This window comes from Mya arenaria, chromosome 13 (assembly GCF_026914265.1).
Source record: "Mya arenaria isolate MELC-2E11 chromosome 13, ASM2691426v1".
Lineage (NCBI taxonomy): Eukaryota > Metazoa > Mollusca > Bivalvia > Myida > Myidae > Mya > Mya arenaria.
In genome coordinates this window covers 33,964,928-34,037,016 of record NC_069134.1, presented here as the reverse complement: position 1 = coordinate 34,037,016, position 72,089 = coordinate 33,964,928, and the positions used below count along the sequence as shown (strand labels likewise).

Genomic DNA, 72,089 nt, shown 5'->3' with positions numbered 1-72,089 from the left:
GTTCACTTTTAACCATGTATTGTTTTGTTTACAGTATGTGCCCACGGCGGGATTTTATTTTTAAGTGTTGTTCACTTTTAACCATGTATTGTTATGTTTACAGTATGTGCCCACGGCGGGATTTTATTTTTAAGTGTTGTTCACTTTTAACCATGTATTGTTATGTTTACAGTATGTGCCCTCGCTGGGATTTTATTTTTAAGTGTTGTTTACTTTTAACCATGTATTGTTTTGTTTACAGTATGTGCCCACGGCGGGATTTTATTGTTTAGTGTTGTTTACTTTTAACCATGTATTGTTATGTTTACAGTATGTGCCCTCGGCGGAATTTTATTGTTTAGTGTTGTTCACTTTTAACCATGTATTGTTATGTTTACAGTATGTGCCCACGGCGGGATTTTATTTTTAAGTGTTGTTTACTTTTAACCATGTATTGTTATGTTTACAGTATGTGCCCTCGGCGGGATTTTATTTTTAAGTGTTGTTTACTTTTAACCATGTATTGTTTTGTTTACAGTATGTGCCCTCGGCGGAATTTTAATGTTTAGTGTTGTTTACTTTTAACCATGTATTGTTTTGTTTACAGTATGTGCCCTGGCCGGGATTTTATTGTTTAGTGTGTTAACTTTTAACCATGTATTGTTTTGTTTACAGTATGTGCCCTCGCTGGGATTTTATTTTTAAGTGTTGTTTACTTTTAACCATGTATTGTTTTGTTTACAGTATGTGCCGTGGCCGGGATTTTATTTTTAAGTGTTGTTCACTTTTAACCTTGTATTGTTATGTTTACAGTATGTGCCCTGGCCGGAATTTTACTTTTAAGTGTTGTTCACTTTTAACCATGTATTGTTTTGTTTACAGTATGTGCCCTCGCCGGGATTTTATTTTTAAGTGTTGTTCACTTTTAACCATGTATTGTTATGTTTACAGAATGTGCCCTCGCCGGGATTTTATTTAAGTGTTGTTCACTTTTAACCATGTTTTGTTATGTTTACAGAATGTGCCCTTGCCGGGATTTTATTTTTAAGTGTTGTTCACTTTTAACCATGTATTGTTATGTTTACAGAATGTGCCCTCGCCGGGATTTTATTTCTAAGGGTTGTTCACTTTTAACCATGTATTGTTTTGTTTACAGTATGTGCCCTCGCTGGGATTTTATTTTTAAGTGTTGTTTACTTTTAACCATGTATTGTTTTGTTTACAGTATGTGCCGTGGCCGGGATTTTATTTTTAAGTGTTGTTCACTTTTAACCTTGTTTTGTTATGTTTACAGTATGTGCCCTGGCCGGAATTTTACTTTTAAGTGTTGTTCACTTTAAACCATGTATTGTTATGTTTACAGTGTGTGCCCTGGCCGGAATTTTAATGTTTAGTGTTGTTTACTTTTAACCATGTATTGTTTTGTTTACAGTATGTGCCCTGGCCGGGATTTTATTGTTTAGTGTGTTAACTTTTAACCATGTATTGTTTTGTTTACAGTATGTGCCCTCGCCGGGATTCTATTTTTAAGTGTTGTTTACTTTTAACCATGTATTGTTTTGTTTACAGTATGTGCCCTGGCCGGGATTTTATTTTTAAGTGTTGTTCACTTTTAACCTTGTATTGTTATGTTTACAGTATGTGCCCTGGCCGGAATTTTACTTTTAAGTGTTGTTCACTTTTAACCATGTATTGTTTTGTTTACAGTATGTGCCCTCGCCGGGATTTTATTTTTAAGTGTTGTTCACTTTTAACCATGTATTGTTATGTTTACAGAATGTGCCCTCGCCGGGATTTTATTTAAGTGTTGTTCACTTTTAACCATGTTTTGTTATGTTTACAGAATGTGCCCTTGCCGGGATTTTATTTTTAAGTGTTGTTCACTTTTAACCATGTATTGTTATGTTTACAGAATGTGCCCTCGCCGGAATTTTATTTCTAAGGGTTGTTTAATTTTAACCATGTATTGTTTTGTTTACACTATGTGCCCTGGCCGAAATTTTATTGTTTACTGTAGTTTACTTTTAGCCATGTATTGTTTTGTTTACAGTATGTGCCCTGGCCGGGATTTTATTATTTAGTGTTATTTACTTTTAACCATGTTTTGTTTTGTTTACAGTATGTGCCCTGGCCGGGATTTTATTATTAAGTGTTGTTCACTTTTAACCATGTATTGTTATGTTTACAGAATGTGCCCTCGCCGGGATTTTATTTCTAAGGGTTGTTCACTTTTAACCATGTATTGTTATGTTTACAGAATGTGCCCTCGCCGGAATTTTATTTCTAAGGGTTGTTTAATTTTAACCATGTATTGTTTTGTTTACACTATGTGCCCTGGCCGAAATTTTATTGTTTACTGTAGTTTACTTTTAGCCATGTATTGTTTTGTTTACAGTATGTGCCCTGGCCGGGATTTTATTATTTAGTGTTATTTACTTTTAACCATGTTTTGTTTTGTTTACAGTATGTGCCCTCGCCGGGATTTTATTTTTAAGTGTTGTTCACTTTTAACCATGTATTGTTATGTTTACAGAATGTGCCCTCGCCGGGATTTTATTTAAGTGTTGTTCACTTTTAACCATGTTTTGTTATGTTTACAGAATGTGCCCTTGCCGGGATTTTATTTTTAAGTGTTGTTCACTTTTAACCATGTATTGTTATGTTTACAGAATGTGCCCTCGCCGGAATTTTATTTCTAAGGGTTGTTTAATTTTAACCATGTATTGTTTTGTTTACACTATGTGCCCTGGCCGAAATTTTATTGTTTACTGTAGTTTACTTTTAGCCATGTCTTGTTTTGTTTACAGTATGTGCCCTGGCCGGGATTTTATTATTTAGTGTTGTTTACTTTTAACCATGTATTGTTTTGTTTACAGTATGTGCCCTGGCCGGGATTTTATTATTAAGTGTTGTTTACTTTTAACCATGTATTGTTTTGTTTACAGTATGTGCCCTTACCGGGATTTTATTGTTTAGTGTTGTTTACTTTTAACCATGTATTGTTTTGTTTACAGTATGTGCCCTGGCCGGGATTTTATTGTTTAGTGTTGTTTACTTTTAACCATGTTTATTTTCAACCATGTATTGTTTTGTTTACTTTTAACCATGTATTGTTATGTTTACAGTTTTTGCCCTCCCCGGGATTTTATTTTTAAGTTGTTTACTTTTAACCATGTATTGCTTTGTTTACAGTATGTGCCCTCGCCAGGATTTTATTTTTAAGTGTTGTTTACTTTTAATCATGTATTGTTATGTTTACAGAATGTGCCCATCGCCGGATTTTATTTTTAAATGTTGTTCACTTTTAACCATGTATTGTTATGTTTAAAGTATGTGCCCTCGCCGGGATTTTATTGTTAAGTGTTGTTTACTTTTAACCTTGTATTGTTATGTTTACAGTATGTGCCCTGGCCGGGATTTTAATATTTAGTGTTGTTCACTTTTAACCATGTATTTTCTTTAATCATGTATTGTTATGTTTACAGTATGTGCCCTCGCCGGGATTTTATTGTTTCGTGTTGTTCACTTTTAACCATGTACTGTTTTTTTTTCAGTATGTGACCTCTCCGGGATTTTATTGTTTAGTGTTGTTCACTTCTAACCTTGCATTGTTATGTTTACAGTATGTGCCCTGGCTGGGATTTTATTGTTTAGTGTTGTTTACTTTTAACCATGTATTGTTTTGTTTACAGTATGTGCCCTCGCCGGGATTTTATTTTTAAGTGTGGTTTACTTTTAACCATGTATTGTTTTGTTTACAGTATGTGCCCTCCCAGGGATTTTATTTTTAAATGTTGTTTACTTTTAACCATGTATTGTTTTGTTTACCGTATGTGCCCTCTCAGGGATTTTATTTTTAAATGTTGTTTACTTTTAACCATGTATTGTTTTGTTTACAGTATGTGCCCTGCCCAGGATTTTATTTTTAAATGTTGTTTACTTTTAACCATGTATTGTTTTGTTTACAGTATGTGCCCTGGCCGTGATTTTATTGTTTAGTGTTGTTTACTTTTAACCATGTTTTGTTTTGTTTACAGTATGTGCCCTGGCCTGGATTTTATTGTTTAGTGTGTTAACTTTTAACCATGTATTGTTTTGTTTACAGTATGTGCCCTCGCTGGGATTTTATTTTTAAGTGTTGTTTACTTTTAACCATGTATTGTTTTGTTTACAGTATGTGCCCTGGCCGGGATTTTATTTTTAAGTGTTGTTCACTTTTAACCTTGTATTGTTATGTTTACAGTATGTGCCCTCGCCGGGATTTTATTTTTAAGTGTTGTTCACTTTTAACCATGTATTGTTTTGTTTACAGTATGTGCCCTCGCCGGGATTTTATTTTTAAGTGTTGTTTACTTTTAACCATGTATTGTTATGTTTACAGAATGTGCCCTCGCCGGGATTTTATTTAAGTGTTGTTCACTTTTAACCATGTTTTGTTATGTTTACAGAATGTGCCCTTGCCGGGATTTTATTTTTAAGTGTTGTTCACTTTTAACCATGTATTGTTATGTTTACACAATGTGCCCTCGCCGGGATTTTATTTATAAGGGTTGTTTAATTTTAACCATGTATTGTTATGTTTACAGTATGTGCCCTCACCGGAATTTTATTGTTTAGTGTTGTTCACTTTTAACCTTGTATTGTTATGTTTACAGAATGTGCCCTGGCCGGGATTTTATTTTTAAGTGTTGTTCACTTTTAACCTTGTATTGTTATGTTTACACTATGTGCCCTGGCCGGAATTTTATTGTTTACTGTAGTTTACTTTTAACCATGTATTGTTTTGTTTACAGTTTGTTCCTCGGCGGGATTTAATTTTAAGTGTTGTTTCCTTTTCATCATGTATTGTTTTGTTTACAGTATGTGCCCGGGCCGGGATTTTCTTGCATAGTGTTGTTTACTTTTAACCATGTATTGTTTTGTTTACAGTATGGGCTTTCGCCGGGATTTTATTTTTAAGTGTTGTTTACTTTTAACCATGTATTGTTTTGTTTACTTTTAACCATGTATTGTTATGTTTACAGTTTGTGCCTTCCCCGGGATTTTATTTTTAAGTGTCGTTTACTTTTAACCATGTATTGTTTTGTTTACAGTATGGGTCTTCTCTGGGATTTTATTTTTAAGTGTTGTTTACTTTTAACCATGTATTGTTTTGTTTACTTTTAACCATGTATTGTTATGTTTACAGTTTGTGCCCTCCCCGGGATTTTATTTTTAAGTGTCTTTTACTTTTAACCATGTATTGTTTTGTTTACAGAATGTGCCCTGACCGGGACCTTATTCTTAAGTGTTGTTTACTTTTAACCATGTATTGTTTTGTTAACAGTATGTGCCCTGGCCGAGATTTTATTGTTAAGTATTGTTTACTTTTAACCATGTATTGATTTCTTAACAGTATGTGCCCTGGCCGGAATTTTAATGTTTAGTGTTGTTTACTTTTAACCATGTATTGTTTTTTTTACAGTATGTGCCCTGGCCGTGATTTTATTGTTAAGTGTTGTTTACTTTTAACCATGTATTGTTTTGTTTACAGTATGTGCCCTCGCTTGGATTTTATTTTTAAGTGTTGTTTACTTTTAACCATGTGTTGTTTTGTTTACAGTATGTGCCCTGGCCGAGATTTTATTGTTAAGTATTGTTTACTTTTAACCATGTATTGATTTCTTAACAGTATGTGCCCTGGCCGGAATTTTAATGTTTAGTGTTGTTTACTTTTAACCATGTATTGTTTTTTTTACAGTATGTGCCCTGGCCGTGATTTTATTGTTAAGTGTTGTTTACTTTTAACCATGTATTGTTTTGTTTACAGTATGTGCCCTCGCTGGGATTTTATTTTTAAATTTTGTTTACTTTTAACCATGTATTGTTTTGTTTACAGAATGTGCCCTGACCGGGATTTTATTGTTATGTGTTGTTCACTTTTAACCTTGTATTGTGATGTTTACAGAATATGCCCTGGCCGGGATTTTATTTTTAAGTGTTGTTAACTTTTAACCTTGTATTGTTATGTTTACAGTATGTGCCCTGGCCGTGATTTTATTGTTAAGTGTTGTTTACTTTTAACCATGTATTGTTTTGTTAACAGTGTGTGCCCTCGCCGGGATTTTATTTTTAAGTGTTGTTTACGTTTAACCATGTATGATTTTGTTTACAGTGTGTGCCCTCGCCGGGATTTTATTTTTAAGTGTTGTTTACTTTTAACCATGTATTGTTTTGTTTACAGTATGTGCCCTTTCCGGGATTTTATTTTCAAGTGTTGTTTACTTTTAACCATGTATTGTTATGTTTACAGTTTTTGCCATCATCGGGATTATATTTTTAAGTGTTGTTTACTTTTAACCATGTATTGATTTGTTTACAGTATGTGCCCTGGCCGGGATTTTATTGTTAAGTGTTGTTTACTTTTAACCATGTATTGTTTTGTTAACAGTATGTGCCCTCGCTGGGATTTTATTTTTAAGTGTTGTTTACGTTTAACCATGTATTGTTTTGTTTACAGTGTGTGCCCTCGCCGGGATTTTATTTTTAAGTGTTGTTTACGTTTAACCATGTATTGTTTTGTTTACAGTATGTGCCCTGGTCAGAATTTTAATGTTTAGTGTTGTTTACTTTTAACCATGTATTGTTTTGTTTACAGTATGTGCCCTGGCCTGGATTTTATTGTTTAGTGTTGTTAACTTTTAACGGTGTTTTGTTTTGTTAACAGTATGTGCCCTCGCTGGGATTTTATTTTTAAGTGTTGTTTACGTTTAACCATGTATTGTTTTGTTTACAGTGTGTGCCCTCGCCGGGATTTTATTTTTAAGTGTTGTTTACTTTTAACCATGTATTGTTTTGTTTACAGTATGTGCCCTGGCCGGGATTTTATTATTTAGTGTTGTTTACTTTTAACCATGTATTGTTTTGTTTACAGTATGTGCCCTGGCCGGGATTTTATTATTTAGTGTTGTTTACTTTTAACCATGTATTGTTTTGTTTACAGTATGTGCCCTTACCGGGATTTTATTGTTTAGTGTTGTTTACTTTTAACCATGTATTGTTTTGTTTACAGTATGTGCCCTGGCCGGGATTTTATTGTTTAGTGTTGTTTACTTTTAACCATGTTTATTTTCAACCATGTATTGTTTTGTTTACTTTTAACCATGTATTGTTATGTTTACAGTTTTTGCCCTTCCCGGGATTTTATTTTTAAGTGTTGTTTACTTTTAACCATGTATTGCTTTGTTTACAGTATGTGCCCTCGCCAGGATTTTATTTTTAAGTGTTGTTTACTTTTAATCATGTATTGTTATGTTTACAGAATGTGCCCATCGCCGGATTTTATTTTTAAATGTTGTTCACTTTTAACCATGTATTGTTATGTTTAAAGTATGTGCCCTCGCCGGGATTTTATTGTTAAGTGTTGTTTACTTTTAACCTTGTATTGTTATGTTTAAAGTATGTGCCCTCGCCGGGATTTTATTGTTAAGTGTTGTTTACTTTTAACCTTGTATTGTTATGTTTACAGTATGTGCCCTGGCCGGGATTTTAATATTTAGTGTTGTTCACTTTTAACCATGTATTTTCCTTTAATCATGTATTGTTATGTTTACAGTTTGTGCCCTCGCCGGGATTTTATTGTTTCGTGTTGTTCACTTTTAACCATGTACTGTTTTTTTTTCAGTATGTGACCTCTCCGTGATTTTATTGTTTAGTGTTGTTCACTTCTAACCTTGCATTGTTATGTTTACAGTATGTGCCCTGGCTGGGATTTTATTGTTTAGTGTTGTTTACTTTTAACCATGTATTGTTTTGTTTACAGTATGTGCCCTCGCCGGGATTTTATTTTTAAGTGTTGTTTACTTTTAACCATGTATTGTTTTGTTTACAGTATGTGCCCTCCCAGGGATTTTATTTTTAAATGTTGTTTACTTTTAACCATGTATTGTTTTGTTTACCGTATGTGCCCTCCCAGGGATTTTATTTTTAAATGTTGTTTACTTTTAACCATGTATTGTTTTGTTTACAGTATGTGCCCTGCCCGGGATTTTATTTTTAAATGTTGTTTACTTTTAACCATGTATTGTTTTGTTTACAGTATGTGCCCTGGCCGGGATTTTATTGTTTAGTGTTGTTTACTTTTAACCATGTTTTGTTTTGTTTACAGTATGTGCCCTGGCCTGGATTTTATTGTTTAGTGTGTTAACTTTTAACCATGTATTGTTTTGTTTACAGTATGTGCCCTCGCTGGGATTTTATTTTTAAGTGTTGTTTACTTTTAACCATGTATTGTTTTGTTTACAGTATGTGCCCTTGCCGGGATTTTATTTTTAAGTGTTGTTCACTTTTAACCTTGTATTGTTATGTTTACAGTATGTGCCCTCGCCGGAATTTTACTTTTAAGTGTTGTTCACTTTTAACCATGTATTGTTTTGTTTACAGTATGTGCCCTCGCCGGGATTTTATTTTTAAGTGTTGTTCACTTTTAACCATGTATTGTTATGTTTACAGAATGTGCCCTCGCCGGGATTTTATTTAAGTGTTGTTCACTTTTAACCATGTTTTGTTATGTTTACAGAATGTGCCCTTGCCGGGATTTTATTTTTAAGTGTTGTTCACTTTTAACCATGTATTGTTATGTTTACAGAATGTGCCCTCGCCGGGATTTTATTTATAAGGGTTGTTTAATTTTAACCATGTATTGTTTTGTTTACAGTATGTGCCCTCGCCGGGATTTTATTGTTTAGTGTTGTTCACTTTTAACCTTGTATTGTTATGTTTACAGAATGTGCCCTGGCCGGGATTTTATTTTTAAGTGTTGTTCACTTTTAACCTTGTATTGTTATGTTTACACTATGTGCCCTGGCCGGAATTTTATTGTTTACTGTAGTTTACTTTTAACCATGTATTGTTTTGTTTACAGTTTGTTCCTCGGCGGGATTTAATTTTAAGTGTTGTTTCCTTTTCATCATGTATTGTTTTGTTTACAGTATGTGCCCGGGCCGGGATTTTCTTGCATAGTGTTGTTTACTTTTAACCATGTATTGTTTTGTTTACAGTATATGCCCTCGCCGGGATTTTATTGTTTAGTGTTGTTCACTTTTAACCATGTATTATTTTGTTTACAGTATGTGCCCTGGCCAGGATTTTATTGTTTAGTGATGTTCACTTGTAACCTTGTATTGTTTTGTTTACAGTATGTGCCCTCGCCGGGATTTTATTGTTTAGTGTTGTTCACTTTTAACCTTGCATTGTTATGTTTACAGTATGTGCCCTGGCCGGGATTTTATTGTTAAGTGTTGTTCACTTTTAACCATGTATTGTTATGTTTGCAAAATGTTCCTGGGCGGGAGTATTGTTATTTTGTGTTGTTCACTTTTAACCCTTTGTTATGTTTACAGAATGTACCTGGGCAGAGGTTTTGCTGCTTATTTTTTTTCCCTTTACCATGTCTTGTTTTTGTTAATATAATATGTTTATGGTTGTGTTTTTGTTTACATAATATGCTTGGGTTATTATGTAAACAAGAACACAGCCTTTTGTTTTCTAACTGTTGTTTATTTATAATCATGTCTTGTTTGTGGTGGGTGTTGTTTATGGTTGTGTTTTTGTTTACATAATTTGCTTGGGTTATTATGTAAACAAGAACACAGCCTTTTGTTTTCTAACTGTTGTTTATTTATAATCATGTCTTGTTAGTGGTGGGTGTTGTTTATGGTTGTGTTTTTGTTTACATAATTTGCTTGGGTTATTATGTAAACAAGAACACAGCCTTTTGTTTTCTAACTGTTGTTTATTTATAATCATGTCTTGTTTGTGGTGGGTGTTGTTTATGGTTGTGTTTTTGTTTACATAATTTGCTTGGGTTATTATGTAAACAAGAACACAGCCTTTTGTTTTCTAACTGTTGTTTATTTATAATCTGTCTTGTTGGTGGTGGGTGTTGTTTATGGTTGTGTTTTTGTTTACATAATTTGCTTGGGTTATTATGTAAACAAGAACACAGCCTTTTGTTTTCTAACTGCTGTTTATTTATAATCATGTCTTGTTAGTGGTGGGTGTTGTTTATGATCGTGTTTTTTTCATACTTTGCAGAGCTTGTGGTGCAGCCCTTTAAATATGGATCGAAAATATGGTGTGTGTTTGAACTTATGAGAGTTTTGTAAAGAGGTGCCTGTTGTGTCCTCTTTGTACAATTGCATAGGCTGTCAAACTTTAACTTAAGGCAGGCCTTGTTCAGTCTTTACTATTAAATGCTCAGTATATCACTGACAGGTATTTAGATTTCAACCTTTGGTCAAACATTTCAGAAAAGTCTTAAATGATATTGTAATGTTTAACTTTTATGTGCACGTCCATTTCATGAATTTCAGAAAAGTCAACACTGCCTGAATCTGCGGGATGCAAGTCCAGATAACCCATCTTAAGGGTCCAGGCCAACAAGCTGATGCAGAGGAAACATAGATAACTGGTACATCTGATGGTAGCTTTGATTGTTACAAATGTCGGTAGCCAAAGTGTCTCATGCCAGAGAGCCTTTAGCCATTCCCTTTTCCACCACGCTTTTCTGTTGTTTGTTTTGGTGACATCGTTGTAGTGCAAAACTTTAGAAACGTGATTGTCTGCAGATTTCCACAGAATTGAGTTGCTCATAGAAACCCCCCCCCCCCCCCTCAAAAAAAAAATAAAAAAAAAACAAACTATTTTTCCGTTTGACTGGTAGCCTTCTGTTGTTTCTTTAGTTTTTGACACACCAATTTGATCCGAATTTGAAACCAGGAGAGTTCCTCGAGGGCCTAGTGATCAAAATGAAATTAATTGAAAGTCATTACATTCCAAATAGTTTGTGTATTCCTTGCATTGCACTCTTTATGACAAATATTGTAGTTTGTAAACAGTTGTTCATATATCCTATTTCCTTGTGCAGATATTGGATATGTGACGGAAGCGGACGTTGTAGAGTTGGTGTTGCGTCGATGGCGTCCTGTGATTATTGAGGACGTCCTCGTGGAAGCGTTTCAGGTATTTATATGAAGAAAGGCAGATATCACTTGTAGTGCTAGACCACATTAATTTTGTATTTCTCTTATATTTTATTCTGTCATTTTTGGATTGTATACAGTAACTTGATTTTACAAAAGTAAATGTGAATGTTTTTAGAAAACACACATTTAAGTACAATTTTTACAATCTGATTTATTCATCTTATAATTTTTCATAAATTCTATAATCATTTTACTTTTGAAATTTACTGTTGAAGGAGCGGCAAGACCTGGAAGTGGACATGGTCATCTAAGAGGTTGGACCAGGCTGATGGACATTAGCTTTTCCATCTATGGAAAAGTAGGTTAATGAAGATACTACATAATAATTTATAATATTTCCATAACACATTTGCTTAAGATTTTTACCAAAAATATTTACCCAAATAGATGGAAATCTCTAGTCGTCCAGCATACATGTGAATAACACATATTTTGATATTGTGTTTGGGACATGGCACCGTTCAGTAAATATGTTCCATTGCATTGAAGATTATATCACCACGAATCATCATTTCAATCATACAAATGTTTTTTGCTCAGCAATACGACAGGGTGTGCAGGGCCAACGTCAACATGAATCATCTACGCCACAGGCTTGTACAACAAGGAGGGAAAAGATTGAGGAGCGGGATGTGGACCAGCTTATCCGAGAGAAGAAACCAGACTGACGAACCACTCACCTAGTAAGATATGATTTTAAGGTCTGTTATGGCACCTCTTTTGAAAATACACCATAAGTGGCAATGTCTGATGATGATGCTGATGATGCTGATGGTGATGATGCTGCTTCTGATGCTGCTGCTGCTGCTGCTGCTGCTGATGATGATGATGATAATGATGATGATGATGATGGTGGTGGTGGTGGTGTTGGTGGTGGTGGTGGTGGTGGTGATGATGATGATGATCTACCGTTTTCTGTGTTATGTTTTATGTCTGACCTGAATGCATCATCTGTTGTCTGTGAATAGCGAATATGTAAATTTTTAATGCATAATTCATTTTTAAATTCCAAACACTCCTTTACAGTTGGGGACTTGACCCAGCAGCTCTTCTTCCCCCATCATGCCCAGCAGACTGGTCCAACATTTTTCAAAGCTCCACAGAAATGTGATGCCTGGAAATTGGCTGTCTTTGGAGTATGTGCAGAAGGCTCAGGTACATTGTAGATCTTAAAAACTGAGTTCATGTATTATTCAACAGTGTAAATAGACATGTTTTTTTCAACTTTTCATTTACTTTGAGTCAATTTTTAGCTCGACTATTCGAAGAATAGGTGGGCTATACTACTCGCCCCAGCGTCGGCGTCCGGTTAAAGTTTTAGGGCAAGTTGAGATTTTCACTTATAAGTCCAGTACCCCACATTCAATTGACTTAATACTTCACGCAGTTGTTCAGGGCCATCACATGATGAGGTTAGATAACTCCATATTATTCTTTACACAGATTATGGCCCCTGATTGACTATGGAACTTAGGTTAAAGTTTAAGGGCAAGTTAGAATATTTATTAATAACTTCTATATCCTTTGTTTAATTGACTTAATTCTTCACACAGTTGTTCAAGACCATCACACAATGAGGTTACATAACTCCATATTATCCTAAATACAAGTTATGGCCCCTGATTGACTTAGGTTAAAGTTTTAGGGCAGGTTAAAGTTTTAGGGCAAGTTGGGATTTTCACTTAAAACTCCAATACCATTCATTCAATTGACTTAATACTTCACACAGATGTTCAGAGCCATCACATAATGAGGTTAGATAACTCCATATTATCTTTTATACAAATTATGGCCCCTGATTGACTATGGAACTTAGGTTAAAGTTTTAGGGCAGGTTGGGATATTGTTTAATAATTTCTATACCCTTCATTCAATTGACTTAATACTTCACACAATTGTTCAGGACCATCACCCAATGAGGTTACATTACTCCATATCCTTAATACAAGTTATGGCCCCTGATTGACTAAGGTTAAAGTTTTAGGCAAGTAAAAGTTAAGGGCAACTTGGGATTTTATTAAAAAAAACTTTTATACCGTTCATTAAATGCACTTAATAAAATTCAAAATTATTTTCGACCATCTTACAATAAGAAACATAACTCCGTTTTAAGCCTAAATACAAATTATGGCCCTTGAATTTTTTATTTATTTTTATTATTTTTTTTTAATTTCCTTTGAAAGGCATATTTGTATATTCTTAACCACATTTTCATAATGGGAAATCAAGTTAATTGAATGACTTGCGTCATTGTTCGGGTGGGAGGGCAGCATCAGTCACCTTATGTATCAAATAATTTTAGTTAGGTTTGACATAAAGAGACCAAACTTGGTATTATTACATCATTATTGTATTCTAAGTCAAAGCGGCGTAGTCGAGCGCGCTGTCTTACGACAGCTCTTGTTTACTTGCTTCTTGTTGTTCCTAAATTGAGATGAAATACATGTGCACAGTGCAGTTCAAAAGACTTATGTCGTAATGTTAACATACTTTTAAACATTTTATTCACTGTTTAGTACCATAGGTCAATGTCATTATGTTAATGTAGTAACATTTTAATAACTTTTTTCTAATTGACATGCGCATGTATCTGTTGTAGGACTACATATTGCGGATTGAGATATCTAGGATAGCCATTAGGAGCTCCTTGGCCATTTTCCATCCAAAACAACCTCAGATGTTCATGGACGCTTTACAAGGTCAGATATCTTTACATTTAACTATGCTGCAATAAGATCACACGGTAATTTAAATTTTTAATTTAGCAGTTAAATTTTATGATGTTTCTTATGGGAATCATAATTCTTTATGCAATATTTTTATGCACTTCAATCAATTTAAACGTAAATGTACAAGATACACATTAAAACACTACAATCCATTTAAACTATTATGTTATTTGTTTACAAACTTCTTCTACAGATAAATGGCAAACATCAAGGTTATTTTCAATTGAAAATGGCCGAGAAGTTCCAAATGCAATGATAGCAGGAAATACAAAATTCCACCTGGGTCTGCACTGGGGCACTGCAGTCCATAGTAGGTTAATAGTATTACTTACTGAATAATTCCCTAAAAGACTTTTTTAGATTTTTAAAAGTATTCACTTTTGTTTTAGCCTTGGTGTTGTTGTTGTTAGTGTCATGTAGAAAACTTACCTTGGCCATAACTTAAATACTGTTGAAATTATTTGAATGGTATTTTGTTGACATGTTGCCAGAGGAATTACGTAGATGTGTAGCAAAAATCGTAATTGTGTTTTAAGTAATTTTTGTGTTAGTTTAATTTTTGAAATGAACAAAATTAAGCAAACCCTCCTATGATTTCAGATGGAAAATCAAATGCTGAGATGATAGGAGAAGTGGCTGCGACTGTGACCAGCTCATCAAGGAGTGACCATAACATTCTCCAACTTGTAGCTGATGCCTGAAAACCAGTCGAGCTCTTCTATTGGAAACACTACCTTCGACTGTTCTTCAAGCCATTGAAAAACATCTCGAAGTAACACCATTTTGTACTTGAAGCTATGATAACATAAATGACATGATATGTCATATCACCATTTCTTAAAGCATACATTTATAAGCATAATTTTCCAAGAATGTTTAAAGGGATTGTACACCAGATTGGCACCAAAAAAGTTTTTTTTCTGTTACAAATCTCAGGACAATTATTTAATAAAATGTTTACCCTTTACCCCCTTCACCTCGGGACAACAGTTTTGACAGTTACCCAAATAAACATGAAATTACTGTAAACTTAACACTTGTTTTTATTATTCTTCTGTTAATATTTTTTGGGTTTTAAATATGTTTTATCAATTAATAATTTCAGCAGATGGACCCAGATTTGTGTAGTGCAGAGAGATTGCTGAATCAGATGTTGTGAAGTACAACTAATGCTTCATTGCTGAAAATGGGAGGAGTTGTCTTGCCTGAACTCCCTTGTGAAATCTGCACCAAGGGCGTGGACTTTGATAACAGTGATATTTACATGAGAAGATAAGGAAATACTTCAGAATTGACGTTAATAGAGACAAATTAGCTTACCCTGGACCATCTCAACCAAAGCAGTGAACACACTATAACCTTTTCTTCTTACAATTTGTTTAGATATATCTGTCATACAACTGATGTATGGTAGGGTGAAATATGTTTTCAACTATAATATATGTTCTCTATTGAAGGTTGTCTATTGTAATCAACAATTGACATTCATTGTATTATTCGCCTGTTAACTTTTTACAAATTTCCCTTGATAGCTTTACTTTAAAGATGCTCTCTCACTTCCATATAAGATGTACATTGTACCACAATTAATACAAATGTATTATATTCCATACAGGACAAATACATGTCTTAAACAATAGTTATTATGAAGGAATACACAGTTAAATTTTAAGGAAACGTGCAGAAAACACGCTTTATACATACATTATGAGTGAATAGTAGATCACAATCTTTTAGCATTCACCAGTAAATTCGAATATTTGCTTTTTCAGCTATTAAAGGGACTGTACACCAGATTGTCACCAAAAAAAGTTTTTTTCTGTAACGAATCTCAGGACATTTATTTAATAGAATGTGTTACGCTTTGATATCATAATTGTAAAAAAAATACCAAAATGTATAAACTAAATTGTGTCGGAGACCGGGTTTAAACCCGTGTGGCCAAAATTGCAGTCCAGTGTTGTATTCACTGTGCTACAAAGGCTTACTCCAAACGAGTGGTATATTTAAGCTATATACCTCACGTGGTAATATCACATGATAACATTGACTTTTATAGCCAATCACGCATAAGGAATGTTGAGTTCTACTAGGTAGACACATTCATTAATCTTTTTTAATGGATAAATACGAAATAACTGCTAAACTTATATAAATTTTAAACTTAAGTTAGTAAGTTTCAATGCATTGTACACATTAATACCAAGTTTATGTCAGTTTTCGACAATTTTCTTTTTTTCTTGCAAATTGATCATCTGTTGCACAGTTGCTTTAATACATGGGTATAAAGTTGTCAGTAATTATTATTTTCCATTAATGCATTATGTAGTATAAAGTACTCATAATTTACATAATAATTATGATAACCATGTGTATCAATTGAATTTTAATAAGAGTGTCACTTAAAAGTAATTTCTATTAACTTTTTATGTCTGTCTGAATCATCAATTTAAAATTCAATGTTTGACCAGGTTTATAAGAATGCTGAACTGCAATGTCAAAACAAAACATGTAATATATATTTAAATGTGCATTAAGTTTTGTCATGGTAACATTTCAGTTTGTTTTCTTTATCAAAATAATTATTTACTATAATTTTGTATCTTAGTCAAATAGATATGTAACAAAAGAACACAGTTTATTATAAGCTTTTCTGTAGTTGATAGAGATTTTTCTCCCACCTCAGATATGTAGATCCAATAATTTAACCATGCTAGAAATTCTTATCTTGCCCACCAGCGAATATAAAATGCCCGTATGGAACTCCTTTTTTAATGGTCACTACATTTTAATTAACTCCCTTGTTGAAGACAATGTTGACTGTAGCATCATGGAAACCTTGTCTTGTGGCAATATTTAGAACGCTAATTATTTATTTCTCGCTTCAAATGTCACCATAAACCAGTTTTCACGCACCTTTCAAGAAATAATGCTTCACTCTCCTTAGAACTATTTCAAGACCGATCTGACTATTTACATAATCTGAATCACTGCGCGCATATTCATGACAACCATGAATTATCGCATATCCATTCGCAATTATTTTCACTAAGCACAAAAGAGTTCCAACAAAAAATACATTTTTACATAAATTTTTTAACTGGTGAGGGAGAAAAAGCATCTACCATAGCCGCTCGTGTAAGATAGGTTCATCCCGACCCTCGCGCAGGGTCGGAATGAACACCCTTTCTCGGTTCGTAATGAACCCATCTTACACTCTCGGCCATGGGAGATACTTTTAATGACTGAAATAAAATCACCATCTTTATCATTAAATTCATATGCTCATCTATATTTGTCTTTAAAATTGTTGATATTTGAGAACTAATTCGGAAAGGTGTTAAGTGTATTGTTATTTTACTAAGTTTGGTAAAAAAATAAATATTGTGTATAATGAGTATAGCTACAAAATGCATAAATACCAGAATAAACCTGTTATTGAATTACAATTTCTGAATATTTTGAATGTATTTTTTTTGTACAACAATGATCCACTCCTGACATAATTGAACACGTGTGTTATTGAAGCGTTTTATGTCATGTGATGTATGGTCAGTCAATGGAAAGGCGTGAATATGCACAGGTTGTAAATATATTGGTCATTTCTATGCTTGACTGAAGTGGTTAACTTGATTTTATTCAAATTTGAGTCGTTTAATGTTGGCATAAAGATGTTTTATCATTTAATGTTATTATTCTAATCGGGAAATTGTTTAGTTAATTGGGAAAATTTATATGATCATGTTAATCATTAATTAGAAAAAAAGTATTTAGGTCATGAAGTTGAAATATTTCAAAAAGTATTGATGAATACTGAAGGAAATATTTATACATTTTGATCTCGTGAATTTTGAAGCATTATGGTATTCAGGTACAGTTTTCCAGAGTTATTTTACAAACAGTTGAAGTTTTGATCTCTGGTTTTTACCCTGTCTTGGAATATCATAATTTGTACAACGTTGTATTATTTGAACATTGTATATAGATGCTGTATGGTAACAGTTTTCTGTAAAGATTTTAGTGGCTGTACTCGAGAAATCTGATAAGTTTTTAATGCCTAGCTAGTCCCAATGTCTTGAAACTTTTTAACCATAAAAGACTTATTTCAGTTAGCCAAAATGCATACCTCAATTGGATTTTGATACATGAAAAATGGTTTATTGTAATTGACAATTCCTATATAAAGTATAACGAAGTGAATATAATGCAAATTATTGAAAAACAAAAAGAGTGAGCTTAGATAGTCCTGTTGTAAGGGACTTAAGAAGTTTCGAGAAATTGGGGCGATCATGTTTGTAATTCAAGTATTTTTTTAATATGCCTTTATTTTTGTTGAATAGTTTTTTAAGACCTCTAGTTTGATCCCTAATGTGTTGCATATTGTATTGTATTTTATTGTCGTTGCCATGGTAACATTTTAATAAAATGGATGTATTGCAATGGTAACATTGTTAATATTAATGAAAGTATTATCATGATATTTTTAGAAAATTGTCACCACTTTAGATTATGTTATTTTGTGTATGATTATATTATATACCTACAAAATATATAAAGACATGAAAAAACACGTTTTCTTGGATTATTATCTCTAATATTCGCCACAAATGTATAACAAACGTTACATTATTTGTCATAAAGACTATGCCATTATCGTGCCTTCCATCAGCAAGGTTTCCATGTCCAAAACCTTTGGCCAAATCTGGACTCTTATCGTGTAAGGCGTAATAATTCATGTTGTCGACAGGGTTATCTTGGACTAGAGTAGTGTACAAGAACTCATGGCCAATTGTTCCTTTTAATCATGTTTCGGAAAACCCAAGGTTATATGGTTATGCTTTGATGATCTTGGCGTTCGTATGTTCGCATCTTCGTCTTCGCCTCCATGTATTCATAATTACCCAGCACATACATTGTGCACTCTAAGAATACATGCATTTTATTAATCAGAATACAGGAAAAACGTAATGACGCTAAAAAAGAGGTGTTACACAAATTCAAACTGATATGCGAAGTGACAGCAGCTGTTTTTGTGACAATTTTTAAGATGACAACTCTTAAAAAAAAATAACAGCATTGTTTATGTTAGTTTATCAAGGTCAGTTTTGAGGTCTGTCTGCACCCACTTTTAAATCAAACTATTGATTGTATTTATACATTGAAAAATACATGAAATCAGGACAAAGTAACTCAAAGGGACTCAAATAAAAAAGTCAATGAATGGAAAAGTAGCAGTTAGTACACAATCACGGTTCTTATTTCCTGAATAACGTTTGTCTTTAACCATCCTATTTCCTAATAATACAAAGTAAACAACACGGACTAGCCCAGTGTTCGTAAATTTCCAAATGAAGCCTGTTTAGAGACACACGACAATGGCCCAAACGACAATTCACAAGAAAAACAAACATAAACACCACACACACGAAGACAAACACCACACACATGAAGACAAACACCACAAACATGAAGACAAACGCCACAAACACGAAGACAAACACCACACACATGAAGACAAACACCACAAACATGAAGACAAACACCACAAACACGAAGACAAACACCACACACACGAAGACAAACACCACACACATGAAGACAAACACCACAAACATGAAGACAAACACCACAAACACGAAGACAAACACCACACACATGAAGACAAACACCACAAACATGAAGACAAACACCACAAACATGAAGACAAACACCACACACACGAAGACAAACACCACAAACATGAAGACAAACACCACACACACGAAGACAAACACCACAAACATGAAGACAAACACCACACACACGAAGACAAACACCACAAACATGAAGACAAAAAGCACAAACTCGAAGACAAACACCACCCACACGAAGACAAACACCACAAACATGAAGACAAACACCACAAACAGACCACATGCTCATCAAAATAGCTTTACCAATAAATGATGGGATAACCAGCTTGGAACTGTCAGTGAAACACGAGTTCACTGGAACACCAATCTTCTGGGGTGCTTTAGCTAGCTTGGGTGACCATAACCTCTCATTTGTCCATTTATCAATTATTACTTAATTAAAGATATAAGCCTCATTACGTATATTACTGCACATGTTCATCAAATTAGTGTTGTTCCGTATGCTAATCAATGAATGGTGATCATGAAGAATTTGTTTCAATATCACAAATCGCCTCAAGCGAAACGGACGTCTTCATGAGATAGGTAAATTACATATAAGTATGTGCGGCTCATTGGTCTAAGGGTATGATTTTCGCTTTGGGTGCGAGAGGTCCCGGGTTCAAATCCCGGACGAGCCCGTAATATTTCACCTTTTATTTGTTTTACGTTAGCTCCTTCATCACCGATACAAAAGTGTCAAAGGGTGACTTCCGTCTACGTCAGTGTAATACCACATCGTCTGCGAAACACATTGTACATTATTTCTGCGTGTACGAGTAGCTACGGGTACACGATAAAGTTTAGTGGGTTTTTTTTGGTGAAGTCCTTCTCGATAGGGGCCGGGAGACTACCAGTGTGTCGGAATGCTAAACGCAGATCCTTTTTACTTCATATTCTCGGGGATAGGAAACGAAAACCTATCGCGATCAAACACATGTGTCTAAAAGGAAAACAGAGATGTTAAAATACGGTGGCATAGAGATGTGTTTTATTGTTGTTTAGTAAATGTTTATCATACAAATATTTGTGTTAGGAAAACAAATCGAAGTATTTTCATAGCTTTGGTGTGGGCATCGGCAGCGTCGTCGGGGTCGTGCACTCTAACAGATCGACCGTTATTAAAACAGCGTTCAAGATGTGAACATGCAATTCAGTAAACATGATCCAAGTAATACTATACTACACATATATACATATATGTGTGTGCGTGTGTGCGTGCGTGCGTGCGTGCGTGTGCGCGTGTGTGTGTGCCAAGGTCAATTGCTTGGCTTTGATAATTGTACAGTCATGTCTACATTCAAATAAAAAACAGACGAGCGTAGGCATCCGTTTACGATGCCCTTGGCGAAACTGTTTTGCCTAAATAAACTGTGTTTCTGCACTTCATCCACACTGATGCAGGCATATACATTTAATAGTAATAGTGGTCACCATAAACTAAGTTGTGGCCTCAAGTGACTAAGTTGTGGCCACATTTTACTAAGTTGTGGCCATACTCTAAATCAAGTGTTGCGGATGTCACCTCTGTGCCACCGTAGATCTGTGATAACTACTGATGCGTGTCGTCTGCTTCAGACTGTCACCATCGCTGCTTTAGCGCGCTCGAAAATGAGGATAAGTATTGCAAATATGATGGAGACGGAGTCACATATTGTACAGAGTGCGAACTAGGGTGGGCGAGACTCTTGTGGAGACTAAGGTTCATAATTTTTCGACATGTTTTATATTTTATAATCTTGTGTATTTACAAATATCTTTTTTGTAGATCTAAATCACACATAGACCAAGCAATATTAATAAAGTAATTACACTGTACGTGATCTTGACCTTCAGCTGGGTGTAAAAGAAATATATTCAAACTTGCGTTTAATTCTTTGGTTAATTATGAAGGATACCTAACACCAATATTTGTTTTTTCCAAAAGAAATGATTCTTTATAAAATATGTTTAGAATTGACGCCATGTGCCGTATGAAGTCAAACTTATGTCGTCGTTTCTCGCATATTGTCGTGAAAAGCCTTCGTGATTTAAAACATACTCTTCTTGTGAGAATCTCGCACTTCAGCAGTTATTTTAGTCGTTAAACTGCCATACAGTGTGTCGCTTTGTCATCATGTGTTATCGCCCGTGTTCGTCTACCAAAAGTTACTGCCGAAACATTGAGCTAATTTGCCACACAAGACGAATGACTAATTAATAAGTGTGACATAGTGAGCCTGCTTATGGCTTACCAACCACGGCCAGTTCATTCAACACAACTCATTGCCCTCCGCGACGATAACAGGCACACTCTACAGCGCCGTTATCGCGGCAAGTTTAGAATAAATTGCAATGACATAATAGAGACTTACCACGACAATGCTTGTAGAAATAAATCTAACGAGGTCGATGTATACTAAACGCCAAATATTTACACACCCATGTAGGAACATCATAAATTTAGATTAGATGCATATTTTAACATCTCGTATTAGGATGTCTTTACTTCGATGGTCGTTATTTTCAATTGTCTAATTTCATTCCATTTAAATATATAGATGGAGACTCCAATGATGTTATGATACAATGATAAATATCGTATCTATGAAACGGGTTGTTCCGTTGCTTAATGGTAAAATATGTGTTATTATTTTATAGCTTCGAAATAAATGAATTAAATCGAAGCTACATTTACGAGTAAGAGTAACGGATACAATTGAATTTGATGAAAGGTGTTTCCTTCTTCAATACGCAGGCAACCCGCACTAGGGTAGTTACCCCAGCAGTTATTTATATCTATACAAGTTGCGTGCATTTTATTCTTATTCTGTGTGCGTATGGTTTGGGGTCTGTTATGCATTGAACCAGTTAAGCAGGTAAAAGTTAAATTTGGGTTCTTAGATTTTTCCCTGTAATGAACATTGTATTATTACGGAGGGGCTCTTTTAATTGAGCGTCCAATTCAGATAACAACTGTGTATTCCACTACTCCTACCACGGCTTTTGCTCTCCGAGCGACGATCTCGAAGAGTTTACATGCACCTGCTCGGAAGGGAAGATTGGTCAAATATGCGAAACAGTAGGTAATAAAATGCCTTGAATTGTTAGTGAACAAAAATGTATTCACCAAATACAGACACTTTCTAACCGTTTTGAAGCAATGAAACATAGCGTATTTTTGGAAATCTTACAATGAAAGGTAAGACTGCAATTCACTTTACAAGAAGGACAAGACACAGAATATGTGAACAAGTTTGCACATTCGCATCAGAATTAGAACCCGGGACCTTTGTAAAATATCGCTAGACCACCACAGCGGCATCAGAATGACAATGTTCTAATGTTATACAAAAACAATTCAGAATAAAAGCGAAAGTTATCAGCGATTTGGTCACTATCAAATGCACATGTGTTTTGTGTATAGACGACGTGCACACACTTGAAAAGGACATTTATCATTTTGTCGAACCTTTAAGCTATCAGTTTGTAGAACTATTTAACGGTTCAGTGAACATTAGGCAATTTGTCATTCAATTCTTTATTCGTGACAATATGCTCCTGGGCATCTTGGTTTGTTGAAACAATAGGAGGGGATCATTTGCAATTTGCATTGGTAACTTTAAGTTTCAGCCGCATGTCCTGTTCTATTTGAATAGACACACGGATAACAAAGCATTGTTCCAAACGGTCGAAGAGTCATTCGGAACCGAAATATATGAAGGACCTACCATGGTAGATAAAACTCTCGACTTTGTAGCTACAGAAATATTTGTTGAAGGAAATTGGGCAAGGGACGAGGTTGGAAGATACGTATTTGTTCTAACGGAAGGGCTAGTTTCGAAACCGCTACAAAGTAGGGAAAGTTCATACATGGTACATTTTAAAAGTTATGTTCCCAGTTATGCAATAGCTGCTGAAAGTGTCGCCAACCAAAGATGATTACAAAAGATTTGCATAAGTAAACCGTTGAAAAGCTAAAAGTCAACCAAAACTTATTTGTTCACTTTTTGTGACTTTTATTAAGTTAAATCACATCCGATTTCAAATCTGTGTTAAATTGAAAAGCCATATTTACTGAGCGATTTCGGGTTTTGGTGATGCTTACTCGGGATGAAAGTCTAACTGACGTCAGTAGAATGTTTGTAAACATAGAAGAAAAAAATATATCGCCTTCGCGAACGCTTTCAACAAACTAGAGGTTTCGCAGATCGTGCAATATCTTTAAGACAACGTGTAACACCGAATAGACCGTTTCATAATGTGAACGCACCTGCGACGTCGTTTTCCAACGGCCTCCAGTACAGCACGTGGTTACGGTATATACTAACTATTTTGCGAAGTACTTGACAAACTCACCAGTCTTTAAGAGCCAGGAGACCGAACGTTTGACGACGCCATTAAGTGGCTCGTTACAGTTCCTGAACAAAAATGAAATCAAACGTGTTGGCTCGACCGGCTCTCATAACATATAATAACCCATTTGAGCATATTTCGGACGATCTTGGTCCCACAGTCAGGTCAAGAGGCGACATAAACAGCCTGCATGATTTAGCAAATTCAGGAGTGGAAAACTATTCCCGCTGACCTCATGTTTGGTCAATGCGGAAACACATTACATTATGGCAAGTATCGGTAGAAGAGATGATCCCAAAAACATGTTAGCCATTTCTTAAAACGTACAAGCACATGGTATTAGTTGTATGCTTCTCAACATATACGGAAACATTACACTCTTCTCTAAGAAGCAATATATTAAATGACAAAAACGTAAGTGAAAACTTTCTTTTCCAACAGAGTATATATGAAGATAAATGGCTATTATAAACTCTTCAAAGAGTTAAGCTACAAACCAACTGAACATAATATAAAACATTGTGCACTAGCCGTTGTTAAACACATTCCCAATTTCAATACATACATATTTTAAATGGTTATACATATCTTTTTTACTGGCAATTGTAACAGAACACAATTTATGTAAATCTAACATACATGTCATAAAACGTATGTGATGTAGTCTTAAACAAGTATATGTATACATTTAAAAGCAACATTTTCTGAAAATGAAGTTTGAACTAAAAGAAGTTGTTCTACTTGTAACTTCAGTTGTATTGGACACTTGGCATTATGCAGATGTTATTTATTCCACATTGATTTAATTTTCAGATTGTCTAGAAATCTTCCTGTAATAACGTAACATGTTTTTTCGACATTCTAGCATTTATTTTGAAACAGCGTTATCGTTGCATATTTGAGGACATGTGAGAAAAAAAGCTTAATGTAATAATTACCGAATCTTGAAAATAATGTTTATATCTTTGTAGTATTAAAGAAGTTAATCATCAAATCGTTTGAAAGTTTCTGTTGGCGAAGGATTTCCTCGAGGAGCTTATTCTGTCTCATAAGGAAGCCTTTCGATGCCATCTACACCTGAAAAGTAATTTGAAAAGCAGCTCCAATCATTGACAAGTACAGCACTTGTAACCTTATCATATGCCTTAATGCTAATGCTACCAGTCAATATGGATTCTTATTACACTTTATGTACAATACGTTTGATAGTTAAGTTTGTCCAGACAAGCTACATGTAACCAATAGGCGAAGTTAATCAAACACAAATTATGGTTTAAAGTTTAATTCCTGACAGCAATTCACACAATTCAATAGGGTTAATAGTACTGCGTTTTGATCCGGTAGTTTGTATCCGACTCGAATCGATTTTTGTGTATTCAGATTTCACGAATCAAATCAAAATCTGCAAAACTCCACGAGAGTAGGATCAAAATGCTGTTCTAGAAATCCCTTTGTTATATACATATTGGGTATAAATCATTTTGAATACACATTACAATATAATCATTGGAATTTTATAGAAGCAATTCTTTCTTTCATGGCGTCATTTCAACATCGTACAATCGATACATGTTATGACGTGCAGCATCAGAGTGTAATATGGGCATATTAAACTAGAACAAATGTATTTTGCGATATGTAAATTAATACTGCATATATAATAACATATCGTATTACACAAACCTCTTATTTCACAGTTCGATCCCGTCCATCCGTCAGCACAGTTGCAGGTGTATCTGGAGCCGTCGTTACTCAAACTGCAGCTACCGTTATTGGCACAGTAGCCATTGTACGAACAGTCTGCTCCAACAAAATGCAAATAATGGCTTATATATCATACTGTATCATAACAAAGCTTAGAGTTTAAAGCTGAACAATAGTCCATGTTAATTTTGTTTCTTATGTAGACAGGCACATGTGTCACAGTACCATAGTACCAATTTAGTGGTTTGACTTGTAATAAATAATCTCACTCAAAAATGAAAATACTGAGGTTAACCAACCGTGTTCACATTTCAAACTCTTTTTTTGCTCTAGTTATATGTCATAAGTCTCCGATAGACAATAATAGATGCTGAACACCTCACTTCGTGAAAATGTATAACTCATTAATCAAAATACTTCTCCTCTGTTGTGTAAACAATTCTTTTTTCCTTATTTTATGTCGTTACTAAATGCATGCGGGTATTTATTTTGATAAAGGACACATATCCCTCGTCTCCAAGTATTGAACAAGGTGGAATGCAAACAATATATGATAACATATCGTATTATAAAAACCTCTTATTTCACAGTTCGATCCTGTCCATCCGTCCACACAGTTGCAGGTGTAGCTGAAGCCGCCGTTACTCAAACTGCAAGTCCCGCCATTGACACAGTAACCACTGAATGAACAGTCTGTAAAATGCAAAAGAAGTACGGTGAAATCCTTAATGTTCGTGGGACATTAATGTTCGTGGTTTTTGTGGGTTGGGTGATCCACGAATCCAATATCCCACAAAATATAGACCCTTTATTCCTTTTTTCAATTGCCATGTTATGTACATACCCTGGTATATTCTCTACAGAGGTCGCAGTATACAGCGGTATACAGCATGTAACGGATATACCATTCAGGTATTTTCGAACGGCCAAACGGCAAACTTGCAACACACTATATATAGATAGGCGTACACAAAACAAGCAAACGACTCCGGTGCCGGACAGAATCGCATACAGTCCGGCACCGCATACATACCAAACTGTCTGAGGGCCATTGTTACGCATGGGTGATACGTGCCGCATGTGGTTCACGTAAACTGTTTGCCTTGGTCGTGTAAGTTTGTGTCAACGGCCATGTCGACGATGTCGGAATAATTGGGCAAAGTAGTTTCATGTACGACTTTTAATTAAATCATTTCACAAAATTACTAATTAAATGAGAAGTTTTTCTTATTACCAGCGTTTAATTGAATTGTTAAACAAGGAAATCAACTTCGTTTAAATGCGTATGAGTTATTGTTCTTTTCTTTTTTATGACGGAAAGTAATTGGTTCAACGTTATCGTTGTTTCACTACAATACAAACAAAACTCGAGCTATATGCAGTAAGGGCATGTCACATATATCGTCGTAAAAAGTGCGTAGCGTAGACGGTAACGCACTGAAGTCGGCACTACAGACGCCACTTGTAACGTAAGCTCAGTGATAAGGAACGTTGACTCTGTTTAACTTATCATGTCGGTCAACATACTTTATTTACAATTTCGAATAAAATAGATATAGTGTTTAATAAATGGTTTGGTTAGAGTAACACCCTTTTTAAAAACAGGTAGGGTAGGTAGGCTTTTTTGTTTTATTAGGCTTTATATAAGAGCGTTATCGTCAACTTTTTAGATTGGTATTAAAGTAATATTCTGATAACCTGAACCAAATTAAGTTTTGTTTATTTAGGCCTAGACGAATTTGCTGAATTTTACTGTAAGATCGAGCTTTATTTAAAAGATTGATAACAGAAAGCAATTTTTCCACGAGTATTTAAATGGAAGATTAACAAACGCTCTCCTAAAAAAATCAATTACATTTTATTAAATGGATACTCGTTTAAGCTTCGTGACGTCATTTTTGGTGACGTCATTTTGTTGACTTAATTTTGGTCACTTTTTCAAAAAGATATTCAACGCTACGTTACCAGGTGTGTATACCACGTGATAAATTGCGCCATAAATGCTGCGTTGGAAGATAACATTTTGCTTTGAATGAAGACTTTAAACGATGAAAACTATTTCTTCACCACTTTAAATGAAACATAGCGCAGTCTACGCCTCTTACAAAGCCCCAGCTTCGGTCTTTTACCAGAGTTGGATTGAAAGTTTTGTTTCGAAAAACACTTCGAAAAACCTTTTCACCCAACCGCCGCCTGATGCCGCACTGTTTGGAAACAGGTTTGTCGAAGTGTTTGAGGAAAGTAATAACCTAATCAAACCCCGGTAATAAATCGAAGGCGGGGCTCTTTGAGAGGATAGACTACCATTTGTTTCATTTAAAACAGTGAAGAAAAAGAAAAGTTATTTGTGTAGTAAGTCTTCGTTTAAAGCAAAATGGTGCCTTCCGAAGTATAACGTAATTTCTCACGGGGTAAACACACATTGATTACTTGAAATTTTTATTATTTTAATACCAAAAACTGTTAGAGTAGTGAAATAAACATAATGTTTTACCGATAAGTATAAAATACGAAAATGAATGTTTACCTGGAACATTGCAGTATCTTCCTGTCCATCCCTGACTACAGATACAATGAAATCCGATCGTGGCCGAGAAACTGCATTTTCTATCTCCTCCTGGACATTTGTGGTAACAGTCTGAAACATTTCATGTAAATGAAAGATTGAACAGCTAAGGCCAGACCGTTCAGATAAGGAACACTTGGTCAGAATTGCTGCTAGAAGTCTTACTCTAATCATTAATCTTAAAAAAGTCGCAAATTGAAAACAGTTAATTTTCGTAATTTAAATAACTGTGTGTTCAATTTGAAGATGCGATATCTTCAAATTACGTCTAGAATCGAGCTTCATTTACACGTGTCCAAGGCTTCGTTAAACAAGAATCATAATATTTATGTGTTGCACCAGGCTTTTGCAGACCATTAAATTCTTAACGACTACAAGGCTATTTGATGACTATCATATCCCAAGCTTGTAAGTAAACAAAACAAGACCAACTATGTTTTTAACTAGACATTTTATGAAAATGGTATAACATATAACTATACATCAGTTGTACGAACATATGGTACACATTGATTACTTAAATGGCGGCAAAAAAAACGCCAGCCAGATATATACACAGTATAAAATAAGAATGTAAACAGAGACATTAGAACAACAAAACCCCTACGTTTAAGTCGAGAGAAACAATTACTATGCAAAAAAGCATGCATGGCAAATGCAAACAGGCTGCAAATAGAGTAAATATTAAGGATTCATTATTTCAATACGGAATGTATGCTAAATTGTGTTGGAAGGGAGGCGTTGGAAAAATAAAACATTATAAGGAGCGATGTTCAGTCGCGGAAGACAAAAAAAAACAATGGTGAATGATTTTCCTTCGCTGGTAAGATCACGTGATGACTGTCAGACAATTTGATTGGCAAGCGCTGTCCGGTAAATATAGACGGATATTCTCAGCCGAACAACACGACAAGTAACCAAACCAAAAAATTGTTCACCTAGGCTAAGCAAACTACATAAATAATTTTATGTACCATACAATTTTATATATAATCCTAAAGGATTTATTTCAAGCATTTAGTAAACCCTAATAAGTAATCGCTCCTAGGATGCATAATGAAAATATCATAACTATGTCCCTATGACAAGTTAATTGCACAATTCAGGTCTGGAGTAATGTTCTATATGTACCTTAACTCCATTTTATGGTTCATATATCTAAGAGTTCATTTATGTATACATATTCTCAGCGTCTCTCAGGCGACATATAGCTTTTTGATTGTTGCAACTTATGTTTTAGTTACCAATGGGCTTGAAATAGAACATTACTAAAGGATTTGACAACATGCACACGAGTGCTCGGGTAACAAGTCCATTATTGAATAGTGTTTTAAATCGGGTAAACATTTTGCAATTTATGGCCCGTTCGGGATAAAACACACCATTGATGTAACACAGTCCTGTACACAAGGACATTCAGTTTCCGGACAGTCTAAAAGAATGAGTGTGTATTAGAGGGATAAATTACATTCATATGACGAGATTAACCCTCGGGGCAGACTTACCCATCGTGGTCAAGTTTAACCGAGGGGCAATAATATGCGTATTAAGCAAATACATGGGTAATATAACCCTTAGGTGAATTTGCCCCCGTGGGTATTTCATGAACGCAAACATTGATATGTTCTTACAAATAGTCCTATTTTGCAAGAGTTAACAGAAATTATCCGACATAATAACACAATTACAGGATATATGAAGATATACATAAACTCTTATTCTACTAAACCGCGTGACAAAAAATCCCCGGCGAAGTCTCATTTCATAACTATTTGTTCAGGTGTGGTTATTTGGTCTTTCTTGATACGCATGGTAGTATAGAATTGGAGTACATAATTTTCAATATGCAATAAAGTTAGAAGCTATTGCCTATTTTTGAAGATATTGATAAAAGACAACATCATTTTCTAAAACTGTACCTGTAAACAAAGGTTGAATGTAAGTTTAATGTATGGGAAATCTAAAAAAAACATAATAAAAAACTTTCTGACAGTATAACTACCGTATAAATGTTTCCGATACTCCCAAATTCAATGTACGTTTTCCAAAATTTCTACACCATGATATCAAAAGGTAGTATTAAAAATATATTCCTACCATAATTGAATTAATTTAGCTTCATCTGCATTATTTTCTTTAACTATTTATTGAATTGAATATATTTATTTTACTTAAGTGCCATGCTGTCAGGTAAGCACATGGTCAGTGCACTCGCTTATCACCGTGGCGACCCAGGTTCGATTCTTTGGCGCATGGGGATTTTGTTTGTGGTCACCAAGCTTGACAAGTTGGTTTCCTCCGGGTACTCCATATACTGTGTTGTACTGTGTGTGATCTGTCTGTGTTGTACTGTATATGGTTTGTCTGTGTTGTACTGTATATGGTTTGTCTGTGTTGTTCTGTATATGGTTTGTCTGTGTTGTACTGTATATGGTTTGTCTGTGTTGTTCTGTATATGATTTGTCTGTGTTGTACTGTATATGGTTTGTCTGTGTTGTTCTGTATATGGTTTGTCTGTGTTGTTCTGTATATGGTTTGTCTGTGTTGTACTGTATATGGTTTGTCTGTGTTGTTCTGTATATGGTTTGTCTGTGTTGTACTGTATATGGTTTGTCTGTGTTGTTCTGTATATGGTTTGTCTGTGTTGTACTGTATATGGTTTGTCTGTGTTGTACTGTATATGGTTTGTCTGTGTTGTACTGTATATGGTTTGTCTGTGTTGTACTGTATATGGTTTGTCTGTGTTGTTCTGTATATGGTTTGTCTGTGTTGTACTGTATATGGTCTGTCTGTGTTGTTCTGTATATGATCTGTCTGTGTTGTACTGTTTATGATCTGTCTGTGTTGTACATGTTGTAATAACTTGTTTCATAATCGTTGTAAAATAAATAAGTTTAAACTAAAATAATACAAACAGGTAAATAAATAGCCCCTGATACATTTTACCCGATTGGTAATTGTTGGTTATATTAAAGTTTTTAATTCGAAATAGTTGAGGTATTGCCAGCCAAACAAATGCTGCATTTGCGAAATATTTCAGTAGCAATAGTAGTTACAAATAGTAACTGATACAATCAAAGAACTGATAGCGATGAGAGACTGGGGAATGGTAAAGTAGGTGTCGAGGCTTGATTTTGATGATGCAAAGAATTGAAGTGGTGATTGCGAGATGAGGTTAACATCAATTTAAACAAGATATGATAGTCAAACATTATGCCCCTCTTGAGCGCAATCTTGTCAGGAATTTTCGGACAATTGAATGAAATACGCATGGACCGAAATAACAGCTGATTTGTCATTGAAATTGGATGCCATTGAGGCCGTTTTAAGATTAAGACCATTCAAAGTGTGAGCAAAGAAGACACAGATTTTAATCATGTTCAGATGATGACTAATATTTGCAGATAAACATGTACCTCTTAGCAGCAGGGAATTAGTAAATATGGCGTACATTTTAATGACCAATAAGAGTTGTGATCTTGACCTTTGACTCTATGACCTCAAAATCCATACGGGTCATCAACAGGCCACCCAAAACCTAAATGTCAAGTGTGAGGACCATGGATACAGGCACTGTTGAGTTATCGCACAGAAAAGCTTTTTGAGTTCAAGGTCATTGTGACCTTGCCTTTTAACATGATGACCCGTAAAATCTTTAGTGGTCATAAACTGATCAAGCCCAACCCCTAATTTAAGTTTGTGGGCCATGGGTGCAGGCATTGTCGAATTATCACTCTGACAACCTTTTCCAGTTAATGGTCACTGTGACCTTGACCTTTGACACGATGACCCCTAAAATCAATTGGGAACATTTACTGGTCAGACCCAACCTTCATGTCAAGTTTGACAACCATAGGTCCAGTAATTGTCGAGTCATTACTCCGACAAGCTTTGGTCTACCGACAAACCGACCGACCTACATGTGCAAACCAATATACATCCTCTTCTTAGAAGGCAGTCATAATAACATCAAAACCTATTACCTATTTGTAAGAACTCTTTATGTTTGTGAATAATGTTGCTGTCTTATCTGTGTTTCCTCGTTTAAAAAAGCGCATATGGTTTCCCAGTTTAAATGATATCTTTTTAAGAATATTAAAAAATATCCGACGCTATTTTTTAACTTACTGGGATTTATGTGATAACAACACTAGGCAATTTCGAATTGGAAAAATGTGCAAAAACTGAGAAAGATACACTTGTCGTAGGCGATGTGATACATCAGAAAATAACATTCATTGCATGGTGAACACCGATGTTAAATGTATAAAAAATGACATTTCTTTTCTTGCAATTGTATCATCTGTTGTCTATTCCCTTTAAGATTAAGAGGTATATTCTGTTACACTTGAAAAACCAAGTTCATATGTGCACTTTGCTTCGCCACACTTCCAAAATGTGATGGAGTTTTCAACACAAACTTTATCCCAGACATTTAAGAATGTTAAAACATCAAATGAAGTACTATGGATACTATATGTTCATTAAATGAACATCTTTATTACTCTCGACAGCCACTACACCATACCCCACACCACTCCCCAACTCTCAGTGCTTTGATCTTAGAAGAACAGTCAATTAAACTTGTTTATGTTTTTTTGTATAAAAGCTCTTCTGAGTAGTCCTCCATACATAAATACACCAAAAATTAGCTCAATCTAATAGGCTGTGTCAGTTTTCCCAGTTTAACTCCAGGTTTTTCAACTGAACCAGGCCTCAAATGGCATTTTATGCATCAAATGGTGCTGTTCTACACATCTTTGCATTCATTAGGGTACTTTTGAATTTTGTCAAATCTCATTTTATGTTTAAGGCAATGTATTATATTGCTGATATACATGTTCAAGTGTGTGTACAATATAATTTTGGCTAGTTGCACTGATTTATTATGACTTTAATGCGCCTTTGTCATCAAGCCACTGTGGTCAAGATCATTCGCAGCAACTTGCAGTCAATTAGATGGTAGCAGCCAATAAGTACTTTTACCACGGAACAAAATTTTTTGAACGAATATCAATAAATTTGTTTAAACGCTGATTGTCACTACTGTATGCTCTTGCATATATATCTAATTGTTTCAATCGTAATATTAATCGTAAAAAACAGAATTACGTTCAATCATCGTTTGGAGTCAAGATAGGCATTTCATGTTGTTTTTAGTGATGTTAATTTGTTTTCCCTTTCTTGCATTATCTCAGTGAACGATTGGTTTCATGATAGGTCCGTACGTTATACCACGTGATAAATTGCATGTTCCATGTACGTCATATATGCTTCGCGTTGAAGGTAATAACTTGCTATGAATGAAGACATTACACAAAGATAACTTTACAATTTCATCACTATTTTAAGTGAAACATAACACAGTCTATGACGCATTCGGAACTCCTCGGCCATTTTTATCGAAAACAACCTCGGATGAATTTGGACGATTTACATGCTCAAAAAGCGGTACGTTTAAGTCCGCTGCAAGTAGATCTCGTAGTTATTTTATTTAGCAGTTAAACTTTATGACTTAACTCTTGGTAATCTTAATCATGTTTCCAATAATATACTTCACTGGCAGTCAATTTAAACTTAGATACTTAGATCAATAAATACAACTTTAAAACACTACAGTTCATTAATGATATAATTAAAAAAAAGTACGAACCACTTCCTCTGATGTACCGGCATACATCCGAGGTTGTTTTCGATTAAAAATGACCGAGGAGCCCCGCGTTTGGTATTTACCAAAGTTTGGTTGAGAGTTTTGTTTCTTAAAATTATTCGACAAACCTTTTCTCAAATGTCGCCAGATGAAGCACTGTAAAAACATTATTTTGTCAAAGTGTTTAGGAAACTAATCACCTTATCAAGCTCCGGTGATAAAACGGAAGAGGGGCTCTTAGATAAGCGGCATAGACTGCTCTTTGTTTCAGTGAAAATGGTGCAAAAATGAAAGTTATCTTTGGTTTAGTCTTCATTCGAAGCAAAATGCTGCATTCTGACCTAGCATTCATGACATAATGTTTCGCGTGGTATACACACACTGTATCTTGAACAGAAGCCTTTTTATTTTCAATGCATGCTTTGTTTAATGTATTTGGTTTTCTCTGTTTTGACATATCTATTTCAACGTTAACACAGACACTTTTTTGCTGCTGACTTGCCACAAAGGAGTTGTATATTGTGGCTTCAGGTCCAAAACACGTCAGTTTTAACAACATTCATAGGCGGTTCATTGCTTATTTACACATAAATCACCTTCAATACTGTCTTTTTAGTGCCCTTATGTTCATATACAAGATAAGGAGATACATTCAATTACATCTCAATAACAAACTCGTAAACAAAAAACTGCTGATTCCATTATATTATTATATTTCGTGCACTTTTTTTCGCCAAAACAGTGACTCATGCGCATTTGTAGGTTTTTACTTCCATAATGTGACGGAGTTTTCATAACAGAATTCGACTCCTGTCGTGAGCCACATTAAGTGAAAAAAAACAGATACCACATGATTACTAACTGAACATTTTCTTAAAATACAAGCCAATAATTCCAACGCACAAAAGATCTGCTTTCACTGTATAATGATCATTCGATTTTGACATTTCACACCGTACGCTCACCTCGGACACTTATTATACCTTAAGACTGGAGTCCCCCAGTCTATCCTGGTCGGAATTCAATATAATAGTTGTTCACTTCCTGATTAAAACGTGCTTCGAAGAAATTGGGAAAAGTCTCGGTCTTAAGGTTGTGAACATTAATCTGAATAGTAGGATTTTAAATGAATGGATATTTTTATGAAACATGAGCTTTTTGTTTTCCGATCGGGCAATTAAATGCAAAAGTTTCAGCTCCATACACACTAATAGAATTTCCGTTTTTTTTCCGATCGGGAATAACGTTAACCGAATGTTAGGCTTGTAATGTAAACATATACAATTTCCTGACTAATTTTGGCGGAATATCTCTATTTTTTATAATTCGCTCTTTTTTATAGTGTAAGTGTTAAAACCGTTCTCTTTTTGCAATGCTAGTCAAATGGCATTCTTAAATAATTTGCTTTGTCTTGAATACAAATTTACATATCTGGGTCGCATACTTTTCAAAACGAAGATTACACGTACACGTACAATGAGCGAGCCTTTTTCCACCCCACCCCCTCCCCCTCCAAAAAATGATGAAGAAAAAAACAAAAACTAAAACAAAAAACAATACGAAAAACGATAAATGGCCTTACTTGGATCACCAACTCCTCGTTCCACCAAATGAGGCCCATTCTCTGAATGCGATATCTCTGCATTACAATGTAGCAGAACTGAAACAAAATAGGGTCTTTGCTGAGATTGTATTTTGTCGCCAATATTGTATATCGGCATAATACAATTAATATGAGACCAAAAACTCATCGTCCATGTAGACTGGAATCTGGTAAGTTTATTCTAGGCCTTCATGGATGTTGTTCTGGGACTGGTCTCATACCTGCATCTGCGGGTCATCATGGTATCCAGCCAAGGGTCTGCCATCAGCCAATCAGCGCTCACCTCTCAGGGTCACGTTGGGGTCATTTTATACCAGCTTATACAAACCTCAAGACCCTTAAACTCAGGCAAACCAAATGAGGCCAATGGGGACTAAAAACACAAAAAGAAGATACACCAATGAAAAGGGGGTGCAACTTCCTAGACTTCCTATAAATACAACAAAATTAAGAAAAGTGAACAAGATCCGAACTACAACTTTGAGACTATACTTGGTCATGATGATAAAAATAGGCCATAACCTTAACAAGACCAATGATTGGAAAATAGTCCTCAATATAGCTCTATAATGAGGAGTAACCCAGGGTAAACTGATAAAGACTACCCGTGAAACTGATAATTGGAAAATAGTCCGAAAGATAACCCATTGATCTTAAAAACAGACAGATACTGCCCGTGAGCCTTCGGGAGTTGTTGCATGAAACACATACGTGTAACTAATAAAATCAACAATTACTACCCGTTGAAAATTGGTGTCATCTTATTAAGTAGGCAAAGAAACTAGACAAAAAAACCACCCGTAAAATGCCTGGGTGTTGTCATTTACACTCTGTGCTTACCATTGCACAGGTCCACCCCCAGCCATTCACACACTGCGCTTACCATAACACAGCCCCCGCCCCCTCCCCATAAATTGTATCAGTACCCTAGCCTTGACGCCAAGTTCTCTTGGTAGCTAACCCATCCATAAGGAGCATCAATTACACATCCAACACGAGGACGCCATCAAAAGATATACTCTCAAGTCTAGAAGAGCCATCGAACTTTACCACGGAAGGCCTTCGAACCATATTAACCGACTTATCTGTCTTCGGCCCTTTATCTCTTTCACCCCCAGGACTGCAGGCTTCCCGCTCAATGTCATCGCCCTGAGGGGCCAGATTAAACCTAACCCCATCCGGAGTGCCCGTGGCCTTTTCCAGGCTTAACCCCCTTAATAGATCCCCCTGATTTGATAGGTCATTCCTATCAGGCGCAGATGGACTACCAACTTGAAAATTGCCGTAAGTTGGGAGGGACGCATTCACTGGTTCAAGTGGCACACGTTGCGAGGATAGGTGCACCTGTTCCCACAAGAGACCCCATTTGGTGGAGCCCCTACTTTGGGTTGAGCATTACCATAAGCTTGGAAAGGGCGCTTTCACTTGAACTTACGGCACACGTTGCGAGGACAACTGTCCCTTGCCCTCGCGAGAAACCCAAGCTGGCGGAGCCCCTTCCCTGAGTGGTTGGACCCCCAAGTCGCTACACCTCCTATATTGATAGTCAGATGTAGAAAAATAAACGGAAACATCTTGCACGGGTGGGTGAGGGTACCCTTGGACCTGATAATCAGAAGGGTACCCTGATTCTTGTGGACAATAGCGATAATCATCTCTATATTCTCAATCTGGGGATGGATTAAGAAGTGGTGTCTTAGAACCCCCGTTATCCACATAGTTCTTTTTTTTCGGAAGCAGGCACACGGTTGATGGCGTAAGCATTGGCATAAACCACCGTTGGGGACGTTGCGACCCGGGGACGATGTAACCAGTTCCCATATAACTGGCCCTAGATTCCCAGTTGTCCCCATATCTCTTTTCTGACCACGGTTCAACGTGGTAGTTGTAAGCATTGGGACAAGTCTCAGGTGGGGAACGTTGTGCCCTGGGGACACTATAACCACCTCCCATATGATTGGCCCTCGACTCCCAGTTGTCCCCAAATCTAACCTCTGACGAAGGTTCGGGGTGGTAGTTGTATGCATTAGGATAAGTTACAAATGGGAGACGTTCTGACCTGGGGACGCTATACCCAGCTCCAATGTAACTTTCACCATGTCTTTGTGGGAACCCTTACCCTTGAGAATTGTAACGGGGCTCTGAATACACTTCATCCTTCACCTACTGTGCATGTGAAAACTCATTTGCAAGAGCCCGGAAGGAAAGGGAGCTCTCTGCACCTTTTGGTAAAAGAATTTTCCTAATCCCAAAGTAGCATGTGAACCCTCTAGAACCTGAGGAACCTCACGCCTACTATCACAAAATCAATGCTGAGTATGCCTTAAACTTCCTGGTCTAATTTGATAACATAAGGGTATCCTCTCCCTTTGGCATCTTCCACCTGTGCGTTTGCAAACCCCACTCCCGAGAAAAAACCCTTCCCGTAAATTTCCTGAGGACCTACCTGCACCCCCATATGCGTCATCTATTTTAGACCCCTCTGCAACTCTCCCCTGACCGGACACTCTACCAAGGGCAGGTGTTCGATAGAGAGAAACCCCCGATGACTGAGACCCCGCATTGAAGCCCACTTCATCAAAAGTATAGGGATCCTCCCTTAGGGACCATAGTGACACCAGCGTGTATCATTGTGGATGACAGTCTCCCTGGTGTCCCGTCTATGGCACACGCCCCAACTTCTGGTTCATGCGAGGGGGGCCGCCCTTGTTCAACATACTCAACTGGGAGACCCTCTTCCTCACAATACCGCCCCCCCCCCCCTCCACTCACTTCCGCATCACTAGGAGTCTCCTCCCCCACCAAAGGACCCTTAGCTCCCTGCCTCGCCATGTTCTTACTCCTAACGGGCTTATCAACAGACGCGCTTTGAAGGAAACTCTCTCCTCGGTCCTTTTGTGAAAAAGGGGTGGGATAAGGGACAATGAAGAACTCAGAGGCAAGGCAACCTTAGGGCTTTCAGATACTCCTCTTGGAGTGGGAAAAAAACGTGCACTGTATCAACATCCGGGCGATCGAATAAGGAGCGATAATCGTCTTACTCGACTATATAGAGAATGAAGCAACTTCACTCAAATTCCCCAGACAGTCGATAATGAAATCACAATTCAACAATGATACAAGCAATTCCTCTCACCTTTAAATAATAAAGAAAAGGGACCTTTTGAATTAAATCCCAGGTGGCCAGGATTTAAAAATAAAATGACATGCGCTCCGTGAGATTCGCCCACGAGAACGAAGCACAAACATATAAATCACAAAAACAGAGTTTTCCCGAAGAAAGTGCGGAGAATACTCGTCGCCAATATTGTATTTTGTCGCCAATATTGTATATCGGCGTAATACAAATAATATGATACCAAAAGCACACCGTCCATGTGGACTTGAATCTGGTTAGTTTATTCTACGCTTCATTGTTGTTGTTCTGGAACTGCCAAGGGTCTGCCATCAGCCAATCAGTGCTCACCTCTCAGGGTCAAGTTAGGATCACATGATCACAACACTTATATTGAAATAAATTGCTATTGCATAAAATACATTTGATGCCTCATATCGAAATTAAGTTTAAAATATAATGCTTTAATTTATTAAATTACCTCAGTTCGATATTTAGTTTCAAAAATAGATGCTTTTTTATTCAAATATGTTCCATTTTGATAGAAATAAGACAAATAATAATAAAATGCAATGAACTTTAAGCAGGTTCGCATTATGAAACACTTTTAAATACAGTATCATGCAAGATAACACTTTTAAGTTTACAAATTACTAAATATAAATAGATGATCTGAAATGAGTGTTTGTTTTGTATCGAATTTATTAAACGAGTTCATTTAAAAACGATAAACAACAAGGCTAATTCTTTTTAAATCTTACTTTCGATGCAAAATTTGCATTGCGTGTTATAAGGATGCTTCTTCCGCAGAAAAGAAAATAGTCCGACATAAAAGCATTTTATTTACAATATAAAACATAAGCTTCTTCCGCAGAAAAGAAAAGAGTCGGACATAAAAGCCTTTTATTAACATATAAACCAAAAATCTCAACTACCACCCGATTTTCAAAGGTTTCACTAAAAAAGAAAACAAATATAAATAGTTCAATCCATTTTAATAACGTTAATGTTGAGAGCAATTTCATAACTGTGTGACGTCATTTATAATCACGCGAGTGAGTACAATTGCAAAAACTGTCAGTCAGTGTCACAGTCGCTTTCATTAGTGCGAATTCGCTTTGTAGCTGATTGATTATGGATTTTTGTCTGGTTAGTGGATGTTGACATTGATATTTACTCCGTGAATTCTAGCACCAAAACTGTTCTACAAACTACCTGAGAAAATGACATTTAATGTGGAATCATTGACTGTGTGAACTTGTGCATTTCTCGCGAACTGCCTAGTGGCTGAGAATTTTTCATGTAAGAAGACATGATAGTTTCATTAGAGTACAGCATGTGGACGGGAAGTCGTTTGGATTTCTTTTGTAAAAATGTTTCTGATGTTTGTTAACGTTATTTACAGCGCGTTTGATTACAATTGTGTACTGTGGTTACCTAATTTGCCTAGTTATTACACTTGTTATATATACAAATATTGCATTGGGCTATATCACTCCTGCGCCATAAGTTATGTTTTAAATACAAATGTAAATAAAATACTGAATTTACCTCTACAAACAAAACTTACCCATCATAATGTGCAAGTGTTTTTTTAAATAAAGAGTAAAGACATAATACTCACAACTTAGGGTCATATGACATTATAGTGACCGGCTAAGCAGCGTCCGAAGGTGTATATGGACCGAGGTGAGGTCTATTCTGGGAGTTGAATTGCCGGTCTTTTTGATGTCATATGTCCCGATGTAGTGTGTTATATTTTTTTTAATTTTGATATTATACCAAACATGTTTTACTACCATTCCACATTGTGATGTTTATTTGCGACATTTATTATCTTTTAAAAATAAAGATTGATGCCATTTAACTTAATTATGTCAACGCTTTCAGCAATCCAATTGCCATGTTTAAATATGAAGCATTTATCATGATTCGTAAAACCCTACCTGGTAGAAGGAGGACTATCCAAACAGCCATTTACGTACTAGATTGTATTAGACGTTTAATATATATCGCAAAGACCACGTGAAACAGAAATTTAAATAATAGCCGAAAAAAGGTAAATCCCCTTGCCACTTGTATCTTCCCTTAAAATACTTGTATTATCTTTCTGTTTATTTATACTCCTAGCTATTGATTGGTCGGCGATGTTATCTTCCTAATCTTATACCTGTATGTTTGCATAACAAAAGGTGTTTGTGCTCCGATTTGTTATCTGACAGGCTTTAAAAAGTAGGTGAATTAAGCTAAGTTATAAACAGATTTTCAATATAGTTTTGGCAAAACTAGTGATGAGTTTCAAATAATGCGTCAACTTATGAGTGCATGTATAAGCATATAGCTTTATTCATATATCCCAAAAGTTTGGTCGTCTACATATACATAATATTGAAATTAAATTCCCCGTCAATAAGAAACATAAATTTCAAAGTTTGTAAACGAATATTGTTTACAATATATTTAGAATTGTTTAACGCTAAACAAGACAATTGTTATAACTTGAAATCTTGTATTCCAATGCCATCTTTTTGAAATACACAATCTGCTATTCTAGAATTATCTCAGAAAATTAACTAACTATTATATAGACGAATAAAACAATGGTAATCGATAACTCTTTTCGAAGGTGCGTTCGCGTTTTACTGCATTTAAAATTTTAATAATTATTTTGTTTGTACATATAAACAATTCGCGATCTCGTATTTAATACCTCGCTCCTTGATATCGCCTGTCAAATATTCTAACCGCCTTTGAACGGTCAGTGAAAGCCGTATTCACTGCAACACGGGAGGTCAGGGAGCTTGAACTAGTCTACAAGGTCATGTATGGAATAACTTAAGATTTCATAAGCTAAACACACATTTATTATCGATAAACATCACTGTACAACTGAAAACATTCAGACAGTACAAATCATAAATAAAATCAACCTATAGTCTATTTCACATAACTACACCCCCCCCCCAATTGGAGAGTTTATCTATGAATCTCTTGATTCCATAATCTTAACTGTTTTTGTTATCAAGTAAATGTGGTTGTTGACTGCTTAAAACGTCTAACACTCCGCAAATGTACATGAAGGCAATAACCCACTGTTCTAGATTAGTTTTTTTGTGAGAAATATCGTTCAAACATTCAAAAGTTATTTTTAGTAGATATAAAAAGAAATGATGATTCGTTCAAGCAATCATTTACATAAAATAATAAAGATATACACATGCATGCATGGTTATTAATTATAATAGCATAATTATTATAGTATATAAATATTGATATATACTGATTTTCTATCAATTTATGAAAGCTTAGTATAATACTTGACACGTATATGTATGGTTAGGGATTATTATTCAGTTTTAACAAATGTAATCCTTGTAACGGATTGGCGGTTTGCTGTTGTTGTAGCTGTTGATTTGGTGGTTACTGTGGTTGTTCCGCTGCTATTGAAGTTTCGATGATGGTTGACAGATCCTGCACTTGTGGCAAACTCTCGAATGTATCTTGCTGTTGCATGAGCGTAGCTGGATTGGGAGTTGGGTGTATAACACCCTCCAATTCACGCTCGTCAATGATAACAACACGACTTTGCCGAATAGTCCCATGACATTGCTTCCCACTTTTTTATTATCATTACAGCATGCTCTCCCAGACAATTGCTCGCTGCTTGGTAACTCGCAACTCGAATGTGCTTAATGTCATTTTCATGAACTCGTCAAATTCTGAACTAGTGAATACACTTCCATTGTCTGTGACCAGTTGCTGACATAGTCCATATGTAGCAAATGTTCAAAATAGTTCAATTGTAACTGCTGAAGTAGCTTTGTTCGTATCGAATGCTTCGATCCACTTCGAATGAGCATCGATTATGACCAAAAACATTTCCTCCATGAATGGACCTGCATAGTCGACATGCAGTCTCACCCAAGGTCGTTGCGGCCATTCCCTCGGATGCAATTTCGCTTCGGCGGGCATGATTCTGTTTGTCTAACATAATTGTCAGAGTTTCACATTGCTTTCAATTTAAGTGTTCATTAAAGGCCACCATACATATGTTATGGCCAATGGTTTTTTCCTGTTTGCGCCTGAATGTCCTTTGTGCAACGTGTCTTACAAAGTTTTACGTCCACGATGAGGTATAATTACATGATTTCCGCGGAGAATGCATCCATCGTGCATGCTCATATCCTTTCTTTCAGCAAAATGAAAGGTCTGAAATCCTTATTTGGACATTCTCCAGCCTTTTTTTACAGAAACACTGCAATATTTGATATAACCGCATACTGTTGCGTCTAAAGTCTGACCTATAGTGATGTAATCGACGTTTCATCCAATTGTTCAATGGCTAACACAATTTCTTTCACAGCATACAGTTCAGGTCGTGCTTTAAAGTACTTTGGTTTGACATCCACGTTGCAGTAGATTTTGCCTTCACGCCAGTAACTTTTCCTAATCTTTTATTGAATACGCTTCCGTATTTGTTTTAAATCGCATTCATATCATTGCCACTAGATGTCCCATTTTTACAGACATATTTTCCCCAGTCAAGCTTTATTTCCAGGGATATTTGGCCCATCATTATTCACCACAATGATCGGCAATACGACGTTCTTGTCCTCGTATTTCATGTTGACGTTGCATTCCCCAAGGATTTTAAAATACTCTCCAGAGTTTAACTTTGCTTTAGTTATCTCAAGAGATGAAGATTTTTTGAACCTTTCTCGGGTCTCCTGATTAACTTTCGTCGCTGTAACACCAGTGTTCAGCTCTAATGGCACCGTTGTGGAGCAATCTTATACATGGTGTGCACTTCATTATCGTAATCGCCCTCCACAAAGTTCTGCTTTCCTGGTCTCTTTTTAAACTGTTTTGGAGGGAGCTGCTTTTTTCTCCGCTCTACAATCGTTTTGTACATGTCCTGTTTTTTAACAAATGTAGCAAACATTGTCCTTATGTGAACATTCATTAGGTCATGAGTTGTACCTGTACACTTATAAAACGGCCTCCACCTGCTTTTACAGGCTGCCTGTTGGGGGCAGTCGTTGCTGGAGTTTGCCTATGTTGACCACTTTATTCACAGAAGATCCATTTATCGACTGATAATGTAAAGTGGCATCACTTCTTGCTACAAGTTCCAAGCTTGTCGCAACATCCAAAGTCGAACTTTGGTTCTAAAAGTAATCTCCGCTGCATTCTGTCCTCATTAATGCGATGTACGAGTCGATCACGAAGCATTTTTCTAGTGTCTCTCCAAATTTGCAATACTCCGACCATATACGTAATTACGCCACAACGTTTGATACAGTTTCTCTACTTTTTTCAAGCACGACTGTGAAACCAATATCTCTGCACTACTTTGATGGTTTAGGGTGATGATACTTTTGAACAAGGTCGTTTAATTCAGCAAAATATTTGTCACTTGGTTTGACTGATAAAATGAAATTGCACATCGATTTTTCTGTTTTTGCCGAAACACTGATATTAAAATCACTTTTTCTTGTCCACATCAGTAATTTCATTTGCAATAAAATAATATTCCAATCTTTCAATGTGCTCGTTCCAATCTTATTCCCATAGCAAAACTCTCTTATTTTTTCCGTACACAGACATTTTTCACGATCCTCGTCGCCAAATGTAATAACTAAAGATTTCATGAGCACATTTATTCTCGACAACCATCGCAGTACAACTGAATACAATTAGAAATGCAAACCATAAGTAAAATTAACCTATAGTCTATTTTCATTACAACAATAACCTTACGTGTGTCACAGAATTCATACTAAATTGCAATTATTAGCGTCATCACTCAAATAATTGCACATGTTCATCAATTATACAATTAATCATGGTAAAATCGATACCTAAGCCAAGCTGATCATGAACGCTAAATTTCACAAACTAGCTGGTCAGGCTAGCGGTATGTTGAAAAACGTTTGTAAAGCGAACTACTCCAACAATTAAGAGAGTTCAGAGGTATAACTTTAATACTTAGCACTTAATACCAACATGATGTGGCTGGCGTACTTAACGTGCTAGGGAAAAGTCGTCCTACAGTGATGTGCCACTTAGGGCTTTTTGCGAGTTAACGGAGCAAACGTTTTCCACGGTTCGAGTTGTATTACTCTGATACTTGGTATTCATAACCATCGTGGTGGGTGGTAGTGCCTGTCATATTTTCCTTTTAATGATGTGTGCCCGTTGTAAACAATCTTTATACTTTTGGCTATTTTGGAGTTTGCGCAGCAAATTCTTTCACAATTTAAAATGTATCACTGTGATACTTAGTTTACATGATCACCATTATTGGTAATTGTTCTTAGTGTACTTCCCGGAAAAACGGACATTTCGTCTTAGAGTTATGTGTTATTGAATGCGATTTTCATGAGTTTCAATGGCGTTTTGTAGAGATAACATGAAGTTTGGGTATGGATCTTCTCCCATAGTTTTAGAGATATTATTATCACCACGGTTAGTTGTAGTGTCTGACATAGTTTCGTGACCAATGGCCATCTCATTTAAGTTGACCCTGGTCATCTGTTTTGGGGTTATGTGTACTTGAACTTCGGTTTTACGCTTTGGCTATATTGAATAATTTAGATTGACAGTGTGGCAAATATGAATTACTTTCCTTATCATGAGTTTAATTTGTTAAAATGATATATTGCTGTTTAAACAAAAATAATTTGATAAACTATAGGGCATCCAAATTATGCTGTAAATGATGAATACTAATACAATTTTAAACAGCGATGTATTCTTAAATTGTTATTACGTCTTTATATTATAAATACGTCATGTCACACTTAAGAATTCTGTAAATACTATTGCACAACTGAGTTTTCAGACGAAAAGTGATTGGATTGCTATCTTTGGTGTTCAGTTTGCTTATCAATGACTGGACATCATGAACCATTCATTTCAACGCCACATATCGCCTCAAGCGAGCGAACCTAAGGCCTTATAATAAAATAAGAAGACTACACTTTGGTATGTGCGGCTCGTTGGTCTAGGGGTATGATTCTCGCTTTGGGTGCGATATTTCCCGGGTTCAAATCCCGAACGAGCCCGTAATTTTACCTCTTATCTGTTTTTAGTTTCGTATGTCCCTTCATCACAGCTACAAAAGTGTCAACGGATGAATTCCGACTACCGCAGTATAAAAAACCCACAGTGTGTGCGAAACACACGTCTACGTGTACGAGTAGCTACGGGTACACGATAAAAACATAATATTTTTTTGTAAAGTACTTTCCGGTGGGAGCCGGGAAAGTACCAACTACTTGTTGTCGCGTTTTAACGACTTACGTATCTCGTCGTTTAAACGAGTAAATTACCTGATTCGTAAGTCGTGTTAAAGAGATAAAAAATAGCACATATTTCACCTCTATGCCACCGCAGTAAATATATACCATCTTCTCTTTCATGTCATCCTTTGGCGTGATATTTTTTGTAAATTGATTTATCGCTTTTTACGTATTTATCTTACAAAAATAAATTTGTAACATGGAAAAAATGAGATATTGTAAGGCCTTTAGTGTGGACACAGGCAGCGCCGTCGTGCAAAATCATAAATTGACCATCACTTAAACAGCTCAAAATGAAACTTAGTAATCCTGATACAAGTAATAATAAACACATTTGTAACAATGCCCATAGCTTGGCTATAATAATTGTACCGTCTTGTCCATATTCAAATTTGAAACAGACGAGTGAAGGCGTCCGTTTACGATTGGCTTAACTGTTTTGTCTATATTAACTGTGTTTCTGTACTTCATCCACACTCATGCAGGCACATCGTAGTAATGATACAATACGATGAGGTTAGCAGTAAGGAAAAGAACATCAAGTATCGTTGGTCAAATCCCAAGAAAGATGGCATAGCATTGCTTCGTTTGTTCTTCGTGAGAATTGTATTGATTAAGTCAAACTAACCCATGGATGCCCACAATTTGCAGCTACCTGGAAGTTATACAGGGCGGCCGGCCGACAATTGATATTTACCGAAACAATATCCGCCGGTTGCTATTATGATTTAACGATGGTGATATTCTTTCAATTTCAAAGACCACCGTTGCTTTAAAAGCGGGGATAATACCGACCACTACACTACAATAGATAACGGCCCGACAGGCTTACACGCTGCATGCTGTATCCGAACAAAACTGTCCGGACCTGCGTTATATACCACTTTCATTTTAATTGATCATTTTGCTCAAACACGTCTAAGCATATGCATCTGTATTATTTAAGACATAATCTTTTCTGTTTTTGGAAATATGATCCTCTTAGTTGCCATGAATATTCATCTGGCTTATGGCCTCATTCACATTGCCTTATACGTCAGGCTAAATTTTTTCTGTATAAGTATTCAACTATTTATTATTAGTTTCTTCTTTGTAACGGAAGATAAACATATATCTAACAAATCATACATTGAACACAGACATCCGAAGACGTTTTTTGTAAGTGCCTCCGTTTTGAAGTTTTATCTCTTACAAACTTTAACTTATATCAATGTTTAGCTTATAAAAAGACATTCGATAACCAAATCATCATCATCATCACCGACATTATGTTATTTGTATAATATCTATATGTAAAGATATTCAGAATTGCAAATTATTTCGTTTGTCACTAGATTTGTTTCCAGTTCTTGTCTAACTCCTGTGTTCCATAAACATTGTTATTGGACACGTCTTTATTCTAGTTATTTTAGTACCGATATCACTCTTTTGTTTATTTTGCAAACCACTCGGAAATTTAAAAATAAATATTGTTAGGGTGTGTTGCTGGTTTAACTCGTGTGGTGGTCGTAGAAACGGTTTCTCAATATCAACGCTGTGTTAACATCCGAGACATAAATCGTAATGTTGATGGAGTAATTAGCTTAAACATAATTTTTACAACGACTGTGAAGAGAGTAACATTAACTTATACTAAGTTACTATTCGTTGGCACGATAGTGTGCGACAGTGTGGTCTTGCGTTGTGGGAGGAACCGGGAAACCCAGAGAAAACGCACTTGTTCCGCTTGGTGACCACTAACCAAACTCACAAGCGCCTATGCTTGAAATCGAATAGTGATCGACTTGAGGAGAAGCGAGTGCGCTTACCACTAATATAACCTGACTTATATTCCTTCTACATCTCAAATCTCTTAACAATATAACAATACTAGTGCAACTTTGCTAACATATATCTTCAAGATTGATGATATAGATAATTGGCCATTTTAGATTTGACAAAAAAAGATTTTAGAACTCGTTTCGACTCGATTGCTTGCCCCTGCCAGGTAACGCCGATATAAGTTGAACTATTTACAACCTCTACTGGTTCAACACGATAAAGCTATCGTTCCGCTCTTGATAGTGTGGTATCATCAGAAAGAAAAAAACATTTTAGTTTCTTTTTTGATATTCACAAATAGTTTATATTCGTCACAAAAGTATTGTTTCCGGAAAAAATGTTTTATGTTGTATATTGGTGGTTGAAGAAGGATTATAAAGTCATTCATGAACAGTATAAAGACAGGACCAGTATACAGGTTTTTAAAGAAAACCTTGTTTAGCAGCACATAAGGCTTATCATACACACAAAGTCACAGAGACAGACAAAGAAAGGCATCATATTTATTTTTGATAATACACCTACGGGTACTGCCTTGAAACCATACCCAAATAAAACGTCCATTGATTGATCTGATTTAGACGGAAACAAGAGGATGACCAACTAGGATAAATGTAAAGAATGATCTTCATATGTGTCCCGACCGCAGGCGCATGCACGTTGCGAAGACGACACGGGGCTCCTTTCGAAAACAACTTGATTATATAGTAGGCACCTAATGGAGCGGCGACTTGTGGCCCTAAAGAGGGCGTCCTTTTCTTATTCACTATATGGCTTCGAAATAATTAAATTATTATAATTAAATCACCAACTGATAACAGAATAATGCAGTTCTGACTTTATTTTGCAAGATTAATTTTCACGACCCTAATCGCAACATATGTGATAACAGTCCCGCTTATGTACAAAAAATTGTAAAAATGTTTATAATAACAAGTATATTAATTAGATCCTACATGTTCAGCAATGTATTTTTTAAATCACAAACCATTGAATCTCGAACCAACAAAGTTTGACAGTATCCAATTGCCTGATATGGCATAACCATGGTTTGATTCACTACAATGTAACACTGAGTTGTCATTCCAAAATTGGTGCGATTTGCCAAATAGGGAAACCAAGTCATCTTATAGTGCGTTTTTATTGTAATGATTTCGTCAAGAAAATTATGTAAAGTTACAATAATGTTAATTTGAATAGCATGTACATTCAAAAGGAAAAAAGTCCACATAGGTGTACACCGGAAGAATTCAGTGGTCGTTATTCCTCCTGAAATGCCCGTATCATCCCACAATAGGTGATGTCTCGCCCATCAATGGTTGGCATATCTCGTACTCGTACAATCGGTCCCTATAAATAAGACGCAATTATCGTATAGCACTTTGCAATGATAATCTTTATAATTCAGGTTCGCGGATAAACAAAATATAGCCAAACCTGTATGAAGTGGCCACCTTTTTGGAAAGGATCAAAATGGCTGCTTAAGACCAGTGGCCACTTAATCCAGGTAGGAATTTGTTAAGAGCTGGCCTGGACTACGATTGCATGAGCTGACAGTGCCTCCGTTGAAATTTAAAGCATTGATTTAGTATGTTTGTTTGCTGCCCTACCTGCAGGGAATTTAGTGTACACAGGTTAAAACTTACCGTTCCAAGGCGATAACCAGAGTAATCATTGATTTATTGATTGATAACTGAATGTCTTCGTTATATTTGTTTGTCTTGTGACGTTATGTGTCCCTTGTTTAGTTTTATTCCTTACACCTAGTGCCTATAATAATTAAATACACCTCACGCCTACTATCACAAAACAATGCTGAGTATGCCTTAAACTTCCTGGTCTAATTGATAACATAAGGGTATCCTCTCCCTTTGGCATCTTCACCTGTGCTTTGCAAACCCCACTCCCGAGAAAAAAACCCTCCCGTAAATTTCCTGAGGACCTACCTGCACCCCATATGCGCGTCATTATTTAGACCTCTGCAACTCTCCCCTGACCGGACACTCTACCCAGGGCAGGTGTTCGATAGAGAGAAACCCCGATGACTGAGACCCCGCATTGAAGCCCACTTCATCAAAGTATAGGGATCCTCCCTTAGGGACCATAGTGACCCACCGCGTGTATCATTGTGGATGACAGTCTCCCTGGTGTCCCGTCTATGGCACACGCCCCAACTTCTGGTTCATGCGAGGGGGGCCGCCCTTGTTCAACATACTCAACTGGGAGACCCTCTTCCTCACAATACCGCCCCCCCCCTCCACCTCACTTCCGCATCACTAGGAGTCTCCTCCCCCACCAAAGGACCCTTAGCTCCCTGCCTCGCCATGTCTTACTAACGGGTTATCAACAGACGCGCTTTGAAGGAAACTCTCTCCTCGGTCCTTTTGTGAAAAAGGGGTGGGATAAGGGACAATGAAGAACTCAGAGGCAAAGCAACCTTAGGGCTTTCAGATACTCCTCTTGGAGTGGGAAAAACGTGCAATGTATAAACATCGGGCGATCGAATAAGGAGCGATAATCGTCTTACTCGACTATATAGAGAATGAAGCAACTTCACTCAAATTCCCCAGACAGTCGATAATGAAATCACAATCAACCATGATACAAGCAATTCCTCTCACCTTTAAATAATAAAGAAAAGGGACCTTTTGAATTAAATCCCAGGTGGCCAGGATTTAAAATAAAATGACATGCGCTCCGTGAGATTCGCCCACGAGAACGAAGCACAAACATATAAATCACAAAAACAGATTTTCCCGAAGAAAATGCGGAGAATACTCGTCGCCAATATTGTATTTTGTCGCCAATATTGTATATCGGCGTAATACAAATAATATGATACCAAAAGCACACCGTCATGTGGACTTGAATCTGTTAGTTTATTCACGCTTCATTGTTTGTTGTTCTGAACTGCAAGGGTCTGCCATCAGCAATCAGTGCTCAACTTCAGGTCAAGTTAGGACACATGATCACAAAACTTATATTGAAATAAATTGTATTGCATAAAATACATGATGCTCATACGAAATTAGTTTAAAATATAATGCTTTAATTATTAAATTACCTCAGTCGATATTTAGTTTCAAAAATAGATGCTTTTTTATTCAAATATGTTCCATTTTGTAGAAATAAGACAAATAATAATAAAATGCAATGAACTTTAAGCAGGTTCGCATTATGAAACACTTTTAAATACAGTATCATGCAAGATAACACCTTTAAGTTTACAAATTACTAAATATAATAGATGATCTGAAATGAGTGTTTGTTTTGTATCGAATATTAAACGAGTCATTTAAAAACGATAAACAACAAGGCTAATTCTTTTTTAAATCTACTTCGAGCAAAATTTGCATTGCGTGTTATAAGGATGCTTCTCCCGCAGAAAGAAAATAGTCCGACATAAAAGCATTTTATTTACAATATAAAACATAAGCTTCTTCCGCAGAAAAGAAAAGAGTCGAGACATAAAAGCCTTTTATTAAAATATAAACCAAAAAATCTAATACACCCGATTCAAAGGTTTTCACTAAAAAGAAAACAAATATAAAAGTTCAATCCATTTTAATAACGTTAATGTTGAGAGCAATTTCATAACTGTTGACGTCATTTATAATCACGCGAGTGAGTACAATGCAAAAACTGTCAGTCAGTGTCACCAGTCGCTTTCATTAGTGCGAATTCGCTTTTGTAGCTGATTGATTATGGATTTTTTGGTTGGTTAGTGGATGTTGACATTGATATTTACTCCGTGAATTCTAGCACAAAACTGTTCTACAAACTACCTGAGAAAATGACATTTAATGTGGAATCATTGACTGTGTGAAATTGTGCATTTCTCGCGAACTGCCTAGTGATGAGAATTTTTCATGTAAGAAGACATGATAGTTTCATTAGAGTACAGCATGTGGACGGGAAGTCGTTTTGGATTTCTTTTGTAAAAATGTTTCTGATGTTTGTTACGTTATTTACAGCGGCGTTTGATACAATTGTGTACTGTGGTTACCTAATTTGCCTAGTATTACACTTGTTAATTATACAAATATTGCATTGGGCTATATCACTCCTGCGCCATAAGTTATGTTTTATACAAATGTAAATAAAATACTGAATTTACTCTACAAACAAAAAACACCCATCATAATGTGCAAGTGTTTTAAATAAAGAGATAGACATAATACTCACAACTTAGGGTCATATGCATTATAGTGACCGGCTAAGCAGCGTCCGAAGGTGTATATGGACCGAGGTGAGGTATATTCTGGGAGTTGAATTGCCGGTTTTTTGATGTCATATGTCCCGATGGAGTGTGTTATATTTTTTTTAATTTTGATATTATACCAAAACATGTTTTACTACCATTCCACATTGTGATGTTTATTTGCGACATGTATTATCTTTTAAAAATAAAGATTGATGCCATTTAACTTAATTATGTCAACGCTTTCAGCAATCCAATTGCCATGTTTAGATATGAAGCATTTATCATTATTCGTAAAAACCCTACCTGGTAGAAGGAGGACTATCCAAACAGCCATTTACGTACTAGATTGTATTAGACGTTAATATATTCGCAAAGACCACGTGAAACAGAAATAAATAATAGCCGAAAAAGGTAAATCCCCTTGCCACTTGTATCTCCCTTAAAATACTTGTATTATCTTTTGTTTATTTATACTCCTAGCTTATGTTGGTCGGCGATGTTATCTTCCTAATCTTATACCTGTATGTTTGCATAACAAAAAGGTGTTTGTGCTCCGATTTGTTATCTGACAGGCTTTAGAAATAAGATGATTCAGCTAAGTTGTAAACAGATTTTCAATATAGTTTTGGCAAAACTAGTGATGAGTTTCAATAATGCTCAACTTATGAGTGCATGTATAAGCATAGACCTGTTATTCATATATCCAAAAGTTTGTCGTCTACATATACAATGATGAAATTGAAATATTCCCGTCAATAAGAAACATAAATTTCAAGTTTGTAAATGAATATTGTTTACAATATATTTAGAATTGTTTAAGGCTAAACAAGAAAATTGTTATAACTTGAAATCTTGTATTCAATGCCATCTTTTTGAAATAGAGAGGTTGCACCTGTGGGTGATTTTACCCAGCACCGTTTGGCCGCCATCTTGGAGGGACAGATGAATGTAGCGTACAAGTAAACAAGTGATTATTATTAAGATTTGAAGTGATAGCAGAGTTTATAGGAAACATTTATAGGTGAAGTATGAAGCCTATGACTCGCTTCCGAAAAGAGACTCTATAGGGACGATTTGAGTGCGCTAGAGGAAGCGAGTACCTAGAAAAAATGAAATTGACAACAAAGACCCTTACGAGGCAACATTTGTAAAGGGATTTCTGACGATAAATCCTTACTGCCGACCATCAGCTACCCTGACATTGTGAATATTTAATATTCACACCCAGCCCCTACTCCAAGGATGATCTAAAGGCCTACAAGAGGCTCAAATGCTATGTGCAGGCCCAGTGTGGCTGGGTATCTGAGGTGAAGGCTGCAGTTGTTGGAGACAGGCATGTGATTGAAAGTAAATCAACTGGATCACATAATTTTGTCATGTTTTGATATACATAGAGAAACAAATGCCAAGTAGCATTTTAATTAATATTTAGTTGTTTTATTTTTGAATGCATTTAGGCTGGCTTTGTTTGCCTAACCCCACCCCACCACCGCTCCTACCCTGGTGTGTTATGTCATTCAGGCCCTTACTGCTTTCACACTGAAGTTTAAAGGCTCCCGACCCCTCAAGGCCAGACACCTCTGCACCGTCGTTAAAGACTACTTTAGTTTTGTACAATTTTCAATTTATGTTTAGTCCTTTTAAGGTTTAAATCCATGCGTTGAGGAGAAGCCGCTCAACCCATGGCTCATCTCAGAGAAAAATGGTTAATCTTGGCATCCCACTGTGACTGCCTGGCTGGCTTAGGCGAGTTTGTACACATGTTGCTTCCCTGATGTTCAGTATAGATGAAAACTGTCCGTCTCCGTGATGCTCGCAACTAACTGGTGGATCATACCTTCAGCTGTGAAGGGGGTCTCATACAGCATGATAAAGACATTGATTTTACATCAATGCGTTCCCTGAAGAGAAAGTATGAGAATGTGGAGGGAGATATACCTCCTATCCGCAGTCGCCACAACCCAGAAACATCTGAAAGATGTGCCAACACCAACAGATGCAGAACTGAATGGATTCTTTTCAAACTAAGTGCCTACTGGGAGAAATCCAGCCATTTTGTCTGTAGTTAAAGAATTCTCTGATGACTATGTACCGAACAGGACAAAATGGACCTACCAGTCCTTTAGGGAATTTGAAGACAAAAGATGCAATGATGATGAATATGGACAACTTGTAAATCATTGTACTGGCATACAGGACTGTGTCCAAGGAGCAAATAGCGAATGTCGAAGAAGTGACAAGAAACCAAAGTGAAAGTAAACTGGGGCAATCGTACCGGGCAGGGGTATATTACTGCGTCAAGAGCAAAGCAAGTCTGCTCGACTGATCCATCAAATCCATCACAATCACTGATAATGGACATCTGTTATCCTGGAATAAAACATTTCAAACAGCATGTACAACATGGGGGACAAAGAATGAGCATGTGTTGCCAGAAATGAATTCCAAACATACCATGGAAGATAAACACCAGGGCTTCTGTGTTAAGCAGTGTGGGCCTATTCATCTCTGAACAATTTCCCTACATTGGTGCTTCACCTGATGGAACTTGTACATTGTCATTGCTGTGGGGACATCACTCTTAGAAAATCAAATGCCCATCACTCTGAAAGAAAGCTCCTGACAGTGACTCTGAAAAATATGTTTGACAAGGAACAGTCAAGGAATAATGGTACTGACCATAAACACCCTATTATTATCAGGTTCAAACACGGATGGGTGTTAATGGCATAAGGGCAACACATTTTGTATTATGACTGAAAAGGCAGTACATATGAGCTTGTTCTGTTTGACATAGATGTATGGACTGAAACTGTGAAAAGGGAAACATTGATGAAGGTGGCAATTTTGCCTGAACTTGTTGGAAGTTCTATTCAAAGCTTCCTGGAGTGGTTTGCTGTGAGCCCCTAAAAGAAGTCCAGCCCCCCTTTTTCTCAAAATGACTCTGAAAAGACATGGTGTTATTGTGACCAAGTGGAATCAGGAGAAATGATTTGTTGCGATGATGAAACTGCCATATTGTTTGGTTTCACTTCACATGCTTGAAAATTGAGCGAAAGCCCATGGGGAAAAAATGGTTGTCCTGACTGCCGAAAGTTGGATTGTTGAAGAAAAAGAATTCAACAAAGAAATGAAATAGTGATTTACGTTAATGTGTTATGATGTATTAACATGATTCCATACATATTGTATTAACTGCAAGTCAAGAAAATTTCATGTACAAAGTTGGATTGTGTAACAGGACAACATAAGCTCTAAAGAGCTTTTAGCACACACTTAAACATATTAAGCAATCATCATACAAAAGTAACATGGTTATATAATTTAATATTAGCACATATAAGTTTATATAGAACAATAAATGCCATAGACTATGATGTCAAATTAGTGACATCTTCATGTATTTTTGTGTTATCTAAAGTTATTTGGTTCTATTGAAGTAATTTTCATTGGCCTTTGCATAATCAGATGATACCGTATTTGTGCCTTATAAGAGCAAATGATCAAATATCATTGAATAATAAAACTGCAGAAAAATGGTTTCATGTTTGTTACAACAATGGAGTACTCTGTACTCTGGTAATCAGGTTAAGCGAACCAAGTCTCAGGGTGTATACCAAAGAATGTCAATGCATACAAGCCACTCATTGTACTCGGTATATATACAAAACCAGTGCTCTGTGTAAAAAATAAACTTTCTATATAGTAACAGTACTCAGCAGGCGAAAAACCAGTGCTCTGTTAACTATAATGAACCAGCACTCCTATGAGAACCAGTACTCTCTTTATGTATAGAGTAGTTTGTATAGCAATTAAAATCAGTGCTCCATGTATTACCAGCACTCAATGTTTAACAAACCATAACTCATTGTTACCGATTCTGCACTCTGTGTATACAACCAGTGCACTTAGTATGTCAAGACCAGATGAATTGTGTTAGGTATGGAAATCTATAATCTGTCTACATGCTGACAAAAATGTAACATGTGACTAAGGAGATAAGTTTAAAAACAAATTTATTCATTTAAAATTAATTTAACAGCATTTAAACATGACAGCCTGCATATTTACACAATTTAATACAGTTCAAATCAAGACATTTAATCAAAAGCAACTACTGGATCACATAAATTCACCAATGCCACAACAAACAGTTCCAATTTTGTCAATAACAGGAAGGTCTTGTCCATTTTCCTTTAAGAGAAATTCTACTGGTAATGGACCATTTAAGATAGTTATATTTTGCTTGTTAATCCTATGACTCGTTCAACGTGAATTCTGACATTTGCAAGTGTTCCTTGTGGACTCCAGGTCTAGTGGAGACATTTGGCTTTTTCCTTGGTGAACGCAGGAAGTTTTACTTGGGCACACAATGTTCCAACACTTGCAGCAATATCAAAGCCCCTGTCTGCCATCACTAGTCCCCAGGTATAATGTTGTCTAAAAACCACTGTGCTCAGTTATAATGTTTATCTGGGGTTCTACGCCCCAGGCATTATGAAATGTATGAAATAACTCCTGTGGTGTAATCCCTTTAAAAACTTAACAGTAGTGTGGTGTTTATAGGATGACCATGTCTCAGCCCAAGCTAGCATATTGGATGGTTTATATATGAAGACTTCAAAGCACAATTATAATCACTGCACATTTTTTACCGAAATGTTCACGAAACTGCATTGGCATTGTCTTTGGAGAGGATTCTCTATCTGGCCAATAAACTATGGTTTCATACGTGGTACATGACATGTATCTAGTCAAATGTTCTGGAAATATTAGATGTCGATACACTAAATTGATAAGCTAAAAACAACACTTGCACAATCAAGCCTCAATTTCATCCGTGTCATAATGAAGCATTGAAACTTTGATGGCAAGACCTTTGCAGGCAGGTGACCTTCAAGGTAACACTGAAAATAGTAATCAAAAACTAAGAGAGAAACTAACTCAATGAGGGCGAAACACATCACCTTAGAAAGGGCCATTCAACTATCTCAAATTTTGAATATTGTAAACAACAGATGAATATTCTTAATGCAAGATCACCCCAAGATGTCAATTACGTCAACAGCCGAGGTCGTGGACGTGGACATGGACGCAGACCTGAGATGCCAAGAGCGCAAAATTCGCCGCAGAATAGGAGGAAAGAACCGACTTGGGAAAATGTGGGACAATACACAACCAATCAGAAGAAGGAAGGTGTCCAGCATATGGAAAACAATGCTACGGTGTAAGAAATACACAATCACTGGAACATTGTATGCCGGTCGAAGAAAAGATGTGCACACAAGTGACAAATAACGGGTCGCAGATGAGTGTGCAGAACAATTCAGAGGAGGGGATTCGTGGATGGATAATTACTTTTTAGATACGGTAAGTCATACACAATCGTCCGCCCCAGATGTGCATTTGTAAATTTACGCATTGGTCCACATTTTCAAAACGTTAGTTTCAAAATTGACACAGGAAGCAGCGTAAATACTTTGCCAAAAGGCCACTTTGAAAAGCTCAATGTCAAATCGCCATTAGAGGCCTCCGAATCAAACCTAACGTTACTCTGGTAACAAAAAACAAGTCGACGGTAAAATTACACTCGCGTGCAAATATCGTTCGAAAACCGTGAACACAACGTTCTATATTGTAAGCAGTGATGCACCGCGTTAATTGGCTACAGACATCTGTAGATCTAGGATAATACAACTGACTACGCAATTGACCGAGAGCATGGCCAGCCAGTTAACAAAGGATACGTCATGTCAGAATACAGTAACCTATTCAAGGGCGGGTAGGTATACTACCCGGAAAAAGAAACGGTATTTACGTGAAGACGCTATACGGTAATAACGCACCCAGAAGCGTACCGGAAGCTTTAAAGTGCGTTTAAAAGCCAAACTCGATCAAATGGTCAAAGACGAAGTCATATCGCCAGTACGACGAAATCTACGACTGGGTCATCCAATCGTAGTGGTTGAAAAACCGAACGGAAAGCTACGGATCTGATCTGTCTGGATCCAAAACTCTCAATGACTCGATACGCAGACCGCACTACGCAAGTCAACGCTAGATGATGTGACCGTTAAACTCGCCGGCGCGACACAATTTAGCATATAGATTTGACACATGCATACTGGAGTGTACAATTAGACGAAGAACTCTTCTTACCTAACTACATTCGCAACGCCGTTCAAAGATAAAGATTCTTACGTTTGCCGTATGGATGTAAAACATCGTCTGACATTTTTGTCAGAAGGTCAACGAAATATTTGAGGGATTACAGGCATTCACCGCTGGTAGACGACATTTGATTTGGGGACGAACCCCTGAGGAACATGACAAAAACCTCAATCAAGTCTTGCTACGCGCACGCGGGATAAAATTCAACGCACAGAAATGTTCAATCGGTGTGAAATCAGTTCCATTCTTTGGTCACGTGATCACCGACACTGGACTCATGGCCGATCCTAAGAAAATCGAGGCAATTACGCAATTGCAAAGGCCGGATTGCCGCGAAAAGGTTGAAACACTATTAGGATTAGTTAATTACCTATCAAAATTCGCCCGAACCTAGCAGAGGTTACCGCGCCTATCAGAAGCCTCCTGAAAAGGACGTAGAGTTCCTGTGGGACGCCCCACAAGAGCAAGCATTCTCAAAGGTCAAGGAAATAATAAACACGGCCCAGTGCAAGGTTATTAGACCCTAAAAAGCCGCTTGTCGTCGAAACGGATGCAAGCAAATATGACTAGGTTGTAGTCTCATGCAAGACGGAAAACCATCGCGTACGCAAGTAAGTCATTAACGCAGACTGAAATATGTTACGCTGTCATAGAAAAGGAACTCTTCGGGATCTTATTTGCATTAAAAAGATTCCATCAATTAACTTATGGCAGAGAAGTTATTGTGCACTGCGATCATAAACCCAATCTCAGCGATAATGAAAAAACATTGTCGGCTGCCCCGCCGCGCCTTTCTAGAATGTTACTCGCACTGTCAAAATACGAGGTAAATGTTCGCCACGTAACGGCAAAAAACATACCTGTAAGTGACTGTCTCTCGAGACAATCATTACCCGATACATTTCCCGGAATGATCGACGGTTTGGACTATCATGTTCATACAGTGCAAAAACAATTACATGTCACAGACAAAAGACTCGAGATCATACGCGCCGAAACTGCTAAAGACCCACAAATGATAAATTGAAACGGGCATAAGTCAAGGCTGGTCAGAGAGTAGGTCAAACTGTGATCCAAGTATCGTGGAATTTTTCAATCATCGCGATGAGATAAGCACAGAGGATGGTCTGATATTTCGAGGTCATACGCTTGTTATCCGAAATCAATGCGAAATGAGCATGTAGAAAAGGTTCACGATCCCACCTGGGAATTACAAAAACCTGAACGAGCGAAAGACTCATTATTCTGGCCAGGCATGTTAAAACAAGTTACTGATAATGTAACAAACTGCACAATCTGCCTTGCCCACAGGGATGCGAATGCTTCGCTACCATTGATCACACTGAATTCCCGGACGACATTTCAAAAAATCGCGACGGATCTTTTCCATTTTCATGGAAAAGAATACCTATAGACAATAGACTACTACAGTAGATTCTTTGAAGTAGATTACCTACCAAACACAAGTCACAGACAGTAATTCTAAAATTACAAAACACATGTCGCGAATGTCAATTCCCGAGTATTGGTATCAGATAATGCTAGCCAGTACACCAGCGCTGAATTAAAACTTCGCGAAAGAGTGGGGTTTCGAACACCGAACCTTATCTCCAGGTCACCCGCAAAGTAACGGCCTTGCCGAAAAAGGTGTAGGTATCGAAAAAGTTAATGCCAAAAGCCAAGGACACTAAATCTAATCCTTATTTAGCGTTACTAGAATATCGCAATACTCGTTGAAATGCGGATACACACCAAGTCAATTATTGTTAGGGCGCCGAACAAAATCAATCGTGCCGATAACAAACAAAGCATTAAAACCAACTTTGGTGAATGATCATGAAGTCGAAAAAGAATGATCGAATCGAACAAAGACAAAAGTCAAATTTTGATAAGTCAGCACGATCTTACCCCCATATGTGAAGGTCAATCTGTCCGTGTAATATTCGGAAAAATCTGGAAATTAGGAAAGGTTGTGAAAGTTCACAGTGACCGATCATATCAGGTTCAAATGCCTGATGGCAGCAGTTATCGGAGAAATCGGTCAGTATTACACAAAACGCGCGAAAACACGATGACATTGAACCGTTCCAAGAGCAAGTTTTGCAACATGAGCAAATACCTGTTACCCTGTGTCTCCCCCAGAACACTCAAATGTTCCAGATAACATAATGACCCGCCAGTAAACTCTGGATATTCAACAAGGGCTGGACGATTAGTGCGTGACAACCGAAAATATGTAGGAAGTGAATGGGTGAATTGAGAATGAACAATAACATCAGATAGTGAAGTCAAAATAAAAAGACAATGTGTTTACTTAAAAATATATTTAGATATAACACTTTAATAAAGACACATATATATGTATGCATCAAATTACAAAGAAGGAAGCTCTTTAAAACACTGTTGAATACTATTTATTGATAAAACATATAAATAATGATTTGATGAACATTATGTATAATCATATATGTTTTCCTTTAAAACAGGGAGATGTTCTATTATGAAACAGACTATAGATTTATTAATACTTGTACCTTGCTTAACCACTGGACTTCACTTGTAGAATAAACTTATAGCAGACTCACGTCTTGTGTTTGTCTTTCACTACTATAACTTGAATACTTGTCAACCAAAACATACAACAGGTGCAGTCTGGATTTTCTCTGTCGTACAATGCTGACTTCTGCCCTGTAAATAAATACTGTATAAAATAAAATATTGTTCTGCTAAAATGATGAGCATATGAAACAAATTATATCATTCCTTTAGCACATATTTTTTATGTTCTAGCCAAAAAAGGTGAATCTTTCAATGTTAAAATTATCAGACATTTTACATCGACATTTTTTTGTCATAATTTAGGTGTGAAGAACTTGAGTACTAACATCCTAAGTCATGTAAAAGCATCACTATATATCACAATTGCGTACAAATACCTCTCGATTATTTAAGTGGCATACATATTTAAATTAACATAATAATATCAGCGAAAGCTAGGAAGTACAATTTTGAAGTGCTGTATAGTAGGTCCATAACGAATGAAACTGGGTACGAATAATGTTGTGTTGCCGGAATATTGTTATCGAATAAAAAGGAAAACAACAAATTACGATTGATAACAAACATAATTAAGTGCAATTATTGTATATTACCTGAAATAAAATGATCGGAGCACACTCTGATGTGCTAAGGTTTTTCCTGTGAAATCGTGACCGGTCTCGCAAGCCACGATCTTCGCCTTTCCGTTGATAATTCTCGGGTCCTGTCAATTGGTGAAGAATAATTTCCGGTAACCGAAAAACTTTCTGTTGTCTGATTGTTTGCCTTATTATGACGTTTTAAACACACTGTATGAATTTACCATTTTCAAATGAGTTCTGACTTCTCTCGTCTGGAGGTCAACAATGGCTGCGTTATCAGTCTGTCCCTCCAAGATGGGGCTATCGATTTGATTACTATACGTGCAACCTTCTCTACACAATCGGCTATGCTAGAATAATCTCAGAAAATTAACTAACTATTATATAGACGATAAAACAATGGTAATCGATAACTCTTTTCGAAGGTGCGTTCGCGTTTTACTACATTTAAATTTTATAATTATTTTGTTTGTACATATAAACAATTTGCGATCTCGTATTTAATACCCGCTCCTTGATACCCCTGTCAAATATTCTAACCGCCTTGAACGGTCAATGAAAGCCGTATTCACGTGAACACGGGAGGTCGGGGAGCTTGAACTAGGCTACAAGGTCATATATGGAATAACTTAGATTTATAAGCTAAACACACATTATTATCGACAAACATCACTTTACAACTGAAAACATTAAGACAGTATAAATCATAAATAAAATCAACCTATAGTCTATTTCACATAACTACACCCCCCCCCCCCCCAATTGAGGGAGTTTATCTATGAATCTCTGATAAGTTTCCATAACCTTACTGTTTTTGTTATCAAGTAAATGTGGTTGTGACTGCTTAAACGTCTAACACTCGCCAAATGTACATGAAAGCAATAACCCACTGTTCTAGATTAGTTTTTTGTGAAAAATACGTTCTAACATTCAAAAGGTATTTTTAGTAGATATAAAAAGAAATGATGATTCGTTCAAGCAATCATTTACACAAAATAATTAAGATATAACATGCATGCATGGTTATATTTAATAGCATAATATTATAGTATGTAAATATTGATATATACTGATTTTCATCAATTTATGAAGCTTAGTATAATACTTGACACTTATATGTATGGTTAGGGATTATTATTCAGTTTTAACAAATGTAATCCTTGTAACGGATTGGCGGTTTGCTGTTGTTGTAGCTGTTGATTTGGGGTTACTGTGGTTGTTTTGCGTGTATTGAAGTTTCGGTGATGGTTGAGGATCTTGCACTTGTGGCAAACTTTCGATGTATCTTGCTGTTGCATGAGCGTAGTTTTGGAGTTGGGGTATAACCCCTCCATTTCACACTCGTCAATGATACAACACGACTTTGCCGAATAGTCCCATGACATTGCTTCCCACTTTTTTATTATCCTACAGCATGCTCTCCCAGACAATTGCTCGCTGCTGGTGAACTCGCAACTCGAATGTGCTTAATGTCATTTTCATGAACTCGTCAAATTCTGAACTAGTGAATGCACTTCCATTGTCTGTGACCAGTTGCTGACATAGTCCATATGTAGCAAATGTTCAAAATAGTTCAATTGTAACTGCTCAAGTAGCTTTTTAGTATCGAATGCTTCGATCCACTCGAATGAGCATCGATTATGACCAAAAACATTTCCCCCATGAATGGACCTGCATAGTCGAAATGCAGTCTCACCAAGGTCGTTGCGGCCATTCCCTCTGATTCAATATTCGCTTCGGCGGGCATGATTCTGTTTGTTAACATAATTGTCAGAGTTTCACATGCTTTCAATTTAAGTGTTCATTAAAGGCCACACATACATATGTTATGGCCAATGTTTTTTTCCTGTTTGCGCCTGATTGTCCTTTGTGCAACGTGTCTTACAAAGTTTCACGTCCACGTTGAGGTATAATTACATGATTTCCCCGGAGAATGCATCCATCTGCATGTTGACCAACTTTATTCACAGAAGATCCATTATCGACTGATAATGTAAATTGGCATCATTCTTGCTACAAGTTTCCAAGCTTGTCGCAATATCCAAAGTCGAACTTGGTTCTAAAAGTAATCTCCGCTGATTCTGTCCCTATTAATGCGATGTACGAGTCGATCACGAAGCATTTTTCTAGTGTCTCTCCAAATTTCCAATACTCCGACCATATACGTAATTACGCCACAACGTTTGAACAGTTTCTCTACTTTTTTCAAGCACGACTGTGAAACCAATATCTCTGCACTACTTTGATGGTTTAGGGTGATGATACTTTGAACAAGGTCGTTTAATTCAGAAAATATTTGTCACTGGTCTGATGTAAAATGAAATTGCACATCGATTTTTCTGTTTTTGCCGAAACACATGATAATAAAATCACTTCTTTTTGTCCCCATCAGTAATTCATTTGCAATAAAAATATATTCCAATTTCAACGTACTCCGTTCCAACCTTATCCATAGCAAAACTCTCTTATTTTTTCCGTACACAGACATTTTACTATCCTCGTCGCCAAATGTAATAACTAAAGATTTCATGAGCACATTTATTCTCGACAACCATCGCAGTACAACTGAATACAATTAGAAATGTAAACCATAAGTAAAATCAACCTAAGTCTATTTTTCATTACACAATAACCTTATGTGTGTCACAGAATTCATACTAAATTGCAATATAGCGCCATCACTCAAAATATGCACATGTTCATCAAATTATTTGTACAATTAATCATGGTAAAATCGATACCTAAGCCAAGTTGATCATGACGCTAAATTTCACAAACTAGCTGGTCAGGCTAGCGGTATGTTGAAAAACGTTTGTAAAGCGAACTACTCCAACCATTAAGGGAGTTCAGAGGTATAACTTAAATACTTAGCACATAATACCAACATGATGGGGCTGGCGTACTTTACGTGCTAGGGAAAAGTGCCTCCTACAGTGATGTGCCACTTTGGACTTTTGCGAGTTAACGGAGCAAACGTCTTCCACGGTTCGAGTTGTATTACTCTGATACTTGGTATTCAAACCATCGTGGTGGGTGGTAGTGCTGTCATATTTTCCTTTTAAAGATGTGTGCCCGTTGTAAACGATTCTTATACTTTTGGCTATTTGGAGTTTGCGCAGCAAATTCATTCACAATTTAAAATGTATCACTGTGATACTAAGTTCACATGATCACCATTATTGGTAATTGTTCCTAGTGTACTTCCCGAAAAACGGACATCGTCTTAGAGTTATGTGTATTGAATGCGATTTTCATGAGTTTCAATGGCGTTTGTAGAGATAACATGAAGTTTGGGTATGGATCTTCTCCTATAGTTTAGAGATATTATACACCACGATAGTTGTAGTGTCTGACATAGTTTTCGTGACCAATGGCCATCTCATTTAGTTGACCCTGGTCATCGGGTTATGTGTACTTAAACTTCGGTCTTATGCTTTTGCTATATTGAATAATTTAGATTGACAGTGTGGCAAATATGAATTACATTCCTTATTATATTATTATATTATATATACCATATTCTATAGCACTCTTTCATAACATAAAGTATGTTCAAAAGTGCTTTACAATGTATATAAAACAATAGACAAACTAAATGCTTATAACAATATTAACGTAGTCAATTAAAACAAAGTGTTTATGCATAGTACATATGTACAAAATTAATATAATATAAAAATGTTTGAAATAACTATAAAATATAGAATAATAATTTCAGAGTTAGTGAAAACCAAAAAAAATTAAGATAAAGTAACAACAAGCTGTTAAATCCCGGATAGATCCATGCACCCGGAAATAAAATAATAAAACACTTATCGTCCATAATACTGTTTAAAAATAGTGGGTTTTCAGAGCCTTCTAAAATTTTGCAAGGTGTTTACAGTCTCTGATGTCAGATGGTAGGGCATTCCATAACTTAGCTGATGCTGATGGAAACTTCTGTCACCATAACGCGCCGTCCGACATTTAGGCACAACTAACGTCAGTGGACTTATTTTTCGACCTCAGATTTCTGGATGCTCTGTATATTTCTAACATGGTCCACAATGTACGCAGGCGATGGTCATGGAGCGCTTTAAATGTGTGTGTTAGAATTTTGTACTTACTCTGCATTGCACAGGGAGCCAATGTAGGTCCTGTAGCACGGGGGTTATATGGTCGTACCTTGCTGTCCTCGTAACAATTCTAGCTGCCGTATTTGAACAGTTTGTAGTTTGTTTAATATCTGCTTTGGAACACCGTACAGGAGAGCATTGCAGTAGTCTATGCGAGATGTAACAAGAGAGTTTACCAGAGATTTGGTTGCGTTCAGTGTTAGATAAGGTCTTATATGGCCAATGTGTCGCAATTGTGCGTAAGAATTTCTACAAACACTATTGACGTGTTGATCCAGCTTCCATGTTTGAGTCAAGATAAGCGCCCAGATTCCTAACACTTGGTGATTGTGATTACAGAGCCATCGACGGGACGGAGACATTTGAAACTGTTTTGAGTTGTGGCTCAGATGAGAATATGTTAATTCTGTTTTTCCGCATAGCTTTAACATGTTGTTGTTCATCCATTCACATGTCATTCAGACAGTGTTCAATGCGATTGACAGATTCTTCAATTGAAATTGTGTTTAATGGTTTGAACCTAAGTATAATTGCGAATCACCGCATAGAATGGTTGTCCAAGTATGGTTTCTACAAATAGCTCCAACAGGCTTTGTGTACATTGTATAGTTTTTTGGGCACGAACCGACCCTTGGGGTACGCTGTACTTCATCAGCACTGGGTCCGAGAGGTTCACCATTAATGGCTACTGTTGATAGCGATCACTGAGGTAGGACCTCATCCATGTAAGTGGTGTCCCTGTGATACGAAGTGATGTTCTAAGCGAGTAAGAAGCGTCGTGGTCAATTGTATCGAAAGCAGCGACAGATTAACATTACTAGAATAGTTACATTATTTCTGTCCAGTGATTGAAGAATGTCATTTTGAACTTTCAACAGTTGCGGTTTCTGGTTGAGTGGAATTTCCGATAGGCTGACTGGTGACTTCATGAGTTCATTGTTTTTTAGATGATTTTCAATTCGGACATCTACCACTTTCTCCAAGATTTTTGATATAAAAGGCAAATTAGACACTGGCCTGTAATTTTAAGATCATTTGCGTCTAGACTTGGCTTTTTAGAAGTGGTCTTATTCGTGAGTGTTTGAATGATCGTGGCACATATCCAGATTGTAGGGATGCATTTTTGACTTGGTCATCACAGGTGTAAGTCATCAAGACATTCTTTAAGTAACCAGTTGGGATAGGATCCAATTCACATGATTTACTGGCTGACTTACGGATTATCGATTTCACTTCATTCTCGATGTTGGTGTAAACTTATCATACAAATCCTATATAATCAGCTTCTATATCACCAACACCAGATGAAGACTGCTTTTGTGAGGTAATATTGTCTCTGATATTTCGATCTTCCCAATAAAGAAGTCCGCTGAAATTCTGAGCGAGCTGTTTTGGAGACGAATGCAATGGTAAAATTACCTCATTTGTGTTTCCAAGAAGAGTTTTTAGTTATTCTATGCAGACTTTTTGGTCACTCCCCATAAGATTCAATTTTGCTTGTGTAAAAGTCAACACGGGCTTGTTTCAGCATCCTATTTACCACAGCGCATTGGATGATAAATGTCATGATCAATTGAAAGTTTACTCTCACGCCATTTTCGTTTAATTTGCGTTTTTGATGTTTTGCATCATGAAGCTGTCAGAATACCATGAACATGAAGGTCTTAACGTGATAGTTTTGGTTGTCAATGGAGCGTGCTTGTCCAAAATTAACGTCAGTTCATTTGAGTATTCTTCAATGAAGTCATCAATTTTGAAGATATTCCTCGAGCGTTAAAAAAATCTGTTTTCCTAATATCGTCTCTAAATGAATTAATGTCAATCGAACGCAACTTTCGGTAAGACACAGCTTTACGAATTGGGGGTGGCTTGGAAGCTTCCACATGAAATGTAACTGCGAAGTGGTCACGTGAGATCCTTCCGTTGGAATCTGAAAGACCAGGATCTATGACTTCAACATTTGAAATGACATTGTTATTATCTCTGGTTATCACTACATCCAGTGTATGTCCAGCAACATGGGTTGGGTCTGCAACATGTTGATGCATGCCAAAAGCATCTAAATTGCTATTAAACTTTTGGTGTCACTATTTGTAGGTTGGTCGAGATGAAAGTTGAGGTCTCCTACAATTACTGAAGAGTTGCCTTCTGTAGCATGTTCGATAAGAAAGGGGCCATTCTTGCTCTAAAAACGTGTTTGCGTTCAGGCCATTTTTCTCTTGATGGGGGTGGTCTGTAAATAACAGCAAGCGTATTGAATGTTTGCTATAACCACATTGCAATCCATGAACTCAAACTGAGAAAAATCATGGTCTTTGCTTGATGCAATAATGTTGATGTGTATGGATGCTTTGTGAATGATGGCTACCCCTCCGCCTCGCCTACCCTACGAGGGACATGCTTCATTTTGTAACCCTCTGGTACTAGTTCACTGTGCAGACTTATCTACAAGAGCTTATCATGAGTTAATTGTTAAAATGTATATTGCTGTTTAAACAAAATAATTTGATAAATATAGGGCATCCAAATATGCGTAAATGATGAATACAATACAATTTTAAACAGCGATGTATTCTTAAATTGTTATTACGTCTTTATTTTATAAATACGTCATGTCACACTTAAGAATTGTGTAAATACTATTGCACAATTGAGTTTTCAGACGAAAAGTGATGATTGCTATCTTTGGTGTTCAGTTTGGTATCAATGACTGGACATCATGAACCATTCATTTCAATGTCACATATCGCCTCAAGTGAGCGAACCTAAGGCTTAATAAAATAAGAGACTACACTTGGTATGTGCGGCTCGTTGGTCTAGGGTATGATTCTCGCTTTGGGTGCGAGAGGTCCGGGTTCAAATCCCGGACGAGCCCGTAATTTTACTCTATCTGTTTTTAGTTTCGTATGTCCCTTCAACACAGCTACAATAGTTCAACGGATGAATTCCGCTACCGCACTAAAAAAACCCACAGTGTGTGCGAAACACACGTCTACGTGTACGAGTAGCTACGGGTACACGATAAAAACATAATATTTTTTTGTAAAAGTACTTTCCGGTGGGAGCCGGGAAAGTACCAACTACTTGTTGCGCGTTTTAACGACTTACGTATGCCACCGCAGTAATATATACCATCTTCTCTTTCATGTCATCCCTTGGCGTGATATTTTTTGTAAATTGATTTATCGCTTTTTACGTATTTATCTTACAAATATATTTGTAACATGGAAAAAATGAGATATTGTAAGACCTTTAGTGTGGACACAGGCAGCGCCGTCGTGCAAAATCATAAATTGACCATCACTTAAAACAGCTCAGAATGAAACTTAGTAATCCTGTACAATAATTAATAAACACATTTGTAACAATGCCATAGCTTGGCTATAATAATTGACCGTCTTGTCCATATTCAAATTTGAAACAGACGAGTGAAGGCGTCCGTTTACGATTGGCTTAACTGTTTTGTCTATATTAACTGTGTTTCTGTACTCATCCACACTCATGCAGGCACATAGCAGTAATGATACAATACGATGAGGTTAGCAGTAAGGAAAAGAACATCAAGTATCGTGTTCAAATCCCAGAAAAGATGGCATAGCATTGCTTCGTTTGTTCTTCGTGAGAATTGTATTGATTAAGTCAAACAACCCATGGATGCCCACAATTTGCAGCTACCTGGAAGTTATACAGGGCGGCCGGGCGACAATTGATATTTACCGAAACAATATCCGCCGGTTGCTATTATGATTTAACGATGGTGTATTCTTTTCAATTTCAAGGACACCGTTGCTTTAAAAGCGGGGATAATACCGACCACTACACTACAATAGATAACGGCCCGACAGGCTTACACGCTGCATGCTGTATCCGAACAAAACTTCCGGACCTGCGTTTATATACCACTTTCATTTTAATTGATCATTTTGCTCAAACACGTCTAAGCAATGCATCTGTATTATTTAAGCCATATCTTTTCTGTTTTTGGAAATATGATCCCTTAGTTGCCATGAATATTCATCTGCTTATGGCCTCATTCACATTGCCTTATACGTCAGGCTAAATTTATTTCGTATAATATCAACATTTTATATTAGTTTTCTTTGTAACGGAAGCATAAAACTGGCATTCTTAAATAATTTGCTTTGTCTTGAATACAAATTTACATATCTGGGTCGCATACTTTTCAAACGAAAGTTAACGTACACGTACAATGAGCGAGCCTTTTTCCACCCCACCCCCTCCCCCTCCAAAAAATGATGAAGAAAAAACAAAAACTAAAACAACAAAAACAATACGAAAAACGATAAATGGCCTTACTTGGATCACCAACTCCTCGTTCCACCAAATGAGGCCCATTCTCTGAATGCGATATCTCTGCATTACAATGTAGCAGAACTGAAACAAAATAGGGTCTTTGCTGAGATTGTATTTTGTCGCCAATATTGTATATCGGCATAATACAATTAATATGAGACCAAAAACTCATCGTCCATGTAGACTGGAATCTGGTAAGTTTATTCTAGGCCTTCATGGATGTTGTTCTGGGACTGGTCTCATACCTGCATCTGCGGGTCATCATGGTATCCAGCCAAGGGTCTGCCATCAGCCAATCAGCGCTCACCTCTCAGGGTCACGTTGGGGTCATTTTATACCAGCTTATACAAACCTCAAGACCCTTAAACTCAGGCAAACCAAATGAGGCCAATGGGGACTAAAAACACAAAAAGAAGATACACCAATGAAAAGGGGGTGCAACTTCCTAGACTTCCTATAAATACAACAAAATTAAGAAAAGTGAACAAGATCCGAACTACAACTTTGAGACTATACTTGGTCATGATGATAAAAATAGGCCATAACCTTAACAAGACCAATGATTGGAAAATAGTCCTCAATATAGCTCTATAATGAGGAGTAACCCAGGGTAAACTGATAAAGACTACCCGTGAAACTGATAATTGGAAAATAGTCCGAAAGATAACCCATTGATCTTAAAAACAGACAGATACTGCCCGTGAGCCTTCGGGAGTTGTTGCATGAAACACATACGTGTAACTAATAAAATCAACAATTACTACCCGTTGAAAATTGGTGTCATCTTATTAAGTAGGCAAAGAAACTAGACAAAAAAACCACCCGTAAAATGCCTGGGTGTTGTCATTTACACTCTGTGCTTACCATTGCACAGGTCCACCCCCAGCCATTCACACACTGCGCTTACCATAACACAGCCCCCGCCCCCTCCCCATAAATTGTATCAGTACCCTAGCCTTGACGCCAAGTTCTCTTGGTAGCTAACCCATCCATAAGGAGCATCAATTACACATCCAACACGAGGACGCCATCAAAAGATATACTCTCAAGTCTAGAAGAGCCATCGAACTTTACCACGGAAGGCCTTCGAACCATATTAACCGACTTATCTGTCTTCGGCCCTTTATCTCTTTCACCCCCAGGACTGCAGGCTTCCCGCTCAATGTCATCGCCCTGAGGGGCCAGATTAAACCTAACCCCATCCGGAGTGCCCGTGGCCTTTTCCAGGCTTAACCCCCTTAATAGATCCCCTGATTTGATAGGTCATTCCTATCAGGCGCAGATGGACTACCAACTTGAAAATTGCCGTAAGTTGGGAGGGACGCATTCACTGGTTCAAGTGGCACACGTTGCGAGGATAGGTGCACCTGTTCCCACAAGAGACCCCATTTGGTGGAGCCCCTACTTTGGGTTGAGCATTACCATAAGCTTGGAAAGGGCGCTTTCACTTGAACTTACGGCACACGTTGCGAGGACAACTGTCCCTTGCCCTCGCGAGAAACCCAAGCTGGCGGAGCCCCTTCCCTGAGTGGTTGGACCCCCAAGTCGCTACACCTCCTATATTGATAGTCAGATGTAGAAAAATAAACGGAAACATCTTGCACGGGTGGGTGAGGGTACCCTTGGACCTGATAATCAGAAGGGTACCCTGATTCTTGTGGACAATAGCGATAATCATCTCTATATTCTCAATCTGGGGATGGATTAAGAAGTGGTGTCTTAGAACCCCCGTTATCCACATAGTTCTTTTTTTTCGGAAGCAGGCACACGGTTGATGGCGTAAGCATTGGCATAAACCACCGTTGGGGACGTTGCGACCCGGGGACGATGTAACCAGTTCCCATATAACTGGCCCTAGATTCCCAGTTGTCCCCATATCTCTTTTCTGACCACGGTTCAACGTGGTAGTTGTAAGCATTGGGACAAGTCTCAGGTGGGGAACGTTGTGCCCTGGGGACACTATAACCACCTCCCATATGATTGGCCCTCGACTCCCAGTTGTCCCCAAATCTAACCTCTGACGAAGGTTCGGGGTGGTAGTTGTATGCATTAGGATAAGTTACAAATGGGAGACGTTCTGACCTGGGGACGCTATACCCAGCTCCAATGTAACTTTCACCATGTCTTTGTGGGAACCCTTACCCTTGAGAATTGTAACGGGGCTCTGAATACACTTCATCCTTCACCTACTGTGCATGTGAAAACTCATTTGCAAGAGCCCGGAAGGAAAGGGAGCTCTCTGCACCTTTTGGTAAAAGAATTTTCCTAATCCCAAAGTAGCATGTGAACCCTCTAGAACCTGAGGAACCTCACGCCTACTATCACAAAATCAATGCTGAGTATGCCTTAAACTTCCTGGTCTAATTTGATAACATAAGGGTATCCTCTCCCTTTGGCATCTTCCACCTGTGCGTTTGCAAACCCCACTCCCGAGAAAAAAACCCTTCCCGTAAATTTCCTGAGGACCTACCTGCACCCCATATGCGTCATCTATTTTAGACCCCTCTGCAACTCTCCCCTGACCGGACACTCTACCCAGGGCAGGTGTTCGATAGAGAGAAACCCCCGATGACTGAGACCCCGCATTGAAGCCCACTTCATCAAAAGTATAGGGATCCTCCCTTAGGGACCATAGTGACACCA

At 36.8% G+C, this 72,089-nt stretch overlaps 1 protein-coding gene, 1 long non-coding RNA gene and 2 other non-coding genes across 4 annotated transcripts; 3 read left to right on the top strand and 1 right to left on the bottom strand.

Moving 5' to 3' along the window:
* Positions 1-11,549: 11,549 nt before the first annotated feature.
* On the top strand, positions 11,550-13,702 carry LOC128212842 (uncharacterized). The gene is made up of 3 exons (XR_008257624.1): positions 11,550-11,686; positions 12,030-12,158; positions 13,603-13,702. It is a non-coding gene; the product is annotated as an uncharacterized LOC128212842 (long non-coding RNA).
* Positions 13,703-19,973: 6,271 nt separating this feature from the next.
* On the top strand, positions 19,974-20,045 carry Trnap-ugg (transfer RNA proline (anticodon UGG)). The gene has a single exon. It is a non-coding gene; the product is annotated as a tRNA-Pro (tRNA).
* Positions 20,046-24,154: 4,109 nt separating this feature from the next.
* LOC128212841 (protein jagged-1-like) lies at positions 24,155-40,466 on the bottom strand. The gene is made up of 6 exons (XM_052918187.1): positions 40,324-40,466; positions 35,242-35,319; positions 27,971-28,081; positions 26,020-26,136; positions 25,423-25,539; positions 24,155-24,816 (listed from the first exon to the last, which is right to left on the bottom strand). The coding sequence occupies exons 1-6, from the start codon at positions 40,352-40,354 to the stop codon at positions 24,776-24,778; spliced, it is 495 nt and encodes a 164-aa protein (XP_052774147.1). The 5' UTR covers positions 40,355-40,466; the 3' UTR covers positions 24,155-24,775.
* Positions 40,467-67,937: 27,471 nt separating this feature from the next.
* Positions 67,938-68,007, top strand: Trnap-ugg (transfer RNA proline (anticodon UGG)). Its single transcript has one exon. It is a non-coding gene; the product is annotated as a tRNA-Pro (tRNA).
* Positions 68,008-72,089: the final 4,082 nt, after the last annotated feature.

Coding starts and splice junctions, on each gene's coding strand:
- LOC128212841 (XM_052918187.1), bottom strand. CDS start 40,354: ATGGCTGTTTGGATAGTCCTCCTTCTACCAG. Junction 35,320..40,323: donor GATAGTCCTCCTTCTACCAG/GTAGGGTTTTAC, acceptor ATTTTGTTTCAG/TTCTGCTACATTGTAATGCA. Junction 25,540..26,019: donor ATCGAACTGTGAAATAAGAG/GTTTTTATAATA, acceptor TTGTTGGAGCAG/ACTGTTCGTACAATGGCTAC.